At 42.9% G+C, this 72,089-nt stretch overlaps 2 long non-coding RNA genes across 4 annotated transcripts; both read left to right on the top strand.

Moving 5' to 3' along the window:
• The first annotated feature begins 17,304 nt into the window (after positions 1-17,304).
• On the top strand, positions 17,305-30,612 carry LOC121817826 (uncharacterized). 2 transcript variants are annotated; one of them, XR_009598295.1, is made up of 3 exons: positions 17,305-17,724; positions 27,957-28,056; positions 29,188-30,612. It is a non-coding gene; the product is annotated as an uncharacterized LOC121817826 (long non-coding RNA). The 2 variants fall into 2 exon arrangements; XR_006057877.2 differs by lacking the exon at positions 17,305-17,724 and adding an exon at positions 26,915-27,677.
• A 12,011-nt stretch (positions 30,613-42,623) lies between these two features.
• On the top strand, positions 42,624-64,521 carry LOC121817798 (uncharacterized). Of its 2 annotated transcripts, XR_009598298.1 has the most exons (4): positions 42,648-42,950; positions 46,927-47,136; positions 47,670-47,993; positions 62,088-64,521. It is a non-coding gene; the product is annotated as an uncharacterized LOC121817798 (long non-coding RNA). The 2 variants fall into 2 exon arrangements; XR_006057841.2 differs by lacking the exon at positions 62,088-64,521 and having other exon boundaries at positions 42,624-42,950; positions 47,670-51,080.
• Positions 64,522-72,089: the final 7,568 nt, after the last annotated feature.

The raw sequence follows: 72,089 nt of genomic DNA, 5'->3' as shown, positions 1-72,089 counted from the left end.
ATACAGTCAGCAAAAACGAGACTGAGGGCTGACTGTTGCTCAGAACATGAGCTCCTTATTGCCAAATTCAGACTTAAGTTGAAGAAAGTAGGGAAAGCCACTAGACCATTCAGGTATGACCTAAATCAAATTCCTTACGACTATACAGTGGAAGTGAGAAATAGATTTGAGGGGTTAGATTGGATAGACAGAGTGCCTAAAAAACTATGGAGGAAAGTTCATGACATTGTACAGGAGACAGAGATCAAGACCATCCCCAAGAAAAAGAAATGCAAAAAGGCAAAATAGTTGTCTGAGGAGGTCTTAAAAACAGCAATGAAAAGAAGTGAAAGGCAAAGGAGAAAAGGAAAGATACACCCATTTGAATCTAGAGTTCCAAAGAATAGCAAGGAAAGATAAGAAAGCCTTCCTCAGTGATCAATGCAAAGAAATAGAAGAAAACAACAGAAGGGGAAAGACTAGAGATCTCTTCAAGAAAATTAGAGATATCAAGGGAATTTTTTCATGCAAAGATGGGCTCGATAAAGGACAGAAATTGTATGGACCTAACAGAAGCAGAAGATATTAAGAAGAGGTGGCAAGAATACACAGAGGAACTGTACAAAAAAGATCTTCACTACCCAGATAATCACGATGGTGTGATCACTCATCTAGAGCCAGACATGCTGGAATGGGAAGTCAAGTGGGCCTTAGAAAACATCACTATGAACAAAGCTAGTGGAGGTAATGGAATTTCAGTGCAGCTATTTCAAATCCTGAAAGCTGATGCTGTGAAAGTGCTGCACTCAATATGCCAGCAAATTTGGAAAACTCAGCAGTGGCCACAGGACTGGAAAAGGCCCGTTTTCATTCCAATTCCAAAGAAAGGCAATGCCAAAGAATGCTCAGACTACCGCACAATTGCACTCATCTCACATGCTAGTAAAGTAATGCTCAAAATTCTCCAAGCCAGGCTTCAGCAGTATGTGAACCGTGAACTTCCAGATGTTCAGGCTGGTTTTAGGAAAGACAGAGGAACCAGAGATCAAATTGCCAACATCTGCTGGATCATTGAAAAATGCAAGAGATTTCCAGAAAAACATCTATTTCTGTTTTATTGACTATGCCAAAGCCTTTGAGTATGTGGATCACAATAAGCTGTGTGAAATTCTGAAAGAGATGGGAAATACCAGACCATCTGATCTGCCTCTTGAGAAACCTATATGCAGTTCAGGAGGCAACAGTTAGAACTGGACATGGAACAACAGACTGGTTCCAAATAGGAAAAGAAGTATGTCAAGGCTGTATATTGTCACCCTGCTTATTTAAACTCTATGCAGAGTACATCATGAGAAATGCTGGGCTGGAAGAAGCACAAACTGGAATTAAGATTGCCAGGAGAAATATCAATAACCTCAGATATGCGGATGACACCACCCTTATGGCAGAAAGTGAAGAGGAACTAAAAAGCCTCTTGATGAAAGTGAAAGAGGAGAGTGGAAAAGTTGGCTTAAAGGTCAACATTCAGCAAACGAAGATCATGGCATCTGGTCCCATCACTTCATGGGAAATAGATGGGGAAACAGTGGAAACAGTGGCAGGCTTTATATTTGGGAGGCTCCAGAATCACTGCAGATGGTGATTGCAGCCATGAAATGAAAAGATGCTTACTCCTTGGAAGAAAATTTATGACCAACCTAGACAGCATATTCAAAAACAGAGACATTACTTTGCCAACAAAGGTCTGTCTAGTCAAGGCTATGGTTTTTCCAGTGGTCATGTATGGATGTGAGAGTTGGACTGTGAAGAAAGCTGAGCGCTGAAGAATTGATGCTTTTGAACTGTGGTGTTGGAGAAGCCTCTTGAGAGTCCCTTGGATTGCAAGGAGATCCAACCAGTCCATTCTAAAGGAGATCAGTCCTGGGTGTTCTTTGGAAGGACTGATGCTGAAGCTGAAACTCCAGTACTTTGGCCACCTGATGGGAAGAGTTGACTCATTGGAAAAGACTCTGATGCTGGGAGGGATTGGGGGCAATAGGAGAAGGGGACGACAGAGGATGAGATGGCTGGATGGCCTCACTGACTCGATGGACGTGAGTTTGAGTGAACTCCGGAAGTTGGTGATGGACAGGGAGGGCTGGGGTGCTGTGATTCACAGGGTCGCAAACAGTCGGACACGACTGAGCGAGTGAACCAAACTGGTGAAATCCAATTAAATTTTTGAGCTTTTTCTTTTTTTTCCCTCAGTCACATTTTTTGTTGTTGTTATAAATCTCTGCCTCTATTGGGCTTCTGCAGTTCTGTGGAGTTTTCCTTTTTTTTCTTCTCTCTTGTCTCTCTCTTTTTAAAAATTTTACTTTTTTAAACCTATTATTAATTTTTCTACGTTTATTCCCTTGTTTGCTTTTCCTACTGTTCTTTCCCCCTTGCAGTTAATCTTTAATGTCAATCTTCATCTACCTCTATTTAATTTTACTTATCTATTCTTTCTTTCTTTCCTTTCCTGTTAACATATTTGTTAGTTTTGTTTTCATTGCTTTATTTCCCACTTGGCACCTGGCTTTAGTTTTGTTTTCCCATCTGTGCTTTAGTTAGTTTTGTTCTAGTAGGTATAATTTTTGATTTCCTTTGTTCATGGGTCAATCTATTCTACTTTATTTTTGTTGAACTGTATTGATTTTGATTATGGGTGTATATGTGTAAGTGTATGTTCAGTCACACTTTTTATTATTGTTATAAACCTCTGCCTCTTTGTTGGGCTTTTGCAGTTCTGTGGAGTTTTCTTTCTTGTTTTCCTTTTTTCTTTGTTCTTCATTTTTCTTTTTCTTCTTATTTTTTCTCTTGTAATTTTAATTTTTAGTTTTTAAAAATGTATTATATTATTTCTACATTTATTCCTTTGTTTCCCTTTCCTACTGTTTTATTCCCCACTTGGCACCTTGCTTTAGTTTTGTTTTCCGGTTTGTGCTTTAGTTAGTTTTGTTTTTAACAGGTAAATATAATTTTTGGTTTCGTTTGTTCTCTGGGTCAATCTATTGTACTTTTTTTAAAATTGTTTTGACTTTGCTCGTAAGTGTATATGTATATGTGTGTATTCCATTATTTTAATTATTATTTGCCTGATTTTGTAACTGCCATTTGTCTGGGGTTCATCTTTGGTTTCTTGTTTTGGGATATTTGTTTTAATCTCATTTAATGCCATAACAAACCCCTTGTGGAATGTTCATTCCTGACCAGAGATCAAGCCCTGAGCCTTTGGAGTGGGAGCATTGACTCCACAATCCTAGACTACCAGAGAACTAACCCTAGGGAGTATAAAATAGTGAGAACTCACGCAAAGGAAACCACTTGAATATAAGACATCATATCACCTAACCACCAGTAGTAACCTGTACAGGATGCCTCATCTAAACAATAAACAAAACAAAAATACAAACCAAATTATCAGCAGACAGGATCACCACCTCACTCAGCCTTGACCATCAGAGGAAAAACAAACAAGCAAACAAAAACTCAGCACAAATCTCACCCTATACAAAGCTTACACAAACCACTGGACCAACCTTAGGAGGGCAGAAACCAAAAGGAAGAAAGAACTCAAGCTTGAAGACTGGGAAAAGGAGACCTCAAACACAATAAGTTAAAAAAATTAATGAAAAGGCAGAGAAATACTACACAAATGAAGGGACAAACTAGAAACACAGAAGTCCAAATAACTGAGGAGGAAATAGGCAAACTACCTGAAAAAGAATTCAGAATAATGATAGTAAAGATGATCAAAAACCTTGAAAGTAAAATGGAGAAAATGCAAGAATCAATTAAGAAAGACCTAGAATAATTAAAGAATAAACATACAGATACAAACAACACAATTACTGAAATAAAAAACACTCTAGAAGGAATCAGTAGCAGAACATCTGCAGCAGAAGAACAAATCAGTGAGCTGGAAGATAGAATTGTGGCAATAACTCCTGATGGGCAGAATAAAATAAAAAGAATGATAAGAACTGAAGATAGTCTCAGAGACCTCTCAGACAATATCAAACACACCAACATTCGAATTATAGGGGTCCCAGAAGAAGAATAGAAAAAGAAAGGGTATGAGAAAATTGTTTAAGAGATTATAGTTGAAAATTTCCCCAACATGGAAAGGGAAATAGTCAATCAAGTCCAAGAAGCACAAAGGGTCCCATACAGGACAAACCCAAGGAGAAACATGCCAAGACACATACTAATCAAACTAACAAAACTAGACACAAAGAAAGAATATTAAAAGCAGCAACGGAGAAGGAACAAGCAACATACAAGGGAAACCTCATATGCTTAACCACTGATCTTTCAGCAGAAATTCTGCAGGCCAGAAGGGAATGGCAGGATATATTTAAAGTACTGAAAGGGAAAAATCTACAACCAAGACTACTATACGTGGCAAAGATCTCATTCAAAATTGATGGAGAAATAAAAAGCTTTTCAGACAAGCAAAAGTTAAGAGAATTCAGCACCACCAAACCAGTTTTACAACAAATGTTAAAGGGACTTATATAGTCAAGAAATACAAGAGAAGAAAAAAGATCTATAAAATCAACCCCAAACAATTAAGAAAATGGCAATAGGAACATATATATCAATAATTAAATGTAAATGAATTAAATGCTCTAACCAAAAGACACAGATTGGCTGAATGGATACAAAAACAAGACCCATATATACATGCTGTCTACAAGAAACCCACTTCAGACCTCAAGACATATAGACTGGAAGTGAGAGGATGGGAAAATATATTCCTAGCAAATGGGAAGCAAAAGAAAGCTGGAGTAGCAATTCTCATAGCATACAAAATAGACCTTAAAATAAAGAAAATTACAAGAGATAAGGAAGAACACTACATAATGATCAAGGGATCAATCCAAGAGGAAGACATAACAATTGTAAATATCTATGCACCTAACATAGGAGCATCTCAATATGTAAGACAAACTCTAACAGACATAAAAGGAGAAATTGACAGTAACACAATGATAGTAGGAGACTTTAACACCCCATTCACACCAACAGACAGATCATCAAAGCAGAAAATTAATAAGGAAACACAAGTCTTAAATGATACATTAAATGAGATGGATCTCATTGATATCTTCAGGACATTCCATCCAAATGCAGAAGAATACACCTTCTTCTCAAGTGCACGTGAAACATTCTCCAGGATAGACCACATCTTGGGCCACAAATCAAACCTCAGTAAATTTAAGAAAATTGAAATCATAACAAGTATCTTCTCTGACCACAACACTATGAGACTAGATAGCAATTATAAGAAAAAAACTGTAAGAAACACAAACACATGGAAATTAAACAACACGTTTCTAAATAACCAACAGGTTACTGAAGAAATCAAAAGGGAAATCAAAAACTTTCTAGGGACAGATGGCAATGAAAACACAACACACTGAAATCCTATGGTATATAGCAAAAGCAGTCCTAAGAGGGAAGTTGATAGCAATACAATCCTACCTCAAGAAACAAGAAAAATATTGAATAGATAACCTAATTTTACACCTAAAACAACTGGAAAAAGAAGAACAAAACCGCCCCCTAAAACTAGTAGAAGGAAAGAAATCATAAAGATCTGAGCAGAAATAAATGAAAAAGAAATGGAAGAAACAATAGTAAAGATTAATAAAACTAAAATCTAGTCCTTTGAGAAGATGAACAAAACTGACAAACCTTTAGCCAGACTCATCAAGAAAGAAAAAGAATCAAATCAATAAAATTAGAAATGAAAAAGGAGAGGTTACAACAGACAATACAGAAGTACAATGGTTTATGAGACTATTATGAACAACTATACGGCAATAAAATGGATAACCTGGAAGAAATGGACAGATTCTTAGAAAAGTTCAATCTTCCAAGACTGAACAAGGAAGATAGAAATTATGAACAACCCAATTACAAACACTGAAATTGAAGCTGTGATCAAAAATCTCCCCCAAAACAAAATGGCTTCACAGGAGAATTCTATCAAACATTTAGAGAAGAGCTAATGCCTATCCTTCTAAAATTCTTCCCAAAAAAATTGCAGAGGAAGGAACACTTTCAAATTCATTCTACGAGGCCACCATCACCCTGATACCAAAACCAGACAATGACAACACAAAAAAAGAAAACTACAGGCTGGTATCACTGATGGACATAGATGCAAAAATCCTTAACAAAATTTTAGCAAACAGAATTCAGCAACACATCAAAAAGCTCATACAGCATGATCAATTTGGGTTTCTTCCAAGAATGCAAGGATTCTTCAATATATGCAAATCAATCAATGTGATGCACCATATTAACAAATTGAAAGATAAAAATCATATGAACGTCTCAATAGATGCTGAAAAACCCTTTGACAAAATTCAGCACCTGTTTATGATTAAACTCTTCCAAAAATGGGCATAGAAGGAACCTGCCTCAACATAGTAAAGGCCATATATGATTAGCTTACAGCGAACATTATTCTCAATGGTGAAAAACTGAAAGCATTCCCCCTAAGGTCAGGAACAAGACAAAGGTGACCACTTTCACCACTATATTTCAACATAGTTCTAGAAGTCCTAGCTACAGCATCCAAACAAGAAAAAGAAATAAAAGGAATCTAGATCAGAAAAGAAGAAGTAAAGCTCTCACTGTTTGCAGATGACATGATACTGTACATAGGACACCTTAAAGATCAGTCAGTTCAGTCGCTCAGTCGTGTCTGACTCTTTGCGACCCCATGAATCACAGCACGCCAGGCCTCCCTGTCCATCACCAACTCCTGGAGTTCACTCAGACTCATGTCCATCGAGTCCCTGATGCCATCCAGCCATCTCATCCTCTGTCGTCCCCTTCTCATGCCCTCAATCCCTCCCAGAATCAGAGTCTTTTCCAATGAGTCAACACTTCGCATGAGGTGGCCAAACTACTGGAGTTTCAGCTTTAGCATCATTCCTTCCAAAGAACACCCAGGGTTGATCTCCTTTAGAATGGACCGGTTGGATCTCCTTGCAGTCCAAGGGACTCTCAAGAGGCTTCTCCAACACCACAGTTCAAAAGCATCAATTCTTTGGCGCTCAGCTTTCTTCATAGTCCAACTCTCACATCCATACCTGACCACTGGGAAAACCATAGCCTTGACTAAACGGACCTTTGTTGGCAAAGTAATGTCTCTGCTTTTGAATATGCTCTCTAGGTTGGTCATAAATTTTCTTCCAAGGAGTAAGCGTCTTTTAATTTCAGGGCTGCAATCACCATCTGCAGTGATTTTGAAGCCCCCCAAAATGAAGTCTGATACTGTTTCCACTGTTTCCCCATCTATTTCCCATGAAGTGATAGGACTGGATGCCATGATCTTCGTTTGCTGAATTTGACCTTTAAGCCAACTTTTCCACTCTCCTCTTTCACTTTCATCAAGAGGCTTTTTAGTTCCTCTTCACTTTCTGCCATTAGGATGGTTTTATCTGCATATCTGAGGCTATTGATATTTCTCCTGGCAATCTTGATTCCAGTTTGTGCTTCTTCCAGTCCAGCGTTTCTCATGATGTGCTCTGTATATAAGTTAAATAAGCAGGGTGACAATATACAGCCTTGATGTACTCCTTTTCCTATTTGGAACCAGTCTGTTGTCCCATGTCCAGTTCTAGCTGTTACTTCCTGACCTGCATATAGGTTTCTCACGAAGCAGGTCAGGTAGTCTGGTATTTCCCATTTCTTTCAGACTTTTCCACAGTTTATTGTGATCCACACAGTCAAAGACATTGGCATAGTCAATAAAACAGAAATAGATGTTTTTCTGGAACTCTCTTGCTTTTTCCATGATCCAGCGGATGTTGGCAATTTGATCTCTGGTTCCTCTGCCTTTTCTAAAACCAGCTTGAACATCTGGAAGTTCATGGTTCACATATTGCTGAAGCCTGGCTTGGAGAATTTTGAGCATTACTTTACTAGCATGTGAGATGAGTGCAATTGTGAGGTAGTTTGAACATTCTTTGGCATTGCCTTTCTTTGGAATTGGAATGAAAACAGACCTTTTCCAGTCCTGTGGCCACTGCTGAGTTTTCCAAATTTGCTGGCTTACTGAGTGCAGCACTTTCACAGCATCATCTTTCAGGATTTGAAATAGCTCCAGTGGAATTCCATCACCTCCACTAGCTTTGTTTGTAGTGATGCTTTCTAAGGCCCACTTGACTTCCCATTCCAGGATGTCTGGCTCTAGGTGAGTGATTATACCATCGTGATCATCTGGGTCGTGAAGATCTTTTTTGTACAGTTGTCCTGTGTATTCTTGCCACCTCTTCTTAATATCTTCTGCTTCTGTTAGGTTCATACCATTTCTGTCCTTTATCGAGCCCATCTTTGCATGAGATGTTCCCTTGGTATCTCTAATTTTCTTGAAGAGATCTCTAGTCTTTCCCATTCTGTTCTTTTCCTCTACTTCTTTGCATTGATCCCTAAAGAAGGCTTTCTTATCTCTCCTTGCTCTTCTTTGGAACTCTGCATTCAGATGCTTATATCTTTCCTTTTCTCCTTTGCTTTTCACTTCTCTTCTTTTCACAGCTATTTGTAAGGCCTCCCCAGACAGCCATTTTGCTTGTCTGCATTTCTTTTCCATGGGGATGGTCTTGATCCCTGTCTCCTGTACAATGTCACGAACTTCAGTCCATAGTTCATCAGACACTCTATCTATCAGATCTAGTCCCTTAAATCTATTTCTCACTTCCACTGTATAATCATAAGGGATTTGATTTAGGTCATACCTGAATGGTCTAGTGGTTTTCCCTACTTTCTTCAATTTAAGTCTGAATTTGGCAATAAGGAGCTCATGATCTGAGCAACAGTGAGCTCCTGGTCTTGTTTTTGCTGACTGTATAGTGCATCTCCATCTTTGGCTGCAAAGATTATAATCAATCTAAACAATCTAAACAAAGGATTACTTCCCAAAATATATAAGCAGCTCATACAACTCAATACCAGAAAAATAAACAACTCAATCAGAAAGTGGGGAAAAGACTTAAACAGATATTTCTCCAAAGAAAACATACAGATGGCTAATAAACCCATGAAAAGATGGTCAACATCAATTAATTATTAGAGAAATGCAAATCAAAACTACAATGAAATACCACCTCACACCAGTCAGAATGGCCATCATCAAAAAGTCTACAAACAATAAATGCTGGAGAGGGTATGGAGAAAAGGGAATCTCTTGCACTGTTGGTGGGAATAGAATTGATACAGCCACTAAGACAGTATGGAGATTCCTTAAAAAACTATGACCCAGCAATCCCACTCCTAGATATATACCTTGAGGAAAGCACAATTGAAAAAGACACATGTATCCCATTGTTCACTGCAGCACTATTTACAATAGCTAGAACATGTAAGCTGGAGAAGGAAATGGCAACCCACTCCAGTGTTCTTGCCTGGAGAATCCTAGGGACGGGGGCGCCTGGTGGGCTGCCGTCTACGGGGTCGCACAGAGTTGGACACGACTGAAGTGACTTAGCAGCAGAACATGTAAGCAACCTAGACGTCCATTGACATAAGAATGGATAAAGATGTTGTGGTACATATACACAATGGAATATTACTCAGCCATTCAAAAGGAGCACATTTGAGTCAGTTCTGATGAGGTGGATGAACCTAGAACTGATTATATAGAGTGAAGTGAGTCAGAAAGAGAAAGGTAAATATCAACTTCTAACACATATATATGGAATATAGAAGAATGGTACTGAAGAACTCATTTACAGGGAAGCAATGGAGAAACAGGCATATGAACATGGGGAGATGGGAGGAGAGGGTGAGATGTACGGAAAGAGTAACATGGAAACTTACATTACCGTATGTAAAGGAGATGGACAATGGGAATTTGCTGTATGGCTCAGGAAACTCAAACAGGGGCTCTGAATCAACCTAGAGGGGTGCGAGATGGGAGGGACATTCAAAAGGGAAGGATATATGTATACTTATGGCTAATTCATGTTGAGGTTTGACAGAAAACAGCAAAATTCTGTAAAGCAATTATCCTTCAATAAAAAATAAATTTAAAAAAAGCGAATAAATGAAATCTACTATTCAATCAAAGTGTTACAACATCATTTTATTGCCATTGAATAAGAAATGTGCCTAGTTAAGATGGCTTTCATTGGAGGAGAAAATCTATGTAATAGGAGGCAGACATGGGCAGCTAGTACAGGAGTGGGGTGTGATGTTCACTACACAAGTACAGAGCATCTGGGTAGGGCACCAATTATCATAGGATGCCTATTTTACTAAATTTTGATGCCTTCTTCTCTGGTCTCTCTAATTAGTGCTAGAAGCGTTTACTAGTTATTCTTTGATAACGGTAACTTAAAAAATCTATATTAATGCTTTTCAGACATTTTCATGGATATACCTCTAATGTCATAGAGTAGGAGTGGATACTGTGAAGCAATGAAATTGTGTGCTATGTCTCTAAAATTCAAATAAATGTCATCTTCTACTACAAAGATAGAAGGTAAAGAAAGAAAGAAAAGAAGACAGAAATAAATGAAAGAAAAGTACCAGTCTTTTAAAATATATTTTTTTAAAGATTTATTTACTTTATTTAATTTTTGGCTGTGCTGGGTCTTAGCTCCTGTGGGCAGGCTTTCTTTAGTTGTGGCAAGCTGGGGCTACTCTGCATTTGTATTGCATGGGCTTCTGATTGTGGTGGCTTCTCATGTTACCAAGCATGGGCTCTAGGTGCACAGGCATCAGTAGTTGTGACATTGTGACACCCAGGCTCTAGAGCTCAGGCTCAGTAGTTATGGTGCACGCCTTAGTTCCCCCACGGCATATGAAATCAAAGTGAAAATCACTCAGTCATGTCTGACGCTCTGTGACCCCATGGACTATACAGTCCATGGAATTCTCCAGGCCAGCATACTGGAGTGGGTAGCCTTTCCCTTCTCCAGCGGATCTTCCCAGTCCAGGGATCATACCCAGGTCTCCTGCATTGCAGGCTGATTCTTTACCAGCTGAGCCACAGGGGAAGCCCTGGATTCTCAATCACTGGACCATCAATGAGGCCTAAGTACCAGTCTTAAAAATCCAAATGCTAGCATGATCTAGAAAATACTTAACTAGTATACTTATTAGTATTATAGAATTGATCATTGAATATTTTGATTTGCATGAATGCTTTATGTCCCTGTTTTTTTTAATTAAAAATTCATAGACAAATGAAAACAGAAAGGAAAAGAAAAACTTGTCAGTACTTGTTTTTGTCTTCTATTTTTCCATTCTGTTTTTTGTTTTTCGGCTGCACCATGAGGCTTGTGGGATCTTAGTTCCCAGATCAGGGATTGAACCTGAACCCCTGCAATGAAAGCTTGGAGTCTTAATCACTGGACCACCAGGGAAGTCCCACTAAGATCACTTTTTCCCATTCAGAAAAAGTATTCAGGTTTTCAGTAATAGCAAAAAAGGAAAATATATTTTTTATTAACTTGAGGAAATGTTTCTTGTACTGGAACTTAAAAGCAAATGCAGATTGCTCTCTGGGTGTTGAGGACGTGATGATTACCACTATAGATGGAATATTTATGCCCTCCACCCATCTCAAATTCATGTGTTAAAAGTCTAACCCCCAATGTGATGATAGCAGGTGACGCCTTTGGGAGGCAATTAGGTTGTGAGGGTGGAGCCCTCATGAATGGGATTGTTGTTCAGTTGCTAAATCTTGTCTGACTCTTTGCTGCCCCATGAACTGCAGCACACCAGGCTTCCCTGTCCTTCACTATCTCCTGAAATTTGCTCAAACTCATGTACATTGAGTCGGTGAGGCCATCCAACTATTTCTTCCTCTGTTGCCCCCTTCTCCTCCTGCTCTCAATCTTCCCCAGCATCAGAGTCTTTTGCAGTGAGTCAGCTCTTTGCATCAGGTGGCCAAAGTATTGGAGCTTCAGCTTCAGCATCAGTCCTTCCAGTGAATTTTCAGGGTTGATTGACTGGTTTGATTTCCTTGCAGTCCAAGGGATTCTCAAGAGTCTTCTCCAACACCACAGTTCAAAAGCGTCAGTTCTTCGGCACTGAGCCTTCTTTACGGTCCAACTCTGACATCCATACTTGACTATTTGAAAAACCATAGCTTTGGTTTTTGTTGTTAAAGTGATGTCTCTGCTTAGTGTCCTTTAAAATAAATCGCAGAGAGCTCCCTTGTCCCTTCAGCCGTGTGAGGATACAGGGAAAACACAGCTGTCTATAAGCTAGGATGGGAGTTGTCACTAGACCCAGAATCTGTAGGCGCCCTGACCTTGGACTCCCCAACCTCCAGAACTGTGAGAAATAAACTTCTGTTGTTTATAAGTCCATGGTATTTTGTTACAGCAGCTCAGATGGGCTAGGTCATTTACTCATTCAGCACAGGCGGCAGGAGGTTGGTATATTTGAGCAGGTAAGCCTGTAGCCCTCCTGATGCTGTAGGACTGATGCTGAAGCTGAAGCTCCAGTACTTTGACCACCTGATGCGAAGAGCTGACCCACTGGAAAAGACCCTGATGCTGGGAAAGATTTGCCTCCCACAAAGCACCATTGTCAACTTTCTGGAAGCCCAGACCTGGCATGAGGTCCAGGTGGCTCCTGGCACCAGACACAGAAAGGAATGTCTCTGGATGTTTGATAACATCTGACTTCAGGAAATACCACTGCACTAAGCTTGTGGAAAATTCTGAAAGAGATGGGAATACCAGACCACCTAACCTGCCTCTTGAGAAATCTGTATGCAGGTCAGGAAGAAATAGTTAGAACTGGACATGGAACAACAGACTGATTCCAAATAGGAAAAAGAGTACGTCAAGGCTGTATATTGTCACCCTGCTTATTTAACTTATATGCAGAGTACATCATGAGAAACGCTAGACTGGAGGAAACACAAGCTGGAATCAAGATTGCTGGGAGAAATATCAATAGCCTCAGATATGCAGATGACACCACCCTTATGGCAGAAAGTGAAGAGGAGCTAAAAAGCCTCTTGATGAAAGTGAGAGAGGAGGGTGAAAAAGTTGGCTTAAAGCTCAACATTCAGAAAACGAAGATCATGGCATCCAGTCCCATCACTTCATGGGAAATAGATGGGGAAACAGTAGAAACAGTGTCAGACTATTTTTTGGGGCTCCAAAATCACCTCAGATGGTGATTGCAGCCATGAAATTAAAAGATGCTTACTCCTTGGAAGGAAAGTTATGACCAACCTAGATAGTATATTCAAAAGCAGAGACATTACTTTGCTGACTAAGGTCTGTCTAGTCAAGGCTATGGTTATTCCAGTGGTCATGTATGGATGTGAGAGTTGGACTGTGAAGAAGGCTGAGCACTGAAGAATTGATGCTTTTGAACTGTGGTGTTGGAGAAGACTCTTGAGAGTCCCTTGGACTGCAAGGAGATCCAACCAGTCCATTCTGAAGGAGATCAGCCATGGGATTTGTCTGGAGGGAATGATGCTAAAGCTGAAGCTCCAGTACTTTGGCCACCTCATGCGAAAAGTTGACTCATTGGAAAAGACCCTGATGCTGGGAGGGATTGGGGGCAGGAGGAGAAGGGGACTATTGAGGATGAGATGGCTGGATGGCATCACGGACTCGATGGACATGAGTCTGGGTGAACTCCGGGAGTTGGTGATGGACAGGGAGGCCTGGCGTGCTGCGATTCATGGGGTTGCAAAGAGTCAGACATGACTGAGTGACTGAACTGAATTGAACTGAGAGACAATTTTGTTTGTTGCAACTTGGTTGGGTCGGGGAGGGGCATCTAGTAGGTAGAGGTCAGGGCTGCTGCTAACATCTTATAGTGCCAGGACAGCCTCTACATCTGTCTGGCCCCAAATGTCAGTTGTGCCAAGGCTGAAAAACCCTGCACTAGGGGGAAGGACAAGCATCTTTAAAGGACTTGAAGTATCAGGCAGGGAGCGTAAGTAGGGAGAAAATAGATGCAGGCTTATCTAGAAGTGAGAGAAGTAAGAAGGAACTTCTGGTGTGTTTTCCCAGTACCACCTTGCAGTTCTCCAGTCTTCAGCAGACACTGGCTGGGTGTCCTACAAATTCAACTCCGTTCCTGCACTGTGTTCCTGGAGACAGCGCCAAGTCCCACAAGTTAAGGGCTCTGTCTCATGAGAGACTTCACACTTCACACACTCCACTTTACACAGCAATGACAAGTCCATGTTGTCACTTGAGCTTCTCATGACCTGGCTATAAATTGGAGGTTCCCTGGCCCCTCCCTCAAGTTTGATTAATTTGCTAGAGTGGCTCACAGGGCTCAGAAAACATTCACTGTTTTTACTAGTATATTTGTTTTTTATTGAGGTGTAGTTGATTTAGAATATTATTTAAGTTTCAGCTGTGGGCTTCCCTAATAACTCAGCAGTGAAGAATCTGCTTGCAGTGCAGGAGCTGCATGAGACGGGGGGTTTGATCCCTGGGTCGGGAAGATCCCCTGGAGAAGGAAATGGCACTCCACTCCAGTACTATTGCCTGGAAAATCCCATGGACAGAGGAACCTGGTAGGCTACAGTCCATGGGGTCTCAAAGAGTCGGACATGACTGAGCGACTTCACTTTCACTTTCACTTTCAAGCCCATGTGCACCAGTCCAAAGTCAATTAATTAATTAATTGAAAAAGAAGAATATTGAACTTTAAGCTGGGGCATTAGGCACCAAATGAATTATTAAAAAATTAATAAATGCTCTTTAATAGACAATGCTAAAGGAGTGTTTGAATAATCTCATGATTGGGATTATATGCCATTTGTATCTTTCCTAAGTATCATGTAGTAGACACATATATAGACATTGTATTTTGTCACAAATATTATTTTTATAATAAAATATTATTCACTTTAATTTAGTCAAGAAAAGTTAATCATAAAATGAAAATCACAAAAGTACTATTAAAAAAATGTGTGTGATTATTTTATCAGATCCTTGGGAAGAGAAAAGCCTTTTTGAGCTTAACAGCAAGAAGAAAACCTGTAAAGGAGAATGCCCTTGGGTTTTAGTACATAAAAATTCAAAACAGTGTTTAGAAAAATTACAGAGAAACAAGGAGAACACTGGTAAACATAAAAATAATGAAAGAAATTGTGAAGAAAATGGTTGATTTTACTACCCTATTCTTCAAGTATCTGTGAATCAAATATGTGTTCAAAAAATGAAGAGGCAGAAGACACTGTGGGAAAAACACTTTAATATCAAAAATAGTCTTGCAATTCAATAGGAAAACCTCAATAATACCCGTATTTGAAAAATCAGCCAAAGGACATAGATTCGTGGTGTGTACCTAAATAGATAACAAACATAATAAAACAGTTTAACCCTTCTATTAAAGTTCCTGCATTAACCAGACATCCTTAGGAGATAACATTCCCTCTTAATCTCATCATGAGTCATAACTTCTTAGGAGATAACCTTCTTTCTTAATCTTGTAAGGGGTCATGGGACCCATGACCCATTCCTTCCTTTGTGTATGTTTAGATCTGGATTGTGTAAACTGTCAATAATATGTAATTTCCTGTATGACCCTCTGTCTCAAAAACCTGCCTGTCTGAGCTTTGACCTCTAATGGGTGGAATAGTCCTTAGAGCTTTTTGAAAGTCTGTCTCTCAGACAGACTTATAAACCTCTGGTTAGCTCAAATAAGCTTTCTCTCCTGGTGGCTCAGCCAGTAAAGCATCTGTCTGCAATATGGGAGACCCGGGTTCGATCTCTGGGTCAGGAAGATCCTCTGGAGAAGGAAATGGCAACCCACTCCAGTACCCTTGCCTGGAAATCCCATGGATGGAGGAGCCTGATATGCTACAGTCCATGGGGTTGCAAAGAGTCAGACACGACTGAGCGACTTCACTTTCTTTTCCTTTAGCTCAAATAAAATCTTCGATTTGTTTCTTAGATGATACTGGTTAATATTTGTTGACAAGCTTAAGCAATCATGGTGGCTTCCCTGGTGGCTTAGCGGTTAAAGCGTCTGCTTAGAATGCAGGAGAACCGGGTTCGATCCCTGGGTCGGGAAGATCCCCTGGAGAAGGAAATGGCAACCCACTCCAGTACTCTTGCTTGGAGAATCCCATGGAGGGAGGAGCCTGGTAGGCTACAGTATATGGAGTATAAAGAGTCGGACACGACTGAATGACTTCACTTTCACTTTCCCTACTTAAGCAGTCAAAGGCAGCATCAGTTCAGTTCAGTTCAGTCACTCAGTCGTGTCTGACTCTTTGCACCCCATGAATTGCAGCACGCCAGGCCTCTCTGTCCATCACCAACTCCCGGAGTCCACTCAAACTCATATCCATCGAGTCCGTGATGCCATCCAGCCATCTCATCCTCTGTTGTCCCCTTCTCCTCATGCCCCCAATCCCCCCCAGCATCAGGGTCTTTTCCAATGAGTCAACTCTTCCCATCAGGTGGCCAAAGTATTGGAGTTTCAGCTTCAGCATCAGTCCTTCCAATGAACACCAAGGACTGGTCTCCTTTAGGATGGACTGGTTGGATCTCCTTGCAGTCCAAGGGACTCTCAAGAGTCTTCTCCAACACCACAGTTCAAAAGCATCAATTCTTCAGCGCTCAGCTTTCTTCACAGTCCAGCTCTCACATCCATAAATGACTACTGGAAAACCATAGCCTTGACTAGACGAACCTTTGTTGGCAAAGTAATGTCTCTGTTTTTGAATATGCTATCTAGGTTGGTCATAACTTTCCTTCCAAGGAGTAAGCATCTTTTAATTTCATGGCTGCAATCACCATCTGCAGTGATTTTGGAGCCCCCCAAAATAAAGTCTGATACTGTTTCTACTGTTTCCCCATCTATTTCCCATGAAGTGATGGGACCAGATGCCATGATCTTCGTTTTCTGAATGTTGAGCTTTAAGCCAACTTTTTCACTCTCCTCTCTCACTTTCATCAAGAGGCTTTTTAGTTCCTCTTCACTTTCTGCCATAAGGGTGGTGTCATCTCCATATGTGAGGTTATTGATATTTCTCCTGGCAATCTTAATTTCAGCTTGTGCTTCTTCCAGCCCAGCATTTCTCATGATGTACTTTGCATAGAAGTTAAATAAGCAGGGTGACAATATACAGCCTTGACGTACTCCTTTTCCTATTTGGAACCAGTCTGTTGTTCCATGTCCAGTTCTAACTGTTGCTTTCTGACCTGCATACAGGTTTCTCAAGAGGCATGTCATGTGGTTTGGTATCCCCATCTCTTGCAGAATTTTCCACAGTTTATTGTGATCCACACAGTCAAAGGCTTTGGCATAGTCAATAAAGCAGAAATAGATGTTTTTCTGGAACTCTCTTGCTTTTTCCATGATCCAGCGGATGTTGGCAATTTGATCTCTGGTTCCTCTGCCTTTTCTAAAACCAGCTTGAACATCTGGAAGTTCACAGTTCACATATTGCTGAAGCCTGGCTTGGAGACTTTTGAGCATTACTTTACTAGCATGTGAGATGAGTGCAATTGTGCGGTAGTTTGAGCATTCTTTGGCATTGCCTTTCTTTGGAATTGGAATGAAAACTGACCTTTTCCAGTCCTGTGGCCACTGCTGAGTTTTCCAAATTTGCTGGCATATTGAGTGCAGCACTTTCACAGCATCAGCTTTCAGGATTTGAAACAGCTCCACTGGAATTCCATCACCTCCACTAGCTTTGTTTGTAGTGATGCTTCCTTAGGCCCACTTGACTTCCCATTCCAGGATGACTGGCTCTAGGTGAGTGATCACACCATTGTGATTATCTGGGTCATGAAGATCTTTTTTGCATGGTTCTCCTGTGTATTCTTGCCACCTCTTCTTAATATCTCTGCTTCTGTTAGGTCCGTACAATTTTTGTCCTTTATCGAGCCCATCTTTGCATGAAATGTCCCCTTGGTATTTCTAATTTTCTTGAAGAGATCTCTAGTCTTTCCCATTCTATTGTTTCCCTCTATTTCTTTGCATTGATCGATGAGGAAGGCTCTCTTATCTCTTGCTATTCTTTGGAACTCTGCATTGAGATGCTTATATCTTTCCTTTTCTCCTTTGCTTTTTGCTTCTATTCTTTTCACAGCTATTTGTAAGGCCTCCTCAGACAGCCATTTTGCTTTTTTGCATTTCTTTTCCATGGGGATGGTCTTAATCCCTGTCTCCTGTACAATGTCACAAACCTCTGTCCATAGTTCTTCAGGCAGTCTATCAGATCTAGTCCCTTAAATCTATTTCTCACTTCCACTGTATAATCACAAGGGATTTGATTTAGGTCATACCTGAATGGTCTAGTGGTTTTCCCTACTTTTTTCAATTTAAGTCTGAATTTGGCAATAAGGAGTTCATGATCTGAGCCACAGTCAGCTTCTGGTCTTGTTTTTGCTGACTGTATAGAGCATCTCCATATTTGGCTGCAAAGATTATAACCAATCTAGGGTAGCCTAGCATTGGTGAAACCAAGCAGGGGCCAGTGGGGGCTCCCAGGCATGAAGGCCTTTTTCTTTTGTTCCCTGCATCTTGAAGGCAATACTCCCCGCTCTGTGACCTTCCCTTAGTTCCAAAGGGCAGATTCTAACAATTGCTAATTAAAGGAGGAGCAGCCAAGAAGCCACCTGAGGCAAGATTAAGGGTACCAGAGAATCTCATTAAGATGAGGAGACTGAGGCTTGCCTGGTGGCACAGTGGAGAAGAATCCCCCATGCAATGCAGGGGCAATGGGTTGGATCCCTGGTCTGGGAGGATTCCACATGCAGTGGAGAAACTAAGCCTGAGCACCAAAACTACTGAAGCCTGGGAGTTCTAGAGCCAGCCAGCCACAAGTCCAGAGCCTGCTACTACTGAAACCCATGTGCCTCGGGCCTGTGTTCAGCAGCAAGAGAAGCCCACGGAGTGCAAAGAGGAGTAGCATCCACTCGCCACAAGAGAAAGCCCAGGGCAGAAAAAAAGAAAGCCACGAAGACCCCGTGCAGCCAAAAATAAATAAATATATAATTAAAAAAAAAAAAGATTAGTAGACTGATCACCTGCAACCCTGCACACCCTCTAATCTCATCAGCAACCCCACTCTTGAACCATTGCCATAAAACTCCTCACCAAAGTCCCCTGAGTTGGGACGCATAGTTTTTAAGGACAGGAGCCCACTGTGCCCCTCTTTACCTAGTAAAGCAATAAAGCTATCTGTTGAAGAGTCCGAACGCCAGTTGGAAAAGAATTTCTAGACATGGAGTATTGTGGAAAGGAGTGAGTTTATTAAGAACAAAGAGCAGAGATAACATGGGTGCTTTGAGGACAGTGGGCCGACAACTCCTGACAGGCCAGGGAGAGTCGACAGTTTTTGTGGGTTAGTAGCCAGTTTTCAGAGCCTCAAGACAAAGAATATTCCTGCTGGAAGACTGGCATTAGAAGATTGGTTGGGCTTCCCCAGTGGCTCAGAGGTTAAAGCATCTGCTTGCAATGAGGGAGACCTGGGTTCGATCCCTGGGTTGGGAAGATCCCCTGGAGAAGGAAATGACAACCCACTCCAGTACTCTTGCTTGGAAAATCCCATGGACGGAGGAGCCTGGTAGGCTGCAGTCCATGGGGTAACTGGGAGTTGGACACGACTCAGTGACTTCACTTTCACTTTTCACTTTCATGCATTGGAGAAGGAAATGGCAACCCACTCCAGTGTTCTTGCCTGGAGAATCCCAGGGACGGGGGAGGCTAGTGGGCTGCCGTCTATGGGGTGGCATAGAGTCGGACATGACTGAAGTGACTTAGCAGCAGCATAGAGTGAGTACCAAGGTGGCATTTTTACCTAATTTGGAGTCAGGAAGCCTGTTAGTGATGATCAGGGGGGCTTTTGGCAACAGCTACAATGGGGCTCAGTTGGCTTCAGAGGTGACATTTGTTCTGGGCTCTGCTTCTGTGGCCTTGGTGCCAGGCCTAACACTATCCTTTCCTACTTCATCCAAAACTCTGTCTCCAAGATTCGATTTGGCAGCAGTGTTCAGAGAAGCTGAGTTTCCAGCATCACTGGTGGTGGATAGTGGGCCGGCCACTGGCTCTGTCAACAGCATGATGCACCAGGGCGGGGAGTGGCCAAGCCGCAGAGACACAGAGACGAAACAGTACTAGAACTGGCGCAGTTGACTTCCATGCCGCGTGTGGAAGCCGGCTTGCGTGTGACACATCCACCCACCTCCTCTGAGAACTCCTAGAAGCACACAAGAGGGAAACGTCATGTCTTTTGATGGATGGAACTAGTGATGCCAAAATCTTGGCTCTCTGTGCACTGAAGCTGAACAGAAATACAGAGACAGGGATATGGAGGAAAAAATAGAGAGTTGCATTCTTTCTTTGCCAGGCAAAGAGGGAACAAAGTAGGCTAGCGCCTCAAGCACTTTGTTCCACTCCCTGGGAAAAAGAGAGAGGTCTTACAGTCAGTTGCTCATGGTCAGGGATGTACTCTAAGTATCAAGACAGAAACAATCTTACATTCTTCTTTCTTCTGTAAAATTTCAAAAGGGTGTCTTGCTGGCAAGATTAGGGGGTGTGCAGGGTCTTAGATTGGCGCTAGTGGTAAAGAACCTGCCTGGTAATGCAGGAGACCCGGGTTGGAACCTGGGTCAGAAAGATCCCCTGGAGAAGGAAATGGCAACCCACTCCAGTATTCTTGCCTGGAGAGTCCCATGGGCAGTGGAGCCTGGTGGGCTACAGTCCATAGGGTCGCAAAGAGTTGGACATGACAGAGTGCAGATGCATGCAAGGGTCTCAGGTGGGGTCCTAATCTTGAGGATCTTCTCTGTCCTTGCCTCAGGTGGTTTTGTGGCAGCTCTTCCCATGATTAGCAACTCTTCAAATCTGCCCTTTGGAGCTCAGAGAAGGTCATGGATGCTTGCATATAAGAAATGGGGGACAAAAAGGCCTCCATGCCCTGGAGCCTCACAGGGCCCTGCTTGGTTTCATTAGCCACCCATTGGATGGAGGGCAGGCTGAAGGTGGACCCTGCCTACCAATCCTATTTTAGCCCAATGTTACTTGAATCCTCATGTGATGATTAGCCCCTACCTCTGGAATAGAGGGCCCGGAGTTCTCTCCTCATTATGGTTAATAAATTGCTAGCCAAATGGTACCAGAGTGATCTGATGACCCTCTTGGATCTTGGGTTACACCAAAGAAAAAGAAAATATTTGACACTACTGAGATTTTAACCCCATTTGTCCCTGAGGTGAGACAGTGGCTGTGGGGAAACTACTGTTGAGGCAGGGAAGTTTAGCTTGAAAGATTTTTTTTTTTTTAGGAAAAGGTAGAGGAGGCCAGATGTATTTACAAGGATCTTTTCCATTTAGACAGATGGAAAGCAAGCAAACTGGCTTTGAAACAGAACAAGATACCGGCTCATGTAATGAAAGAGTTCAGGGGTGTCTGGATTAGGCGACTCAGATGGGACATCAGGTTTCCATCTCACAGTCTCCAGCTCTAGGTGCTTCTTTCTTCATGTTAATTCCACTCTTGGCTTTGAGGCCAGACATAAGAGGATGTAAAGCAGCCTTGGGTAGCAGGTTGGAAGATGGCATTTCCCTTGACTGTTTAGCTACTATTTGGTCCATTTTTAGTATTCCATATCATTTTAATTCATTTTACAAAATAGGGCTCCATTACACTGCCCTTTTAACCTTTTAGTCTGTAATGACAGAAAAATGAAAGGCGAGGGTGCCTGTCCACCCCTACTTCGGGGAAGGACATGTGTGTCTTCCTCTTATCATGCGAGAAGCCCTTTCGGGTGAACGCTGAACTTCTATCCCAGCTTCAGGGGATGCAGCTGATCCTAAAATAGTTTTGGAGGGCAGGGAAAATCTCTACTCCTTGGAAACTTTAAAGGCACACAACCAGAAATGGCCCTCAAAGGCAATGAGCAAACATAGAATATAATCCCCAAAGCAAGCCTGGCATAATGAAAAGTGGCCCTGGGAGAGAGAGGCCATTGAGTTCAAAGTAAATTCCTCTGCATATTTACTCTGTGATATTGAAGAAATCTTCAAATTGTATTCTACTCCTTCACAAAGGAGAAAATTGGACTTATTTGAGTGTTTTCTACTGCTCTTTCTGTGTATTCAGTCCTCATAAAAATTCCATGAGGTGGGTTTTTAATTCCCCTTGTCAATAAAAAAAAAAAATTAACCAGTAGATCTAAGGAAGAAATGAAAAATTTTTTTGTAAGAAATAGAAAATTTCAGGACTTCCATAGCAGTCTGATTGTTAAGGCTCCATGCTTCCACTGCAGCATGGCCCAGGTTCAATCCCTGGTCAGGGTACTAAGATCCCAAATGCTGTGCAATGGGCCAAAAAAAAAGAGAGAAATGGAAAATTTAAATTAAAGGCAGACTGAGGATTATAACACAGGAAGAGCCTCTCAGAAAGTCCCAAGGGCTGTTCTGCCCATTGAGATCAAAGCACAGTTATGCAAGTCTTTGATAAATGATGTAGATAGTTTGTGCAATCCAGCTCTGCAAGTACAAAGTAGTGGGTCATTGTGACCCTTTACAAAATCAAGAACGTGTGTCATCTTTTAAAGAGCTGTCTTATTGGTGCTTGGAGAATGCTGTTCTTTGTGGCTGAGGTTTCTGCCAATGGGGAAGTTTGGTCCATGCATAATGCAGGTGTGCAATGCACAGTGCAGGGAGAGAGGAGAACAAAGGGCAGAGCACATGTTTTACATTTTCTTGTCTTGCAATAAAATATGAATTTTATTCTATATCCTACTTTATAAAAGAGGAAACGGAGGTGTAGAGAGGTATCTTGCCTGGGATTTGTACTCAGTTCTGTTCTGCTCCTGGGAGGGCGAGGGTGGATTCCTTCTGAGATCTGAGATTTCAGAAAAGTTCTACAAAGCTGATGCCACTGAAAAGAACAAAATTGTACCTCTTTGGTTCAGAATCCATCAGCTCAATCATTTTTTGTTGACTTCTGGTTTTTCTTTTTCGAGAAGACACTCTCCATGTTCACCACTTTCCTGGTGGCTCAGATGGTAAAGTGTCTGCCTACAATACAGGAGACCCGGGTTCAATCCCTGGGTTGGAAAGATCTCCTTGCGAAGGAAATGGCAACCACTCCAGTATTCCTGCCTGGAGAATCCCATGGACGGAGGAGCCTGATAGGCTACAGTCCATGGGGTGGCAAAGAGTCGGACACGATTAAGCGACTTCACTTTCTTTCTTTCCCCATGTTCACAAGTAGATGCTCAAGAAAGTCAACTGCAGAAAGAAATTGGAGCCACGGTGGGGAGTGTGTTGACCGTGAAAGGGGCTGAGGGTGTTTGCAGACATAGTCTTTCCAATGAGACACTTTTCACTAGGGAAGCCAGACAAAAATCCTGTGACCAAAGCTTTAACCCTTAGCTGCTTCTAGCAGCTGTTTTATCTGCCTTCTTTTATGTCTCTAAACTTTTGTCTTTGCTTTCTTATTTTCTCCTACAGCTTTTTTAAAAAATGTAGATTATACACCCTTATTGTTACATCTTTAACTTTTTTTTTTTTAAACAGCTTTACCTCTTCATCTTTATTTTTCATAGGGTGTTTTTTTCTTTTTCAGCTTTGAATGTCTGATTATTGTAACTTTGCATTAATTTCCCTTCTTTTATTTCAAGTCATGATTATTTTTGTCTTTTTATAAATCTCAGCCTTGTTTTATTGGAATCTTCATGAAAAAATCATTGTATCTTAAGAATCTAGTCTTTTCATTTTCTCCCCCATCATATTTTAGCATTTTATTATTCACCTGGAAATTTGAACAGATATATTTAAATGCAGATGTGTATGAACAAAAAGTAAAAGTTCTCCTTTCCTAATGCATTCCCTAGAGGTAACTCCTAAGCTTCCTGAGTAGCGCTAGTGGTAAAGAACCTGCCTGCCACTGCAGGAGATGTAAAAGAAGTGGGTTCGATCCCTGGGTCTGGAAGATACCCTGGAGGAGGGCATGGCAACCCACTCCAGTGTTCTTGATAGAGGAACCTGGTGGGCTACAGTCCATAGGGTCACAAAGAGTTTTGGACACAACTGAAGCAACTCAGCATGCATTAGTTACTCAAGGGTAACTCCTAGAGGACACTGCTGTTAATGGTTAGGTGTCTGCCCCATTCAGGTGTTTGGCTTGTTTTCTGTAAACTGATATATTATATAAACATGTTACCACTCACATTCATTTATTAGGAATGAAATCACACTATCCTGAACATTATTGATCTTGCCTGTTTACTTTTTTTGTTGTTGCTTTTTACATGTCATGAATGTTCTCACTTTCAACCTTATTTATTTTATTTTTTTCTTTCTGCACTTAAATGGAATAAAAATCAGTACCTTCATGATTTATTCCATGTATTATATTTTGATTATTTACATAGAGCGAAAATAATCTGCTGTATCAACTGATGAGTTTTTCCCCTTGTAGTTTCTCTTTACCCAATGACCCTCTTCCATTTGAACAACTGGAAATCAATCATCTGTTGCCTGAAGGGAGAGTGTCGCAACAGAAGTATTTTTGAGCTTCTAAAGTTGAGGTCATGGTCTATGCCCTAGATTTAGAAGATGATAGAGGAGATAAAAATTCCCTGGACTAGGGGAGAGGTGAATGGTGGAAGAGAGTATAAGAATGAGATAGAGGTGGGAAGGGAAAATTAATGGTACTCTATTATACATCAAATGTTTGCATCTCCCCAAACTCCTGTGTTGAATGCCTAACCTCCAGTGTGGCTTTGTTTGGAATAAGGAAGCAATTAAGGTTGCATGGAGTCAGACGTGATTTAGGGACTAAACAACAACAAAGGTTAAATGAGGTCATAAGGGTGGAGCCCTGACCCAATAGAATTAGTGTCTTCATAAGAAGACACAAGAGAGCTTCTGCTCCCTCACCACTCCGCATGCATGTGAGGACACAGAGAGAAGGGGCTTCTCTGCAAACCAGGAAGAGAGATATTGGGCCCATTGGACCTTGATCTTAGACTTTTCAGCCTCCAGAACTTTGAGAAGACAAATTTCTATTGTTTAAGTCATGTCTTATTATGGCAGCCCACGTAAACTCTAGGACAGGTTTGGGGATATCTCTGTCACATCCAGGAGGCCTTGGGGAGGAGGTAGGCCTTCATTTATTCATTCAACAAATCTCTTAAAAAAAAAAATTATGGGCTTTGCTGGTGACTCAGTGGTAAAGAGTCTGCCTGCCAATGCAGGAGACACAAGTTCAATCCCGGGTCCCAGAAGATCCCACATGCCATAGAGCAACAAAGCCTTTGCCCCACAGCTATTGAGCCTGTGCTCTAGAGCCTGGAAACCACAACTATTGATCCTGTGCTCTAGAGCCTGGAAACCACAACTAGTGAAGCTTGGGAGCCTTGGAGCCTTTGCTCTGCAACAAGAGAAGCCACGGCAATGAGAAGCCCAAGCACTGCAATGAGAGAGTAGCCCCTGCTCACCGCAGTGAGGGAAAGCCAGTGTGCAGCTGCGAAGACCAAGCGCAGCCAAAATAAATAATTTTAAAACTTATTTTCTTAGCTGCACTGGGTCTTAGTTGCAGCATTAAAGCTCTTAGTTGTGGCATGTGGGATCTAATGCTCTAACTAGGGATCAAACCTGCATTGTGAGCATGGAGTCTTCCTTGCTCACTGGGCTTCCAGGGAAGTCCCATGCAACACATCTTAATGAGGGGCAATCTGGGAGCCAAGGATATAACTGTGAACCAAGAGACACAGCTCCTGCCTGCATTATATAACACTGTACCTCCACAGGGTAACAGCCAGAACCTAGGAATTGCTTGATGGTGGCAAAGCAGAAAGGGCATAAGACTCTCCACACATTTCCTGTTGCCCTTGGGTGGCCTGGAGAGGAAGTAGGAGGAAGTAGTTACATGAAAATGGAAAGGAAAAGAAAAAGGAGAAAGAATAGTCAGTGCCAGATGCTCCCCTGTTTGTTTTTACTAATTTTCTTGACACAGTGATTGATAGACTCATAGACTTAGAGACCCAGTTCATCCAGGGCTTCTCAAACTTCTTTGTGCATCAGACTTTTCCAGATGGTTTGTTGCGGCATGAAATTTCTGGTCCCTTCTTCCAGAATTTCTGATATACTAGTAGGTCTGCGTAGGGCCCCAAAATTTGTATCTCTGTAGGTGATGCCAAAGCCCTTGTCCATGGTGTGTGTTCAGTTCAGTTCAGTTGCTCAGTCATGTCCGACTCTTTGCGACCCCATGAATCACAGCATGCCAGGCCTCCCTGTTCATCACCATCTCCCGGAGTTCACTCAGACTCACATCCATCGAGTCCATGATGCCATCCAGCCATCTCATCCTCGGTCGTCCCCTTCTCCTTCTGCCCCCAGTCCCTCCCAGCATCAGAGTCTTTTCCAATGAGTCAACTCTTCGCATCAGGTGACCAAAGTACTGGAGTTTCAGCTTCAGCATCATTCCTTCCAAAGAAATCCCAGGGTTGATCTCCTTCAGAATGGACTGGTTGGATCTCCTTGCAGTCCAAGGGACTCTCAAGAGTCTTCTCCAATACCACAGTTCAAAAGCATCAATTCTTCGGCGCTCAGCCTTCCTCACAGTCCAACTCTCACATCCATACATGACCACTGGAAAAACCATAGCCTCGACTAGATGGACCTTAGTCGGCAAAGTAATGTCTCTGCTTTTGAATATACTATCTAGGTTGGTCATAACTTTTCTTCCAAGGAGTAAGCGTCTTTTAATTTCATGGCTGCAGTCACCATCTGCAGTGATTTTGGAGCTCAAAAAAGTAAAGTCTGACACTGTTTCTACTGTTTCCCCATCTATTTCCCATGAAGTGATGGGACCAGATGCCATGATCTTTGTTTTCTGAATGTTGAGCTTTAAGCCAACTTTTTCTCTCTCCTCTTTCACTTTCATCAAGAGGCTTTTGAGTTCCTCTTCACTTTCTGCCATAAGGATGGTGTCATCTGCATATCTGAGGTTACTGATATTTCTCCCAGCAATCTTGATTCCAGCTTGTGTTTCTTCCAGCCCAGCGTTTCTCATGATGTACTCTGCATAGAAGTTAAATAAGCAGGGTGACAATATACAGCCTTGACGTACTCCTTTTCCTATTTGGAACCAGTCTGTTGTTCCATGTCCAGTTCTAACTGTTGCTTCCTGACCTGCATACAGATTTCTCAAGAGGCAGGTTAGATGGTCTGGTTTTCCCATCTCTTTCAGAATTTTCCACAGTTTATTGTGAGCCACACAGTCAAAGGCTCTGGCATAGTCAATAAAACATAAATAGATGTTTTTCTGGAACTCTCTTGCTTTTTCCATGATCCAGGAGATGCTGGCAATTTGATCTCTGGTTCCTCTGTCTTTCCTAAAACCAGCTTGAACGTCAGGGAGTTCACGGTTCATATATTGCTGAAGCCTGGCTTGGAGACTTTTGAGCATTACTTTACTAGCATGTGAGATGAGTGCAATTGTGCGGTAGTTTGAGCATTCTTTGCCATTGCCTTTCTTTGGGATTGGAATGAAAACGGGCCTTTTCCAGTCCTGTGGCCACTGCTGAGTTTTCCAAATTTTCTGGCATATTGAGTGTAGCACTTTCATGGCATCATCTTTCAGGATTTGAAATAGTTCCCTGGAATTCTATCACCTCCACTAGCTTTGCTTGTAGTGATGCTTCCTTAGGCCCACTTGACTTCACATTCCAGGATGTCTGGCTCTAGGTGAGTGATCACACCATCGTGAGTATCTGGGTCATGAAGGTCTTTTTTGTACAGTTCTTCTGTGTAATCTTGCCATCTCTTGTTAATATCTTCTGCTTCTGTTAGGTCCATACCATTTCTGTCCTTTATCAAGCCCATCTTTGCATGAAATGTTCCCTTGGTATCTCTAATTTTCTTGAAGAGATCTCTAGTCTTTCCCATTCTGTTGTTTGTGTAGCTCTAATCTAATCAATATTTTATTTAAAAAATTGTTTTTTATTGGAATTTTTTTTTGTCCAGGCCTTGTAACGTGTTGGATCTTAGTGGAAGCAGAGTTCTAAACACTGTACCACCAGGAAAATCCCCTAATGTAACATTTTGAAAAATGGCACCCCCAGATGTAAGTGATTTCCTAAGGTTATACAGTAAGTCAGTAGAGAAGATGGCTCAAAGATCTGTATTGGCTCTGTGAAATCAAATGCATATTTTGTGACATGACAAGAAAAATTAAATGTAAATTTTCCCCGCCTTTTGGCCTCTTCCCTTCCCTGGTGCTTGAGATCATTAAAAATCTGCCTGCAATGTGGGAGACCTGGGTTTAATTCCTGGGTCAAGAAGATCTCCTGGAGAAGGAAATGGTAAACCACTCCAGTACACTTGCCTGGAGAATTCCAGGGACACATAAGTTTGGTGTGCTGCAGTCCATGGGATCACAAAGAATCGGACATGACTGATTAGCTTTCACTTACTTACTTACCCCTACTATACATTGTGTATCTGCATTTTGTGTTAATCAAACCTCCCTGGGCAGCAGAAATACCTGCTCAACCATAAAGACCAGCATTCTCCTAGCACCAACAAGTGAAAGTGAAAGTGAAGTCGCTCAGTCGTTTCTGACTCTTTGTGACCCCATGGACTGTAGCCCAACCAGGCTTCTCTGTCCATGGGATTCTCCAGGCAAGAATACTGGAGTGGGTTGCCATTTTCTTCTCCAGGGGATCTTCTCAACCCAGGGATCAAACCTAGGTCTCCCGCATTGCAGGTAGATGCTTTACCCTCTGAACCACCAGGGAAATCCATCAAGAGAACTCCTTAAATGGCTAACATTCCTTCATGATCTTGTAAGAGATCATGATGATGCTTAGATATGGATTGTATAAGCTGTCCATAATATGCCATTTGACATACAGCCTTTTATCTCAAAAACCCTTTTATAACTGTGCTTTGACTTCAAACAGGTGGAAGAGTTCTTGGAGCTTTTTGTTGTTCCCAGGTTTATAATCCTCAATTTGACTGGAATAAAAATTTCCATTTCTTCTTAGATCAACTGATTCACTTTTTGTCAACAACGCTTATGTTAAATTGGTGCAAAAGTAATTTTGGTCTTGCCTTGTTGAGTTTTGCCTTTTGATATCAGAATACATTCTTAAATAAATGTGGTTATGTTACACATCATTTTAACATGCATTTCTTGCTTTATGTTTTTTTGTTAATGAATTATTACTTGCTGTTTATTCAATATGTATTTTAGACTATGGAAATGATGTTAAGCGAAAAGCAAATTGGAGGGATTTTCTTCCTTGAGTTCAAAATGTGTCGTAAAGCAGTGGAGACAACTTGCAGCATCAACAATGCATTTGGCTCAAGAACTGCTAACGAGCATACAGTGCAGTGGTGGTTCAAGGAGTTTTGCAAAGGAGATGAGAGCCTTAAAGATAAGGAGCACAGTGGGCGGCCATCAGAAGTTGACAACAACCAACTGAGAGGATCATTGAACTGACAACTGATCAACTGACGGGATTATTGAAGCTGATCCTCTTACAACTAAATGAGAAATTGCCCAAGAACTCGAAGTCGACCATTCTATGGTCATTTGGCTTGTGAAGTAAATTGGAAAGGTGAGAAAGCTCAATAAGCGGATGCCTCATGAGCTGACCACAAATCAAAAAAATATCGTCATTCTAAAGTGTCATCTTCTCTTATTCTCTGCAACAACAACACACCATTTCTTGATTGGATTGTGATGTGTGATGAAAAGTGGATTTTATATGGCAATCGGTGACAAGCAGCTCAGCGTCTGGGCTGAGAAGAAGCTCTAAAGGACTTCCCAAAGCCAAATTTGCACCAAATCAAGGTTGTGGTCACTGTTTGGTGGTCTGCTGCTGGTCTGATCCATGACAGCTTTCTGAATCCAGGCAAAACCATTACAGCTGAGAAGTATGCTTAGCAGATCAATGAGATGTATGGAAAACTACAGTGCCTGCAGCCAGCGCTGGTCAACTGAAAGGGCCCAATTCTCCACAACACCCAACTGCACATCTAACAACCAATGCATCAGAAGTTGAATGATTTGGGTTACAAAGTTTTACCTCATCTGCCGTATTCACCTGACCTCTCGCCAACTGACCACTTCTTCAAGCATCTCAACAACTTTTTGCAGGGAAAATGCTTCCATAACCAGCAGGACACAGAAAATGCTATTCAAGAGTTTGTCTAATTCCAAAACATGGATTTTATGCTCCAGGAGTAAATAAACTTATTTCTCATTGGCAACGTGAAATCAACAAATGTATTGATTGTAAAGGTTTCTATTTTGATTAACAAAGATGTGTTTGAGCCTAGTTATACTGATTTAAAATTCAGTGTCCTAAACTGTAATTATGTTTGCACCAACCTAATACCATACACTCATACCTGGATCAACCCCACTGACCCCTCAGGGCAGATGGGAGGTTGTGAATGGCTGGGCCTGGGTCCCTGGTCACCTCTTCAGTGAGGGGTAGTGTGAACTCCATCAGAACAACACATTCTTGGCAATTCTCTGGGGGTCCACTGGTTAGGACTTCACGTTTTCACTGCTGAGGGTATAGGTTCAATCCCTTGGGTAACTAAGATCCCACAAGCCAAGCAGAGGCGCGAAAAAAAAAATCACAATTTTTTTTTTTGCTTGTATATTTATTTATGGCTGCTGATGGGCTTTGTCTCTCTGCATCGAGCCATGGTTTCTCTTGTTGCAGTGCTCAGGCCCTAGAGCATGTATAATTGTCCCTTGGCATATGGGATCTTCCTGGACCAGGGATTGAACCTGTGTCCCCTGCATTAGCAGGCAGATTCTTAACCATGGACCACCAGGTTAAGTCTGAAGTGCATGTTCTTAAAGTGAAGGAACTTTGTTCCCCAGATGGAAGTAAGGTAAATGCTTTTGGTAGGGCCTGGAAAAATATGTTCTGTAGACCATAAACTACTGGGCAGGGTGCAATGAGCTACTGAGATAAAGCCTCATCGTATGTAAGAGCCAGGCTCTGGAGGGATGCTGTGCAAGATGGGTGGGAGAGGCAGTCTAATCCTTGATCCCAGTACCTAACAGCATAAGGCTCTGCATATTGCCTGGCGTGGAGAAGGCAATGGCAGCCCACTCCAGTACTCTTGCCTGGAAAATCCCATGGATGGAGGAGCCTGGTGGGCTGCAGTCCATGGGGTCGAGAAGAGTTGGACATGACTGAGCGACTTCACTTTCACTTTCATGCATTGGAGGAGGGAATGGCACCCCACTCCAGTGTTCTTGCCTGGAGAATCCCAGGGATGGGGGAGCCTGGTGGACTGCCGTCTATGGGGTCGCACAGAGTCAGACAAGACTGAGCAACTGAGTACACAGTACACAACGCAATACGTAGTGCCTGCCATGGATCACTCCTTGACACTGGAGTGTGAACTTCGGGTTTAAACCCTTCGAGCACTGAAAGGCAAAGATGAATTGGTAGTCTGGGAAACTCTTGGTTGGGCTCAGGGCTCTAGGGCTCATTCAGGGATTCTTTGTCTTTTTTTTTTTTTTTAAGCTGATGATCTTGGGGAGAGGGTCACAGAAAGAGGGTTTTCAGGGATGGGTCTTTTCATTCCTACTAGTTACCTTTAATTTTCAGCCTCAAGCTGGGGAAGGGGTGCATGAGTGGGCCACAGGAACTGGGAGGCATTGGTTGGGTGGTTAACCCTGGGACCAGGACTTGGTGCCCATCCAACAAGGATTGCAATGGGTCCAGGCGGCACCACTGCCCTCCTCACTCTCCTTGGCTTAGTGGCTGCCAGCATGGCCCCCATAACTCTGGTTTCTGGGCAGCAAGGGCTGGGGTGGGGCCCAGGGAGTCATAAGAACCTTCTTCAGGGATGTTCCCTTTGGGGCTGGAAGGGTGGGTGAGACTAAAAATACCACCTATCTGACATATTTACTCTGTTCTTGTTAATACCCCAGGGAGATTGCCAAGAGTCACTACACCAAGCCTGTGATTAAACCATAATAACCACTTTCATGTTTATAAATTTTGTCCTTGATATCAGAGAGGAGTATTTTTAGGCTAGAACTTGGAACTAACACATCCCAAATGCAGGAGTGTAGATTCAAGCATGCATGCATGCTCGGTTGCTTCAGGCGTGTTCAATTCTTTGCAATCCCATGGGCCACAGCCTGCCAGGCTCCTCTGTCCACGAGATTTTCCTGGCAAGAATACTCGAGAGGGTTGCCATGCCCTCCTCCAGGGGCTCTTTCCAACCCAGGAATCAAACCCACATTTCCTGCATTGCAGGCAGATTCTTTATCACTGAGCCCTTGGGAAAGCCCAGATTTAAGCATCTCTCCTTAAGAATTACCCTCCAGGGCACAGCAAGTCCAGAGGGATCTGTCCGCAGGTGTCAAATTGGGATTCTCCAGGTACATGAGGTAACACATCCTTTTATCCCAGGGCATCTCATCAAATGTGGAAGTTTCATGGACATCTATGCTCTTCCACTGAACTCCCTTTCCAATTTCATAGGGCTACTTATTCATTCGTTTATTCATCTGTTTGCTAAGTCATTCCACATACATTTATGGAGTGCTCGCTATGTGCCAGGCACTGACGATAATAAGTCTGTGAATGAACAGACCAGTTTCAGTTCATTTTCTGTTCATGTTTTCTGAATGTAAACATGGAGTTTACATTCTAGTGGTTATGGTGGCTGCTGATTGGGGAACAAGGAGGTAAACTAATTACTTTATTTATGTATTCAATATTAGGTAACTTGTAAGAAATATACAGGGAGAAATGATATATAGTTTCCTAGGGTGACAGGGAACTTTGGATGATGAAGTCAAGGAATTTGTGAGCTGAGAAGGACCCAGGCATAGGAAAAGCCAAGTCTCTGACCCAAATCCCCCACTGGCTCCCTCCCTCCTGACTCTTCTTCCTGTGCCCATTTCCACTGCTTTTGGAAATTGTTTTAACTGACACTTGATTCTCCTTCCAGGATATTGATTCCCCCTGCTGCTCTTGCAAATATTTCAGTTCAGTTCAGTCCCTCTGTCATGTCTGACTCTTTGCGACCCCATGAACCACAGCATGCCAGGCCTCCCTGTTCATCACCAACTCCCGGAGTTTACCCAAACTCATGTCCATGAGTCAGTGATGCCATCCAACCATCTCCTCCTCTGTCATCCCCTTCTCCTCCTGCCTTCAATCTTTCCCAGCATCAGGGTCTTTTCAAATGAGTCATCTCTTCTCATCAGGTGCTCAATGTATCGGAGTTTCAGCTTCAACGTAGTAGTTGCTCATTCTCCACACCCCATTGATTCTGGGTCAGAAGCAGGGTATTGGAGCCCTTATTCCTAGTGTTCTTTCCACTGGCGCATCAAGGTCCCCAGTCCTTTGAGACCCCTGCCATCTGATTACCCCACTTCCTCCCTCTCACTGCTGTCATTCACTCATACCCCCTGTTTCACTCATTGAAGACTTTAGGACTTGGTCCACTGTCTTCTTTTTCAAGCCAAATACTGACCATCAGCTGCACTGTTTGCCTGATGCTTAGACCCTTGGATATTCTTTGACTTTCATCCTTTTGACTTTTACCTTCAACCTACTTTAGCCACTTGGACTCGTTTGGGCTCCACCTTAACAATCTTCAAAATTCCAGGACTTCCCTGGTAGTACAGGGGTTAAGACTCCATGCTTCCACTGCAGAGGACTCAGGTTTGATTCCTGGTCAGGGAAGTTCTGCATTCTGCCCAGTGTGGCCAAAAAGAAAAGTCTTAAAGCTCTATGTATCACTCTAAACAGGGCAAAACCAGGTTTCCTCAAGACTGTTTCTCAGCTTGATTTCACAGGTTAAAAAAAGAAATGACTGTTCTTCTGGAGAGAGCCATGGAAAATGCTACTAGTTCTTCCTGAAAGGATCTTGAGATTGTGGCAGAGAGGTAAGGCACCTCACATATACAAGAAGACTTTCTAAAAATCACCCCTGTTCACCTCTCCCCACAAAGTGCCGCATCTTATGGCAGTTCCTTATCTCCTTCCTTCTGCTCAACCCCTAGACCACTTAGTTCTCCTGTCTCACTCATTCTTTCCCCTCCTTGCCCTCTCTTTGCAACTCCTCTTTAACTCAGATCTATCTCTTATTTTAAATTGAGGTATACTTGATTTACAACATGGTGTTAGTCTCAGGTGCACACCAAAGTGAATCAGTTATACGTATATCCGCTCTTTTATAGATTCTTTCCCCATATAGACCATTCCAGAGTATTGAGTAGAGTTCCTTGTGCTATACTGCTGCTGCTGCTGCTGCTGTCTCTTCAGTCGTGTCTGACTCTGTGCAACCCCATAGACGGCAGCCCACCAGGCTCCCCCGTCCCTGGGATTCTCCAGGCAAGAGTACTGGAGTGGGCTGCCATCGCCTTCTCTGCTGTGCTATACAGTAGGTCCTTATTGTGTGCTCAGTTCGTCAGTTATGTCCGACTCTTTGCAACCCCATGAGCTGTAGCCCCAGCCTCTTCTGTCCATGGAATTTTCCAGGCAAGAATATTGGAATGGGTTGCCAGATTCTGCTCAGGGGATCTTCTCAATCCAGGGATCAAACCTGCATCTCTCGCATCTCCTGCCTTGGCAGGCAGATTCTTTACCGCTGTGCCAGCTGGGAACCCGCAGGTCCTTAATAGTTATCTATTTTATATAGAGTAGTGTATATATGTCAGTCCCAGCCTTCCAGGGAGGATTATCCCTCCCTGCCTCTTCCCCCCTTGGTAACCATAAGTTCGTTTTCTTCATCTGTACTCTTACTTCTGTTTTGTAAATAAGTTCGTTTGTACCATGTTTTAGATTCCACATATAAGCAACATCATATGATATTTGTCTATATCTTTTTAAAATGCCCTTGTGTAGGATTCATCTTCATCCACTGCCTCATCAGCAGATCAAGCAATCAAGGAACCCTCCTCTCCTTGGGAAATGGATGTACGTGTGGGTGGGAAATGATAAACATTCATCATATGATTTGTCCTCATCACACCCCTCCGGCTCCATCATCTCCCATCTGTGCAGGGTTTTTGTTTCCATCCCTCCCACAACACCTATTCTTTCAACTTGGAGTGACTTCCAGAGCTCCATTCTCTCCAATCCCCTGGCCCCCGTCTGACGTCTCTTCATCCCTTCACAACTGTGACCCATCTCAGGAGTGGTCCTCTGAAGGATTATTTCCCTTGTACTTATCCATGTCTGTCTTTTTATCATACCTGTCAAGCCAAATTTTCAATCCGAATTCCTCAGTGGGACATCTCTGCATCCACCCCTGGAGAAAATCACACGACTTGAACACTGGTGCCTTGCAAATCCATGGCAACAGATGCTGGTCCCCCAGAGCTGCTCATAAATCCTTTCACTTGTCTGCAACTAATTTCTTCTCTGGTTTCCCTCAACCTGCATCCAGTGGGCCTGAAGCCAAGTCATGTTTGGACCTCGCAGTTAGAAGAACAAATAATTTCTCTCCTGTCTAATTGGAGTGTTTATTGAATTTGAATTTGAATTCTTCCACTTGAAATCAAAAGACTCCAGACAAATAGAATGAATGACCCAAGCTAAGAGAAGATGCTGGGAGAAAGGATATCCCTTGTAAACGGATATTATGTTGGGAGTAGCTATTGGTTCACCTTGGTGTCTAGTCCCTGAAATTCTAAGGACAAGTCTGGTTGTTGGGGAAGCACAAGCAGATCTCATAGAGAATATTCTGGAAGACAATTGACGAGAGCATCTCTGCCCTCTTCCTGTCTTTGCTCCAAATCCTCCTTAGAAAAGCAGAACTGCCTGCGGTTTGAAATGGACAATCAGACACTGCTAACAGCTGCAGCCCAAGAACTTCGGTTCCTGGCAAAAGGATCCCAACACAAAAGTATTTCTTTGTGGAAAATTACGCATTCATCGGGCTCATTTGAAACAAAATATGATTTGCATCTTAACTTCCTGTAACAAGCTCCAGTTCTTCTGTAGATTTCATAATGTCTGATTTCGTTGGACCAGATTGGTGGGGCACATGCTTTACCAAACAGTTTAAATTCAAGCCCAGGTTTTTCTTATTTTAAATAGCAACAGCTGCTAAGCATGATAATTATTGTATTTCATCAAAATAAACTCACTAAGTTGCTTCTGACTGTTCCTTGGAGCTGCTCTGCTGAGGGCTGGGGGGCCCTCAGGGCTGTCAAAGAAGGAGCATAGACTGAAAAACACAGGAGATGAGGTCTCAGGCTGGGAGAGGGGGACGTGGAGGAAATGGATGGACAATCCTAGAGTCAGAGAAAGGAAAAGACAGTCTCTAGCTGGAGGTAGAGCCAGTGAGAGTCTTCCCTCTTAGTATCTGGTTGGGCTTTCTCTCTGCAATGTTCAGCTATTCCATGTTTCTAAAAGATTGAAAGCATATGGGAAGGAAGGAAGGAAGGAAGCATCCAGGCACTGTCATGGGAGCTTCATGTATTTATAAGGCAGTCAGCATGATCTCTCTTAAAGAGAATTCAGACCACATCATTCTCTTGCTTGATACTTACCCCCAGCGGCATCTTTGTCCAGCAGTCTCCACCTGCGTTGACTTTCTTGGTGGCTCAGTGGTAAAGAATTCGCCTGGAGATGCAGGTACGATCTCTGGGTCAGAAAGATCCCCTGGAGAAGGAAATGGCAACCCACTCCAGTATTCTTGCCTGGAAAATTCCATGGACAGAGGAGCCTGGCAGGCTATAGTCCTTGGGGTATCAAAAGAATCTGACACCACTTAGCTACTAAACAGGAACAACTCCACCTTGGCTGCCCATAAGAATCACTGGAGAGCTTAAAAAAACCCCACTGACTAGGCTGCACCCCAGACAAACCATATCAGCATTAGTGGGGTGGGACTCAGACATCAGCATTGGTTTCAAGCTTCCTAGGTTGTTCTGTTGCTGGGTCCAAGCTTGGTCTGCTCACCGCATGACAGGCCAATAAATCAGAGAGACGAGGTGTTGAAGCAAGGAATATGACTTTGTTTGGCAAGCCAGCTGACTGAGAAGATGGCAGACTGATGTTTCAAAATATCTAATTGTCAGGGTTTGGCTGCCAGGTTCTTTCACAGGACAAAGAGGGAGAGGAGCTGAGAAAGTAAAAACCAGTATCTTGCAAGTATCTCCTGGAATGGCCAACCTCAGGGAGGGAACATGTTAATCTCTTTAGGCAGAGGGGCAGGTTTCCCTGAGGCAGGACATTATGAATTATTATAATAACAAACCAGTCAACCTCAAAGGAAATCAACTCTGAATACTCATTGGAGGGACTGATGCTGAAGTGGAAGTTGCAATAATTTGGCCACCTGATGGGACAGTGAAGTGAAAGTCACTCAGTTGTGTCCAATTCTCCAGGCCAAAATACAAAAGTGAGTAGCTGTTCCCTTCTCCAGGGGATCTTCCCAACCCAGGGATCGAACCCAGGTCTCCCGCATTGCTGGGAAAGATTGAGGGCAGGAGAAGAAGAGGGCAACAGGATGAGATGGTTGGAAGGCACCACTGATTCAATGGACACGAGTTCAAGCAAACTCTGGGAGACAGTGGAGGACTGAGGCGTGCTGCCGTCCATGGGGTCACAAAGAGTTGGACACAAATTAGTGACTAAACAATAATGCCATAATAACAAAAGCAATGAAAAACAAAGGTTAAAGTCAGTGAAATAGATCCACCATGGAGTCACAATTGACTCTTTCCTACAATATTTCCCACGTGTGGTCAACATTAAGAACCACTACATTAGATTCTGTTGCTGCTGCTGCTGCTAAGTCCCTTCAGTCGTGTCTGAAGCCCACCAGGCTCCCCTGTCCCTGGGACTCTCCAGGCAAGAACACTGAAGTGGGTTGCCATTTCCTTCTCCAATGCATGAAAGTGAAAAAGTGAAAGTGAAGTTGCTCAGTCATGTCCGACTCTTCGCGACCCAATGGACTGCAGCCTACCAGGCTCCTCTGTCCATGGGAGTTTCCAGGCAAGAGTACTGGAGTGGGTTGCCATTGCCTTCTCCAACATCAGATTCTGAATTAAATCCAAATGTCTGACCACTGACTGATATGGTCCCTCCTGTTTTAACTCAGCTTAAGTTACTGGTCTTGCAGAAATGGGTCTGTGTGGATCAAAGAATTTTCCATACTTGTCATCATGGGAAGATCATAATTTCCATGTCCTGGGAGACCCTAGGTGACCTGGCCACCTGTCCCATCTCTCCTGGACATTCTCTCCCTCCTCCTACTGCCCTTCTGTCTGTTCTTTTCTGTTCATAAAATGCTTCTCTCTTTTCAGAGCTGCCTCATCTGTGGTTTCCTTTGCATTATTCTGGTAGCATATTCTTTCTCTAGGCCCTCTCATGGCCAGCTTATCAATCAGACCTCTTAGAAGCCTTCTGTGACATCCCACCTCTAACCTCTCTTGTTTAGTTTCCATCTCATTACTGCATTTGTCTCCTGTGTAGCGCGTCACTGTCTGAAGCCATTTTGTCTCCTTGTTCTTGATCTCTCTTTGAGAAGGTAAACTGCAAATTTCTAGATATTATGCAATTGACATATGGCATATGTTCAGTAAATATTTGCTGAATGAAAGAATGAATGTACAGTAGGTCGGTCAATAAATATCAACTGAATTAATGACTTTTTAAAAAAACTAATGACTTCTTGCTGCTGCTGCTGCTAAGTCGCTTCAGTCGTGTCCGACTCTGTGCGACCCCATAGACGGCAGTCCACCAGGCTCCTCTGTCCCTGGGATTCTCCAGGCAAGAACACTGGAATGACTTCTTAGCACCCTTCTAACGACAGGTGTTGTTAGCACAATGTTGTAGATAATTCATCAAGACCAGAGGTTTGGTCACTTTTCCAGGATTACAAATAAAGGCTAGAGTGGTTTGTTGGGGGAGCAGGCGAAAGCAATTGTGGATTTTTGGGGACTCTGCCATCATTGGATATGGCAACTCCTTCACTAATTGGCAAAGATGTGTAATTAGGCTTTAATTGTGGGCTTCTGAAGGGACTATTTTAAAACCGCATCTGTGGCAGCCTTTGGTGGAATCTTACTTTCTGACCTTCTAGAGGGTGATGGGAGGGCAATCGAGATGACTGAGAAACTGAGGGAGAACCTCACTATTTGGGGGTGACACGTTCTCAGCATCTGCCAAGGAACCGGGGGCTGGGTAATGGAGCACGTCTCAGAATCTCAGGGACTCCCCTGAGTCCCCTGACTCATAGCAGTCATTAGCTGGTCTCTAGAGATCTGCACCCTGCAAGGAAACCAGAGATGGCCTGAGTCACCCAGTGGTGGTCTCTGCAGCCAGTCAGCCCATGTGACAGGGCTGGAAGGAATGTGGATTCTGCCTTCCTCGGCATCACTGGCCTGGGAGCCTTTATCAGTCCTGAAAACCAAGGGCACCTTGCTTCTCAACTTTGCATCTTGATTTCAAAATAATAATAGGGGGTATGTTAGTCTGCTCAGGCTGCCATAACAAAATACCACGGGCTGCGTGGTGCAAACAATAAAAACTTTATTTCTCACAGTTCTAGAAGTGGACGGTCCAAGATCAAGGTGTCAGCAGGTTTGGTTTGTCCTGAGGCCTCTCTCCTGATGTGTAGACCACTGCCTAACGTCTCTGTGTACTCACATGGTCTTTCATCAAAGACCCTTTCTCCAAATACAGTCACATTTTGAGGCACAGGCTTATGGCTTCAACAGAGAAGTTTTGGGGGGACATAATGCAATCCATAATGTCTGACATTTGCTGACTATTTATTGCATGTTAGCCTCATGCTTAATATTTTTCAAATGTCAGTCATCTCACATAATTTTCCTACCTATCCAGAAGTCTGTATTATTGTAACTCAATTTATTAAAAAAAAATACTGAATAGAGAGTTTAAGAAAATTGTCGAAGTTTGAAGATAAAAGTGCCAGAGCTCAGATTCAAGTCTGGGCATCTCTGATTTTAGAGTCTGCTCTCATCAAATCTGTGCTAAATTGCTGAATGCCGCAACTCTGGTTTTTCTGTTCTCTCCATCTGAAATAGCTACTACATACATTTTGTGAATATCAAACATCTCTCCTTCCTATCTCTTATCTGTCCTCAAATACTTTTATCTCTTTATTTAAAAAAAATACAGAGATTCTGGAGATTTTCTTGCATTTGGCCTTTAACCCATTTATTTGTTTTCCTGCCATGACCAATCTGCTCTTCCCTGCTTCTACTTGAATAAAAAAATTTACAAAATGAGTCAGTTCTAATGAGGTGGATGAACCTAGAATCTATTATACAGAGTGAAGTGAGTCAGAAAGAGAAAGATAAACATTGTATTCTAACACATATATACAGAATCGAGAAAAATGGTACTGAAGGATTTATTTTCAGGGCAGAAATGGAGAAACAGACAAAGAACAGACTTATGGACATGGGGAGAGGGGAGGAGAGGGTGAGATGTATGGAAAGAGTAACATGGAAATTAATATTACCATATGTAAAATAGATAGCCAATGGGAATTTGCTGTATAGCTCAGGAAACTCAAACAGGGCCTCTGTATCAACCTAGAGGAGTGGGATGGGGAGGGAGAGGGGAGGGAGGTGCAGAAGGGAGGGGATATATGTATACCTATGGCTGATTCATGTTGAGGTTTGACAGAAAACAGCAAAATTCAGTAAAGCAATTATCCTTCAGTAAAGAAATAAATTTTAAAAAATTCACAAAATGAGGTTTTTTTCCAGGTCATTTCCTGTTCAAGGTGTCCCTTCACCGTGGTTGCCCTTTTGTGCTTTTGCAAGAACTCTAAGGAAGTGAATATCAGTTGGGCACTATATATGAAATAAATATCATGATCGTGCAGGCATGCCTTCTGAGAGGAAGGGGAAGCCATCTGCTTTAATAACTCAAGTTAATAAACACACAGATAAATCAGAAGCTGCCTGAGGGAGCTGCCCACCTGCCCACAGAAAACTTACTCCAACGTTCAGGGTAAGGCTTGTTGTTGTTCAGTCACTAAGTCATGTCTAACTCTTTTTGATCCCATGGACTGGAGCTTGCCAGGCTCCCCTGTCCTCCACTACCTCCCAGAGTTTGCTCAGATTCATGTCCATTGAGTTGGTGATATTATCTAACCATCTCATCCTTTGCCACTCTCTTCTCCTTTTGCCTTCAATCTTTCCCAGCATTTGGGTCTTTTCCAATGAGTTGGCTCTTTGCGACAGGTGGACAAAGTATTGGAACTTCAGCTTCAGCATCAATACTTTAATGAATATTCGGGGTTGCTTTCCTTTAGGATTGACTGATTTGGTATCCTTGCTGTCCAAGGGACTTTCAAGAGTCTTCTCCAGAACCACAATTTGAAAGTGCCAATTCTTCAGTGCTCAGCCTTCTTTATGGTCCAACTCTAACATTTGTTCATGACTACTGGAAAAACCATAGCTTTGACTATGCTTCATTGCATTCTCTGTACCAGCCCTCTCACTAAACAGTTCAGTTCAGTCACTCTGTGCCGACTCTTTACGACCCCATGAGTCACAGCACACCAGACCGCATTGTCCATCACCAACTCCAGAGTCCACTCAAGCTCATGTCCATTGAGTTGGTGATGCCATCCAGCCATCTCATCCTCTGTTGTCCCCTTCTCCTCATGCCCCCAATCCCTCCCAGTATCAGGGTCTTTTCCAGTGAGTCAACTCTTCCCATGAGGTGGCCAAAGTATTGGAGTTTCAGCCTCAGCATCAGCCCTTCCAATGAACAACCAGGACTGATCTTTAGGATGGACTGGTTGGATTTCCTTGCAGTCCAAGGGACTCTCAAGAGTCTTCTACAACACCACAGTTCAAAAGCATCTATTCTTCGGTGCTCAGCTTTCTTCACAGTCCAACTCTCACATCCATACATGACCACTGGAAAAACCATAGCCTTGACTACATGGACCTTTGTTGGCAAAGTAATATCTCTGCTTTTTAATATTCTGTCTAGGTTGGTCATAACTTTCCTTCCAAGGAGTAAGTGTCTTTTAATTTCATGGCTGCAGTCACCATCTGAGGTGATTTTGGAGCTCCCCCGCAAAAAAAAAGGTCCAACACTGTTTCCACTGTTTCCCCATCTACTTCCCATGAAGTAATGGGACCAGATGCCATGATCTTCGTTTTCTGAATGTTGAGCCTTAGGCCAACTTTTTCACTCTCCTCTCTCACTTTCATCAAGAGGCTTTTGAGTTCCTCTTCACTTTCTGCCATAAGGGTGGTGTCATCTGCATATCTGAGGTTATTGATACTTCTCCCGGCAATCTTGATTCCAGCTGTGCTTATTCCAACCCAACGTTTCTCATGATGTACTCTTCATAGAAGTTAAATAAGCAGGGTAACAATACACAGCCTTGACGGACTCCTTTTCCTATCTGGAACCAGTCTGTTGTTCCATGTCCAGTTCTAACTGTTGCTTCCTGACCTGCATACAGGTTTCTCAAGAGGCAGGTTAGGTGGTCTGTTATTCCCATCTTTCACAATCTTCCACAGTTTATTGTGATCCACACAGTCAAAGGCTTTGGCATAGTCAATAAAGCAGAAATAAATGTTTTTCTGCAACTCTCTTGCTTTTCCATGATCCAGAGGATGTTGGCAATTTGATCTCTGGTTCCTCTGCCTTTTCTATAAACCAGCTTGAACATCTCGAAGTTCACAGTTCACATATTGCTGAAGCCTGGCTTGGAGAATTTGAGCGTTACTTTACTACTGTGTGAGATGAGTGCAATTGTGCAGTAGTTTGAGCATTCTTTGGCATTGCCTTTCTTTAGGATTGGAATGAAAAAGGACCTTTGCCAGTCCTGTGGCCACTGCTGAGTTTTCCAAATTTGCTGGCATATTGAGTGCAGCACTTTCACAGCATCATCTTTCAGGATTTGAAAGAGCTCCACTGGAATTCTATCACCTCCACTAGCTTTGTTCATAGTGATGCTTCCTTAGGCCCACTTGACTTCCCATTCCAGGATGACTGGCTCTAGGTGAGTGATCACACCATCGTGAGTATCTGAGTCATGAAGATCTCTTTTGTACAGTTCTCCTGTGTATTCTTGCCACCTCTTCTCAATATCTTCTGCTTCTGTTAGGTCCATACAATTTCCGTCCTTTATCGAGCCCATCTTTGCATGAAATGTTCCCTTGGTATCTCTATTTTTCTTGAAGAGATCTCTAGTCTTTCTCATTCTACTGTTTTCCTCTTTTTTTTTTACACTGATTGCTGAGGAAGGCTTTCTTATCTTTCCTTGCTACTCTTTGGAAGTCTGCAATCAGATGCTTATATCTTTTTTTTTCTCCTTTGCTTTTCAATTCTCTTCTTTTCACAGTAAGGCCTCCTCAGACAGCCATTTTGCTTTTTTGCATTTCTTTTCCATGGGGATGGTCTTGATCCCTGTCTCCTGTACAATGTCACATACCTCCGTCCATAGTTCTTCATGCAGTCTATCAGATCTAGTCCCTTAAATCTATTTCTCATTTCCACTGTATAATCATAAGGGATTTGATTTAGGCCATACCTGAATGGTCTAGTGGTGTTCCCTACTTTCTTCAATTTAAGTCTGAATTTGGCAATAAGGAGCTCATGATCTGAGCCACAGTCAGCTCCCAGTCTTGTTTTTGCTGACGATATAGAGCTTCTCCATCTTTGGCTGCAAAGAATATAATCAATCTGACTTGGGTGTTGACCATCTGGTGATGTCCGTGTGTAGAGTCTTCTCTTGTGTTGTTGGAAGAGGGTGCTTGCTATGACTAGTGCATTCTCTTGGCAAAACTCTATCAGCCTATGCCCTGCTTTATTCCATATTCCAAGGCCATATTTGCCTGTTACTCCAGGTGTTTCTTGACTTCCTACTTTTGCATTGCAGTCCCCTATAATGAAAAGGACATCTTTTTTGGGTGTTAGTTCTAGAAGGTCTTGTAGGTCTTCATAGAGCCATTCAACTTCAGCTTCCTCAGCATTACTGTTTGGGGCATAGGCTTGGATTACTTTGATATTGAATGGTTTGCCTTGGAAACGAACAGAGATCATTCTGTCATTTTGAGACTGCATCCAAGTACTGCAGTTCGGACTCTTTTGTTGACCATGATGGCTATTCCATTTCTTCTGAGGGATTCCTGCCCACAGTAATAGGTATAATGGTCATCTGAGTTAAATTCACCCATTCCAGTCCATTTTAGCTTGCTGATTCCTAGAATGTCGACTTTCACTCTTGCCGTCTCTTGTTTGACCACTTCCAATTTGCCTTGATTCATGGACCTGACATTCCAGGTTCCTATGCAGTATTGCTCTTTACAGCATCAGACCTTGCTTCTATCACCAGTCACATCCACAACTGAGTATTGTTTTTGCTTTGGCTCCATCCCTTCATTCTTTCTGGAGTTATTTCTCCACTGATCTCCAGTAGCATATTGGGCACCTACCGACCTGGGAGTTCCTCTTTCAGTATCCTATCATTTTGCCTTTTTGTACTGTTTATGGGGTTCTCAAGGCAAGAATACTGAAGTGGTTCGCTATTCCCTTCTCCAGTGGGCCACATTCTGTCAGACCTCTCCACCATGACCCTCCTGTCTTGGGTGGCCCCAAAGGGCATGGTTTGGTTTCATTGAGTTAGACAAGGTTGTGGTCGGTGTAATCAGATTGGCTAGTTTTCTGTGATTATTATTTCAGTGTGTCTGCCCTCTGATGCCCTCTCGTTACACCTACTGTCTTACCTGGGTTTCTCTTACCTTGGTCTTGGGGTATCTCTTCATGGCTGTTTCAGCAAAGCACAGCCACTGCTCCTTACTTTGAACGAAGGGTATCTCCTCACGGCCGCCCCTCCTGACCTCTTATAACCATCCTGACCTCTCACTTATAGCCATTTCCAATTTATAATCTGTTATGAGACCAGAAATATCCTCTAACCTACAGGAAACCTGAAGTTCAATGGGTTAGGAACACTGTAGAGTTTGGCAGTATGGAGGTGGAAGAGAAGTTGAGCATCACTCTAAGATTTCAGCCCCAAGTTTGAGAACTGAAAGCTCTGAAATACCTCGAACCTGAAGCACCAATATAATAGCAAAGACGGCTAAAGTTTCTCTTCCTGTAAATGACTTCATGTCCCTTCTGGCTGACTGCATATGGAGGGGTTGTAGGCTTTCCCAGTAAAGAGTGCTGCTCTGTGTGGAGCTTTCGTAGGCCATCTCTGGAATCCCAGGCAGAAAAAGAGGAGCAGTTTGGCTTATTTCCTGCTGGAGAAGCAGAGAGGGTGGCTCAGTGAAGGTCTTTGAGCTGAGCACTCCAACTCTTGCCAGGATTCCTTTCCTCCTCTGGTCCAGATGTCTTCCCTGTCAACTCAGATCTCCCCCTAAGAGGCATTTCCATTGCCTCTGGCTGTCCTCTCCCTTCCCTTTGTGTTTGTTTAGATTCTAAAAAGGGATTTATTACAGCAGCCTCTGGGCACATGTTCAAAAACACCCAAGCCAGGAGGTGAAATTTGCCCAGGTTCACATTGTACCCATCCACACAGCACTGCCCCCAGCTATACTGGGTCGGGGAACTTTCACAACAGCCTGAAGGAAAGTAGAGTTGTCCTTTGCCAAATCCAAGCAGTTTGGGCCTCAAGTCACTTTCTGACTACTCAGTGAGATGGGTTCAGAGAATCAACAACCAGCCACCTCCATCCAAGGGTCTGCACGTGGCTGATGATGACACGGGGTGATCCGGAGGGGGTTGCCTCCATCACCCCCAAGGGAGTTAGCCCACCCTCCAATTCTCCTTGATATTATTCAGGCCAGTCCTTTGCTTTTCCTTTTCCCCTTCTCTGCTGCCACATATTGACAGCTCTATCTTAGTATAAATTTTAGACATCAGCTGTTTTTATGAAAATTTCCCCTGTTGTTGGCATTGTTTGCCCTGTTTTCAGAATTAACTTTTTTGTCTATGCTCTGTGAGCATCGTGCATACAACTTTCACTCCTATACTTGATGTATACTTATTCACTAGTTACTGGTGCTGGTCTTTTGTTAGGCAATGGAAAAATAGTGGTGTGTGACAATATATAAGAGTTTAGCCTTCCTGGAGCTTCTTTTCTTTTTTTAAAAAAAACTTCTTTGGCTGTACCAGGTCTTAGCTGTGGCATAAGGGATCTTCCATTGTGGCATGCAGGATCTGGTTCCCTGACCAGGGGTAGAACCTGGGCTTCCTGCATTGACAGTGCAGAGTTTGAACCACTGGATCACCAGGGAAGTCCCTCTGGAGCTTACTTTCCAGGTTGCAGAGACAGACCAAAAAACTCTCACTCAATATTTATCTCCCTAAGTTATGAACTGCTTTACTATAATAGTGGTCATTTTTCTCATCTTACCAAACTCTATATACCACTGGCTATGTGCCTGGCTCATATGTGTGTACCACATATTAACTCCCCGTAAGGCAGGCACCATGCCTTACTCACTCTGTGTATCATCCCCCACACCTGCCGTGGGCCATCGTGCCTAGCATCATGCCTGCCACGCGATAGACACTTAATTCATCTCTGTTGAATTTGTGATTCATCTATATTGTCATGTTGATTAATTATAAAAAAGCCTGGGCAGGCAACTTTTAAAACAGAAGCATTCGAATTCAAGGGGAACCTATTAGGAACAGGTTTTTTCCTGTTTTCCTTAACTCTTATCTTTCAAGTACATTCAAGCACACACACAAAGTCTAATTAGGGGAACAATAATGACTTCCAGTACTTATCACAGAGGAAATTTATGAAGGGACTTGGTTATACAGACAATGGAGGAGATAATGGTAAGGTGTGGCTGATTCTAAAAATTGCCTTAAGATTTTTTCTCCCCCATTTAGAAATGGAGCCTATATCTTTGCCTAGGGAATTGAGACAGGTCTTGTGACTTGCTTTGGAAAGAAGTGATGTTGTGTAAGTTTAAGCGTGGGCCTCAAGAGGTCTTTCCTATTTCCCTTCTTGCTCTTAGAAACAGCTGCCAACTTAATGTATCTGGGCTAGGCTGTTGGATAATGAGAGACATATGGACCCACCATCGCCCCAGATGACAGCCAGCCAGCTCCCTAAGTGGAGGCCCCTGTGGATCTGGCTGCTGACTATGGATGCCTGAGTGTGCCCAGCCAAGACTGGCAGAAGAATTTCCCAGCTGATTCCAGTCTAAGTTGCTACCTCATGCTTGGTGAGCTACAAAGAATGGTTGTTGTTTTAGCCATTAAGTTGTAAAGTAGTTTGTTTCAGAACAAAAGCAAACCAGTACATGAAGTAATCCAAAAATTAGCAACAGCAGGGGTTTTTACTATTGGTGGTTGTAGAGACATGGGGAGGAGGCCATATACAAGGGGACCTGGGTATCCTGAACACCCAACAGAAGAGGATTAACAGCAGAGATGACCCATGGAGGCTTAGAGGTTCAGAGCAGCCAGAGCTGATTGAAGCAGAGAGAGTGAAATACCCAGATTTCCCTCTTCTGTTTGCCCTCCAGTCTCGCACCGGGGCTAGACATTATGAGCTGAGCTCAGCTGGCAGCCAGGTGGGACAAGAGCCTGGAGATGCAGGTTTCAGGGACCAGTCTCTTCTGCAACGCAGAGCAGAGGAGGGGAATGTCTGGGAATGGATGCAAGTCCTAATAGGCTCAAGACTGATTCTACACATCCTTCGGGAGAAAGAAAAAGAAGTTGAATTACTTCTTTTTTATTTGTATTCCCCGTTCAGGATCGCAGGAAATCAAACCAGTCAATCCTGAAGGAAATCAGTCCTGAATATTCATTGGAAGGACTGATGCTGAAGCTCCAACACTTTGACCACCTGATGCGAAGAAGTGACTCATTAGAAAAGACCCTGATGCTGGGAAAGATTGAAGGCAGGAGGAGAAGGGGATGATAGAGGATGAGATGGTTGGATGGCATCACTGACTCGATGGACTTGAGACTGAGCAAGCTCCGGGAGTTGGTGATGGACAGGGAAGCCTGGGGTGCTGTAGTCCCTGGGGTTACAAAGAGTCAGACACCACTAAGCGACTGAACTGAACTGATTCAGGTATTTAACCCAACCTAAAAATGAATTTTAACTGTTGAAAAGTTGTCATTGCAACTGTCTCAAACTTTTAACAAAATATTCCATCAGACTGTATTAGCATATTTATAAAATGTTGCACCCACAATAGCCCATTGAAAACACAAATCATCAAAACATAGTTTGAGTGGTACTCTTGTTAGGTCAAAGAGCACAGACATTATAAAACACTAAATTTTAAAAAAATGTTTTTTATTTAGAAAATATTTTTGGCTAGGCTACACAGCATAAAGGATCCTAGTTCCCCGATGAAGGATCAAACCCATGCCCCCTGCATTGGAAGCATGAGAGTCTTAACCAGCGGACTGCCAGGAAAGTCCCTAAAAAACTAATTTGATTAATTTAAGTTCATCCAGCAAGCATTAAAAACCTTTTGTATGGCAGTCAAGCACAGATGAAGAGTGACACAACACATATGCACACACATATAGACACAGACAATTTCAGTAGAATACAAGGGTTGATTCAAGGGATTAGATCTGGTGGACAGAGTGCCTGAAGGTCTATGGACAGAGGTTCATAATGCTGTACAGCAGGTGGTGACCAAAACCATCCTCAAGAAAAAGAAATGCAAGAAGGCAAAGTGGCTGTCTGAGGAAGCCTTACAATGGTGGAGGTAAAAACAGAAGTGAAAGGCAAAGGAGAAAAGGATATACCCAACTGCATGCAGAGTTCCAGACAATAGCAAGGAGAGATAAGAACGCCTTCTTAAGTGAACAATGCAGAGAAACAGAGGAAAACAATAGAATGGGAAAGACTGGAGATCTCTTTAAGAAAATTGGAGCTATCAAGGGAAAGTTTCATGCAAAGATGGGGACAATAAAGAACAGAAACGGCAAGGATCTAACAGAAGCAGAAGATATTAAGAAGAGGTGGCACGAATGCACAGAAGAACTGTACGAAAAAGGTCTTATGACCCAGATAATCACGATGGTGTGATCACCCACCTAGAGCCAGACATCCTGGAATGTGAAGTCACGTGGGCCTTAGGAAACATCACTACGAACAAAGCTAGTGGAGATGATGGAATTCCAGTTGAGCCATTTCAAATCCTAAAATATGATGCTGTGAAAATGCTACACTCAATATGCCAGCAAATTCTGGAAACTCAGCAGTTGTCCCAGAACTGGAAAAGGTCAGTTTTCATTCCAGTTCCAAAGTAAGGCAATGCCAAAGAAATGTTCAAACTACAGTATAATTGCGTTCATCTCACATGCTAACAAGGTAATGCTCAAAATCCTTCAGGCAAGGCCTCAACAGTGTGTGAACCTTGAACTTCTAAATGAACAAGCTGGATTTAGAAAAGTCAGAGGAAACAGAGATCAAATTTCCAACATATGTTGGATCATAGAAAAAGCAAGGGAACTCCAAAAGACACCTACTTCTGCTTCATTGACTACGCTAAAGCCTTTGACTGTGTGGATCACAGCAAACTCTGGAAAATTCTTAAAGAGATGGAAACACCAGACCACCTTACATGTCTCCTGAGAAACCTGCATGCAGGCCAAGAAGTTATCGAACTGGACATTAAACAATACTGGTTCAAAATTGGGAAAAGAGTACATCAAGGCTGTATATTGTCAACCTACCTATTTAACTTATGTGCAGAGTACATCATGAGAAACGCTGGGCTGAATGACTCACAAGGTGAAATCAAGATTGCCCGTTTGCTCAGTCGTGTTCACCTCTTCGAGAACCCATGAACTGTAGCCTGCCAGGCTCCTCTGTCCACAGAATTTTCCAGGCAAGAATATTGGAGTGGGTTGCCATTTCCTTCTCCAAGATTACCAGGAGAAATATTGACAACCTCAGATATGCAAATGTTAACATTCTAATGGCAGAAAGTGAAAAGGAACTAAAGAACCTCTTGATGATGGTGAAAGAGGAGAGTGAAAAAGCTGGCTTAAAATTCAACATTCAAAAAATTAAGGTCATGTCAGCCAGTCCCATCACTTCATGGCAAATAGATGGGGGAAAAGTGGGAACAGTGACAGACTTTATTTTCTTGGGCTCCAAAATCACGGCAGATGGTGACTGCAGCCATGAAATTAAAAGATACTTGCTCCTTGGAAGAAAAGCTAGAGTCCATGGGGTTGCAAAGTGTTGGACATGACTTAGCAACTGAACAAAAAAGGAGAAAAAAGGTCACAATTTCTGTCCTCTCTCATTTTGGTAGTAGCCAGGGCAAGTGAACGGGAGGGTATCCTGACATATCTTTCTCTTATTGAGGGTTGATTCGTTAGCTTGTTTGAGCTCACCTGAATTGCAAAAAGAGATCCAGAGTTGTCCCTTGGTATGGTAGATTGGTTTCAGGATTCCTGTGGATGGCAAAAGCCAAAGATGCTCATCCCTTATACAAAATAGTGTAGTATTTCCATATAACCTATGCACATTCTCCTTTATACTTTATATCACCTCTAGATTACTAATATTACCAATACACTGTAAATGCTATGTAAATAGTTGCTTGTGGGAGGAAAATTCAAGTTTTGCTTTTTTGGTACTTTCTGAAAATTTCTTTCCCCAAATGTCTTTAATTCAAGTTTGGTTGAATCTGCCAATGCAGAGGGAAAGGCTTCAGAAGGCCGACTGTACTTATTATTCTGTACCTTGTTTTTTTTCCCTTAACAACATATGGACATCCCTCCAGATGAGTGAGGCTTCACTCATGTATTCATTCAAATATTCTCTTGCCGGTTGACAAGTTGTTTTTCATTTTCAGCAACTACAAAAATATTGCAGTATCCTTGAGATGAGCCTGGGTATATTGGGACTTTCATTTCAGTAAAATAGATTCTCAAAGGCAGGATATCTAGGTCAGTGGAAGTTTGCATTTTTAATTGATCTGTCCAGATTACTTTTTTAATTGGTTGTAGAATTCCTATTCCTCAATGCTTTCAGCTGGAACTGGACACCACCATTCTTCCACTTGCAAATTTTGGTAAATATAAGGAGTGAAAAACATGCCGCAATGGTTTAATTTGCATTTCCCTGACTTCTATAGACATCGAATGTCTTGCTGTGTTTATTGACAATTTGTACATTCCCTTATGTGAATTGCCTGCTCATTTCTCTATTCAGTTATCTTTTTTCTTATCATTTGGTGAAAGCTCTTTGAATATTAGTAATTGTTCATCTTCATCCATATGTTTTGGAGAAGGAAATGGCAACCCACTCCAGTATTCTTGCCTGGAGAATTCCATGGGCAGAGGAGCCTGGTGAGCTGCAGTCCATGGGGTGGTGAAGAGTCAGACAGGACTGAGTGACTAACATACACACACATCCATATGTTTTACAAAGGTTCCCTTTTATCCTCAGAATATCATTTTTTAAAAACTTTTTATTTGGAAACATTCAGAGACTAACACAAACTTATGAAATGGTACAAAGAGTCACATGTATCCTTCACCCCACTGTGCCAAGGGTAGCATCTTTTATAACTATACTGTAATACCAAAACTCTATTGGTCTCCTGATATAGCATATGGTGCTATTTTGCTTTCAATAACTTTCTTTTTATTTATTTTTTATTTATTTATTTTTTAATTTTAAAATCTTTAATTCTTACATGCGTTCCCAAACATGAACCCCCCTCCCACCTCCCTCCCATAACATCTCTGTGGGTCATCCCCATGCACCAGCCCCAAGCATGCTGTATCCTGTGTCAGACATAGACTGGCGATTCAATTCTTACGTGATAGTATACATGTTAGAATGCCATTCTCCCAAATCATCCCAATAACTTTCTTATAAATTTTAGTATCTGATAAGTTAAATTTTAGTATCTGGTAAGCAAAATGGCTGTCTGAGGAGGCCTTACAAATAGCTGTGAAAAGAAGAGATGCAAAAAGCAAAGGAGAAAAGGAAAGATATTCCCATTTGAATGCAGAGTTCCAAAGAATAGCAAGGAGAAATAAGAAAGCCTTCCTCAGCGATCAATGCAATGAAATAGAGGGAAAAACAGAATGGGAAAGACTAGAGATCTCTTCAAGAAAATTAGAGATATCAAGGGAACATTTCATGCAAAGATGGGCTCAATAAAGGACAGAAATGGTATGGACCTAACAGAAGCAGAAGATATTAAGAAGAGGTGGCAAGAATACACAGGAGAACTGTACAAAAAATGTCTTCATGACCCGGATAATCATGATGGTGTGATCACTCACCTAGAGCCAGTTATCCTGGAATGGGAAGTCAAGTGGGCCTTAGGAAGCATCACTATGAACAAAGCTAGTGGAGGTGACAGAATTCCAGTGGAGCTATTTCAAATCCTGAAAGATGATGCTGTGAAAGTGCTGCACTCAATATGCCAGCAATTGGGAAGATCAGCAGTGGCCACAGGACTGGGAAAGGTCAATTTTCATTCCAATCCCAAACAAAGGCAATGCCAAAGAATGCTCAAACTACCGCACAATTGCACTCATCTCACATACTAGTAAAGTAATGCTCAAAATTCTCCAAGCCAGGCTTCAGGAATATGTGAACCGTGAACTCCCTGATGTTCAAGATGGTTTTAGAAAAGGCAGAGGAACCAGAGATCAAATTGCCAACATCCGCTGGATCATCAAAAAAGCAAGAGTGTTCCAGAAAAACGTCTATTTCTGCTTTATTAACTATGCGAAAGCCATTGACTGTGTGGATCACAATAAACTGTGGAAAATTCTGCAAGAGATGGGAATACCAAACCACCTGACCTGCCTCTTGAGAAACCTATATGCAGGTCAGGAAGCAATAGTTAGAACTGGACATGGAACAACAGACTGGTTCCAAATAGGAAAAGGAGTACGTCAAGGCTGTATATTGTCATCCCGCTTATTTAACTTATATGCAGAGTACACCATGAGAAATGCTGGGATGGAAGAAGCACCTTCTGGGCTGGAAGAAGCACAAGCTGGAATCAAGATTTCTGGGAGAAATATCAATAACCTCAGATATGCAGATGACACCACCCTTATGGCAGAAAGTGAAGAGGAACTAAAAAGCCTCTTGATGAAAGTGAAAGAGGAGAGTGAAAAAGGTGGCTTAAAGCTCAGCATTCAGAAAACTAAGATCATGGCATCTGGTCCTATCACTTCATGGGAAATAGATGGGGAAACAGTGGAAACAGTGTCAGAGTTTATTTTTGGGGGCTCCGAAATCACTGCAGATGGTGATTGCAGCCATGAAACTGAAAGACGCTTACTCTTTGGAAGGAAAGTTATGACCAACCTATATAGCATATTCAAAAGCAGAGATATTACTTTGCCAACAAACGTCTGTCTAGTCAAGGCTATGGTTTTCCAGTAGTCACGTATGGATGTGAGAGCTGGACGGTGAAGAATGCTGAGCGCCAAAGAATTGATGCTTTTGAACTGTGGTGTTGGGGAATACTCTTGCGAGTCCCTTGGACTGCAAGGAAATCCAACCAGTCCATCCTAAAGGAGACCAGTCCTGGGTGTTAACTGGAAGGACTGATGCTGAAGCTGAAATTCCAATACTTTGGCCACCTGATGGGAAGAGTTGACTCATTGGAAAAGACTCTGATGCTGGGAGGGATTGGAGGCAGGAGGAGAGGGGGAAGACAGAGGATGAGATGGCTGGATGGCATCACCGACTCGATGGACATGAGTTTGGGTGAACTCCAGGAGTTGGTGATGGACAGGGAGGCCTGGCGTGCTGCGATTCATGGGGTGGCAAAGAGTTGGATACGAATGAGTGACTGAACTGAACTGAAGTTAAATCCCACCACTCCATGCTTTTTCTTTATTTTGGGAGCTATTCTCAGATTCTTATATTTTCCATTCAAAATTTAAAATAATTTAAACCACTCACTCCCCTTATCTTCCCCCTAAAATTCTGATTTCAACTCAAAGTTACATATTAGTTTGTGAAAGATTGACAGTCCTGATTGCAAGTCTCTTAAAGTTACATGTTAGTTTGTGGAGGATGGATATTTCAAAATACCAAGCTTTCATATTCAGGAATGGAATATTTCTCTTCAGCTATTCAGGTCTTTTTTATACTTTTTAATGAGAATTTAGGTCTCTTCATGTCGATGATGCACCTTCTAGGGACAATTTCGGAGAAGGCAAAGGCATCCCACTCCAGTACTCTTGCCTGGAAAATCCCATGGACTTAGGAGCCTGGTAGGCTGCAGTCCATGGGGTCACCAAGAGGTGGACATGACGGAGCGACTTCACTTTCACTTTTAACTTTTATGCATTGCAGAAGGAAGTGGCAGCCCACTCCAGTGTTCTTGCCTGGAGAATCCCAGGGATGGTGGAGCCTGGTGGGCTGCCGTCTATGGGGTCACACAGAGTCGGACACGACTTAAGTGACTTAGCAGCAGCAGCAGGGACAATTTATTCATAGTCACATTAATTTAATTTAATCACATCTGCAATATTCCTTCTGTCATTTAATGCAATACAGTCACAGGTTTTAGGGCTTCCCTCATAGCTCAGTTGGTAAAGAATCTGCCTTTGTGGCTCAGCTGGTAAAGAATCTGCCTGCAATGCGGGCTACCTGGGTTTGATCCCTGGGTTGGGAAGATGCCCTGGAGAAGGCAACAGCTACCCACTCCAGTATTCTGGCCTGGCGAATTCCATGGACTCACAAAGAGTCCATGGAGTCACAAAGAGTTGGCCTCGACTGAGTGACTTTCACTTTTCACTTTCACAGGTTTTGAAGATTACTTTGTGGATACCTTTGGGGGAGGGTGTTATTCTATCCACCACAGTTGAGATGATTTTCATGTCTTACTCTTTATTGCTGGCATGAAGAAAATTTTATATATATATTTATTTATTTGCCCTCACCCATATGGTGTGTGAGATCTTCGCTTCCTGACCGGGAATCAAACTCTTGCCCTGTGCAGTGGAAGCAGAGTCTTAATCACAGGACAGCCAAGGAAGTCCATATTTACTTTTGTATTCTTAACTATTATCACTCACCTTCAGTTCAGTTCAGTTCAGTCACTCAGTCGTGTCCGACTCTTTGTGACCCCATGAATTGCAGCACGCCAGGCCTCCCTGTCCATCACCAACTCCTGGAGTTCACTCAAACTCACATCCATCGAGTCGGTGATGCCATCCAGCCATCTCATCCTCTGTCGTCCCCTTCTCCTCCTGCCCCCAGTCCCTCCCAGCATCAGAGTCTTTTCCAATGAGTCAACTCTTCCCATCAGGTGGCCAAAGTATTGGAGTTTCAGCTTTAGCATCATTCCTTCCCAAGAACACCCAGGACTGATCTCCTTTAGAATGGACTGGTTGGGTCTCCTTGCAGTCCAAGAGACTCTCAAGAGTCTTCTCCAACACCAGAGTTCAAAAGCATCAATTCTTTGGTGCTCAGCTTTCTTCCAGAGAAGGCAATGGCACCCCACTCCAGTGTTCTTGCCTGGAGAATCCCAGGGATGGTGGAGCCTGTTGGGCTGCCGTCTATGGGGTCGCACAGAGTGGGACACGACTGAAGTGACTTAGCAGCAGCAGCAGCAACAGCTTTCTTCACTGTTCAACTCTCACATCCATACATGACCAATGGAAAACCATAGCCTTGACTAGACGGACCTTTGTTGGCAAAGTGATGTCTCTGTTTTTCAATATGCTCTCTAGGTTGGTCATAACTTTCCTTCCAAGGAGTAAGCGTCTTTTAATTTCATGGCTGCAGTCACCATCTGCAGTGATTTTGGAGCCCCCCAAAATAAAGTCTGACAGTGTTTCCACTATTTCCCCATCTATTCCCCATGAAGTGATGGGACCGGATGCCATGATCTTAGTTTTCTGAATGCTGAGCTTTAAGCCAACTTTTTCACTCTCCTCTTTCACTTGCATCAAGAGGCTTTTGAGTTCCTCTTCACTTTCTGCCATAAGGGTGGTGTCATCTGCATATCTGAGGTTATTGATATTTCTCCTGGCAATCACCTTACCAAAGTTTACTTTTTTTGATTAATTTTATTTTTCGCTGTGCTAGGTCTTTGCTGCTCTGAGGGTTTTCCCCTAATTGTGGAACGCTCTAGTCTCCGTGTGAGGACTTCTCATTGTGGTGGCTTCTCTTGTTGTAGGGCACAGGTTCGAGGGCACAGGCACAATAGTTGCGGCACACGGGCTTAGTTGCTCTGAGGCACATGGGATCTTCCCGGATCAGGGATCAAACCTGTGTCTCCTGCACTGGCAGGTGGATTCTTTACCACTGAGCCGCCAGGGAAGTGCCCCAAAGGTTCATCATTTCAAATAGCTTTGGCTGAATCTTTTGGATTTCCTGAATATGCAATTACATCATATGAATATAAAGTAATTTTTGTCTCTTTTCTCCCAGGTTTTGTGTGGATTACTTAATCATACTAAGTAATGTATTGCATTAGTTAAGGTCTTCCAAGCAATGTTGAGAACGATAACTTTGACAGAAATGACCTCAGCTCATATTATACATGCTATCAGTTTTTGGTAAATGATTTGTATCATTTAAAAATAGCTTTGTTTTTTGTGTATTGGGGGGAAATGAACTCATAAATGTTCTTTCCTCCACACTGGGGGTGGAGGAGGTGGTGGCTAGACTCTTATACCTCTGAGTCTGAGAAGGGGACAGATTTTTTTTTTTTTAACCACTCTGAGATCAAGTCAGGTGAACTGGATATTTTAATTTCTGTCTCCTGGGGTCAGCGAGATGGAGCAATCCCCACTAAGTACATCCAAGAGAACCCCAGTGTCTACCATACATCTTTTCTCAAAAAAGCCATAAAATCTTTGTCTCAGCCCAAGAAGGAAGCCCCACGCTGTCCCTCCTCTGGAACTCTCAGAACAAGTGCTAACCTCACATACCTTGCAGTTTCCATCAGAGCTCTTATTTTGATATTTATATTGCTCCAAAAACAGACCACAAAGGGGAGGGATTGGGGATATTCACCCAGTGGGTCATCTTCCTAGAACTTCCTTAATTATGTCACGCTGAAATTTTGAAGCAGATGAGTAACACGATCAGATTTCTGTTAAAAAAGTATTTCTGGAAGAAGCTTAAGTGATCGATTTGAATCGTATCCCTGTTAAAAAAATATGATAAGCTGCACTGTTACATAAAATATGGCATACCCACAGAGGAGGTTATAAGAGGATGTGAATACAAGGAAACAGGTCATCTTAGAGGGAGCCTGTCACACCGTGTAGCAGCCCAAATAAGGTAGTTCTGAATATACTGACATGGCAAATCTCCAAGACATATTAAGTGGAAAAAGGAAATAACAAAACGGTTTATGGTACCATTTATTATTTTTTTAAATCATACAAAAATAGTAAAAAAAAAAATTTTTTTTCTGTGTAGATATGCAAAGAAAAACACCCCCAACTGGTTACCATGGTTAAATCTTGAATTTTTGATTATCTGTATTGTTTATATTTTAAAAATGATAATATATTCATGCTTTGTGCAATTAAAAATGCTTTTCAAATAATACATGAAACAGACTTCGGTGAGTATAGAACAGAACTCATGGGAGCTCAAAGTAGTATGGCATTAAGTGAGATGCCAGAAAAAAGCAGAGAAGTGAGAGGTACTTAGGAAATAATAACCAAGATATCTTAAAGCATCTGATAGAAAGGGAGGAGTCTCGGATGATTTAAGGTTTTGGGTTAGGTAATGGGGGTGGATGAAATCTAGGGGGAGCAGGCGTGGGGGTAAATGTCCTTAACAATTCCTTCCAAGCTTAAGGCATATGAGGCCACTGATATCTGTGGGTTCTGTATCTGGGGAGATAATTAAGAGAAAGCTGAGAAATAAACCTTCACCTAAATTCTTGACTATAGTGCTACATTAACCTCACAACTTCCTAGAGGAAAATGCCAGAGCGAATAGTTATTGTTACAGTGATGTGAAAGTTGCTCGGTCGTGTCTGACTCTTTGCGACCCCAGGGAATTCTCCAGGCTAGACTACTGGAGTGGGCAGCCGTTCCCTTCTCCAGGGGATCTTCCCAAGCCAGGGATCGAACCCAGGTCTCCTGCATTGCAGACAGATTATTTACCAGCTGAGCCACCAGGGAAGCCTGATGACAGCTCTGGTCAAAGACTCCAGGGTCATCCCCATGTTGAGTTATGCTGGTGGGCACGTGTCTTGAACACATGCCTTGTCTGGAATGGTAAAGCCGAAATGACCTACTTCAATCTTCCTTTTCCCCCAAACCACTCTGGAACCCTTTTGATTCTCAGACCCTTTGCAACCCCATAGTGACCTGGGATCAGAGAGAAATAAACCAAGATTGTAATCTGTAAATAAGAATCCAAAGGGAAAAGACAAACAGCTCTCTCTGCATGATGCTAACACACACACACACACACACACACACACACACACACACACACACCCCACCCCCAACACCCTGGGTCTTGCTCTACCCAGGTCTTAATGCATAAAATGAATCCTCTTTAGGGGTGTGTGTGTGTGTGTGTGTGTGTGTGTGTGTGTGTGTGTGTTCGAAGTGGGTCTGGGATGAAGATGAGGGTGGGTGGAACTTTGAGTTCAAATATCCCCTCCACAGTTTGTTCTCTTTTAAATGCAGTTTCCCACCCAGACTGTGGACAACTTAAGACTGGTGTTTCTTTGCCTCCTTAACAGAGGAGATAACGCTCATGACTCCAGCCATGAAAATTTCTCTCAGCTATTCATCTGGGACCAATGGAAAATGACCACTGATTTTAACAAGAGTCCTTTCCAAACATCTCTTTGGCACTGGCTCCAGAAGCTGCTGAAAAAATGTCAGAAAGGAAGTTAGTAAATTAACCTCAAGGCCACATTCTTTACTGGATCTGGGAGCCTCTCGGTTAATTATCATTTCAATGGTGTTCAGTTAGAGTGTCCAGTCAGGCCTCCCAGAGAGTGTTAACATCCTAAACAAAGTCCAAACCATGCACCACTCAGGAAAGAATCCCTAGACATGCCACCACTCTGCATTCTTCACACTCCAAGCCTTCCTTTATCCACTTAATCCCTTGTTTCTACAGTGCAATTAAAGCTCCTTTCCTATTTTTTCTGCTTAAAGAAGCAGCAGGGTATCCACCCAGTCTCCACCCCTCCTCCCCCACCAAGGTTCACTGACTGGAACTTGAATTGTTCTGCACTCACAGCAGAGACTCTCAGGCCAGATTGCACACTGGAATAATCTGGAAGCTTGAGAAGCCCTATTTCTAAAGATTTGGACTTAATTGGCCTCGGGTTAGGTCCAAGGCATCAGGATTTTGAAAAGTTATCAGATGATTCTAATGGGCAGTTGGAGTTGAGACCAATTCACCTACATCCTGGACAGGCTCATGGACTAAGCAAACTACAGCTCTTCCAAACAGATTTTCTCCAATTCAAAGTCTCTCTCTCTTTTTCCTTTTTTTTAAAAATTGCAGGATAGTTGCTTTACAATATTGTGTTGGTTTCTGCCATACATCAAGTCAGCCACAGGTATACAGAAATGTCCCCTCTCTCTTGAACCCCCTTCCTGTCTCTCTCCCCATCCCATCCCTCTAGGTTGTCACAGAGCAGTGGGTTGAGCTCCCTGTGTCACACAGAAAATTCCCACTTTCTATCTATTTTACATGTAGTAATGTATATGTTAGGAGAAGGCAACAGCAACCCACTCCAGGACTCTTGCCTGGAAAATCCCATGGACAGAGGAGCCTGGTAGGCTGCAGTCCATGGGGTCATGAAGAGTTGGACACGACTGAGCGATTTGACTTTCACTTTTCACTTTCATGCATTGGAGAAGGAAATGGCAACCCACTCCAGTGTTCTTACCTGGAGAATCCCAGGGACGGGGGAGCCTGGTGGGCTGCCGTCTATGGGGTCGCATAGATTCGGACACTGCTCAAGCAACTTGGCAGCAGCAGCAGCAGCAGCAGCAGCAATGTATATGTTGGGCTTCCTGGTGGTATTAGTGGTAAAGAACCCATCTGCCAATACAGGAGACATAAGAGACGCAGGTTCGATCCCTGGGTTGGGAAAATCCCCTGGAGGAGGGCATGGCAACCCACTCCAGTATGCCTTTTGTTTTTAAATTAATAAATTAATTTTAATGGGAGGATAATTACTTTGCAATATTGTGGTGGTTTTTGCCATACACCAAAGTGAATCAGCCAGGGGTGCACATGTGTCCCCCATCCTGAAGCCCCTCCTCCCTCCTTCCTCCCCACCCCATCCCTCTGGGTTACCCCAGAGCACTGGCTTTGAATGCCCTGCTTCATGTACCAGACTAGCAGTGGTCATCTATTTTACACATGATAATATACATGTTTCAATGCTATTCTCTCAAAGTATCCCACCCTCGCCTTCTCCGGCATAGTTCAAAAATTTTTTCTTTATATCTGTGACTCTTTTGCTACTCTACATATAGGATCATCATTACCATTTTTCTAAATTTCATATGTATGCATTAAGATACTGCATTGGTATTGCTCTTTCTGACTTACTTCGTGCTATATAATAGTCTCCAGTTTCATCCACCTCATTAGAACTGACTCAAATGCATTCTTTTTTTTTAATAGCTGAGTAGTATTCCATTGTGTTTATGTACCACAACTTCCTTATCCATTTGTCTGCCAGTGGACATCTAGGTTACTTCCATGTCCTAGCTATTGTAAACACTGCTGCAAAGAACATTGGGCTACATGTGTCTCTTTCAATTCTGGTTTTCTTGCTGTGTGTGCCCAGCAGTGGGATTTCTGGGTCATTCAGTTCAGTCCAGTTGTTCAGTTGTGTCCGACTCTTTGCCACCCCATGAACCAGAGAACGCCAGGCCTCCCTGTCCATCACCAACTCCTGGAGTCCACCCAAACCCATGTCCATTGAGTCGGTGATGCCCTCCAATCTTCTCATCCTCTGTCGTCCCCTTCTCCTCCTGTCTGCAATTTTTGCCAGCATTAGGGTCTTTTCAAATGAGTCAGCTCTTTGCATCAGGTGGCCAAAGTATTGAAGTTTCAGCTTCAATATCAGTCCCACAAATGAACACCCAGGACTGGTCTCCTTTAGGATGGACTGGTTGGATCTCCTTGCAGTCCAAGGGACTCTCAAGAGTCTTCTCCAACACCACAGTTCAAAAGCATCAGTTCTTTGGGGCTCAGCTTTCTTTATAGTCCAATTCTAATATCCATACATGACCACAGGAAAAACCATGGCCTTGACTAGATGGACCTTTGTTGACAGAGTAATGTCTCTGCCTTTCAATATGCTCTCTAGGTTGGTCATAACTTTCCTTCCAAGGAGTAAGCGTCTTTTAATTTCATGGCTGCAATCATCATCTGATTTTGAAGCCCATAAAAATAAAAAATAAAGTCTGCCACTGTTTCCACTGTTTCCGCATCTATTTCCCATGAAGTGATGGGACCAGATGCCATGATCTTAGTTTTCTGAATGCTGAGCTTTAAGCCAACTTTTTCACTCTCCTCTTTCACTTTCATCAAGAGGCTCTAGTTCTTCTTCACTTTCTGACATGAGGGTGGTGTCATATGCATATCTGAGGTTATTGATATTTCTCTGGGCAATCTTGATTCCAGCTTGTGCTTCCTCCAGCCCAGCGTTTCTCATGATGTACTCTGCATATATGGCAGTTCTATTTCCAGTTTTTAAGGACTCTCCACACCGTTTTCCATAGTGGCTGTACCAGTTTCCATTCCCATCAACAGTGTAAGAGGGTTCCCTTTTCTCCACACCCTCGCCAGCATTTATTGTTTGTAGACTTTTTGATGGCAGTGATTCTGACCTGTGTGAGATGATACCTCATCGTGGTTTTGATTTGCATTTCTCTGATAATGAGTGATGTTGAGCATATTTTCATGTGTTTGTTAGCCATCTGTATGTCTTCTTTGGAGAAATGTCTATTTAGTTCTTTGGCCCACTGTTTGATTGGCTTGTATGTCTTCCTGGTATTGAGTTGCATGAGCTGCTTGTATATTTTGGAGCGTAATTCTTAGTTGTTTTGTTTGCTATTATTTTTTCCCATTCTGGAGGTTGCCTTTTTACCTTACTTACAGTTTCCTTCATTGTGCAAAAGCTTTTAAGTTTAATTAGGTCCCAACTGTTTATTTTTGGTTTTATTTCCATTACTCTGGCAGGTGGGTCAAAGAGGATCGTGCTGTGATTTATGCCAGAGCCACTCCAGTATTCTTGCCTGGAGAATCTCATGAACAGAGGAGACTGGTGGCTACAGTCCACAGGGTCACAAGGAGTCGGACAAGACTGAAGTGACTTACCATGCACACATGCACACTGTATGTTTCCGTGCTACTCTCTCAATTCATCCCACCCTCTCCTTCCCCCACTGTGCCCGCAAGTCTGTTCTCTATGTCTGTGTGTCCATTGCTGCCCTGCCGATAGGTTCATCAGTACCATCTTTCTAGATTCTATATACATGCATTAATATAAAATATTCTGACTTTCCTTCCTCTATCTCTCTTGGTTCTACTTTTCTAAAATTCTAATCTGATAGAAATTTCTGTGATGATTGTGTTAACCTAAAACAAGAAAACAATCACTTATTTTACCAGCAAAACAAGTTTACTTGGGAATAGCAAAGATTTGCAATTTAGGACTATGGCAAACCACACGCAAGCTTTGTAACGCAAAGGAGGGGAAACTCGGACTTCCCTGGTGGCCCAGTGATTAAGAATCAGCCTGCCAATGCAGGGAACATGGGTTTGATTCTTAGTCCAGGAGGATTCCACATGCTGCCCCGCGTTGCCACTACTGAAGCCAAAGCACACTGGAGCCCCTGCTCTGCAACAAGAGAAGCCACTGCAATGAGAAGCTCGAGCACCGCAGCTGGAGAGGAGCCCCAGCTCACCACAGCTAGAGAAAACCCACACTCAGCAACGAAAATCCAACCCGGCCAAAAATAAATTAATCAAATGAAATTTGAAAAGGAGGGGACACTCTCTTATAGAGGAGGAAGGGAAGTTGGGAGGGGCTGTTATGTCCACTGCAGGAAGCTGGGAACTGGAATATAGTGGCTTGCCATTGGCTGATATGTGACAGTCTCTCATTGGCTGAGCTGTTGCCAGGTAAGGAGAAGATCTCTCTTCCTCCTGCTGGTGGTAGTAAAGTAGCATCGCTTCCGGCTGGAGATGCAAGGTAAGTCTCTTCCTGTTGGGAATCTGTATTGATGCTGAAAGGTACATTCGTGAGAGCTCCCCCTTCTGGCCTCCTGACCCCACTGTAATAAGATTTCTTTCTCCGTTAATTTTCCAATGGGAAATGCTCATATAAGGACCAGAACTAGAATGAGGCAAGTGAGGCATGCAGGGTGCAAAATTTAAGGAAGCTCTTGCTTTCAGATGCTGACACTTCAGTTGTACAATTCTGGGAGTCAGTGCCTCCTTAAATTTTGAACAGATGGTAACTCACCTTAATCTTGGCCCTGGTTTGTATAGCACATGCATTCTTTATTTTTCAGGTCTCAGGGAACCCTACATGCTTCTGATCACACTTGTTTCTGAAAAAAAAATTTTTTTTATTTGTTTATTTTGGCTGTGCTGGGTCTTCGTTGCTGTGCGGGCTTTCCTCTAGTTGAGGCGAGTAGGGTCTACTCTCTAGTTGCGGTGCTCCGGCTTCTCTTGTTGTGGAGCAGGGGCTCTAGGGTGCACAGGCTTCCGCAGTTGTGGCTTGTAGGCTCTAGAGCACGGGCTCAATAGTTGTGGTGCACGGGCTTAGTTGCTCAGCACCGCTGAGCCACCAGGGAAGCCCCAGCCCAGGCATGATGAGGATGTTACCGCCTCCGGCGGGGCAAACATTTGTTCCTAGTTGTGGGGGGTGAGGGGGAGGCAAAACAAATCTTGCTGTTTTTATGTATGAAACACAAGATACTGTGGTGCCCTGAGGACAAGAGAACAAGATGAGCGAGAAGGGTCTTGAATGCAGGAACAGAAAAAGCCGGACCCTTATCTCCGTTTCTGCCATGTTGTAACTGTTGCAGAATATTTAAGCCCTCCTGAGTAGTATGGCCTGTCCCCTCCTACCCTGCTACCTACCTAAGGAAATGTATTTGGCTAACTCTTCTCTCACCCTATGTAGGGAATGTGTATATACCTCACCCAATCAGCAAATGACTGGCAAGCCCATTCCTATCGCCTGGCTATAAAAACAGACCAAAGACCCATATCTGGCCTGGCTCTCCCTGGAGCCCATCCACTGTTCTAACAGTGTGAAAGTGAAAGTGTTAGTTGCTGAGTCGTGTCTGACTGTTTGTGATCCTATGGACTGTAGCCTGCCAGGCTCCTCTGTCCATGAAATTCTCCAGGCAAGAATACTTGAGTGGGTTGCCATACCCTCCTCCAGGGGATATTCCTGACCCAGGGATCAAACCCAGGTCTCCTACATTGCAGGCAGCTTCTTTACTCTCCAAGCTGCTAGAGAAGCCCTCTAACAGTGTCTTCCGCTCTGATAAACTCTGTTCTCCTCTCATTCTGCCTCTTGTCTGGAAATTCTTTTCCAACAAGTGCACAGACCATGACATATACGTATACTATACCTGTGCTACTAAAATTTCATGGTGGGGGGGGTGGAAACTAGGGGGGGAAAATGCCTAAAAAGACTCCTAGAAGAAGCAATAGTGAAAAAAAAAAAAGGTGGAGAAACACTGATATACTGAGCATAAATGCTATTAAGCACTTGGAATGTAGCTAATGAGACTGAGAAGCTGAATTTTAAGTTACATTTAATTTTAATTCATTTCAGTTTAAATACCTACCTATCGTTGCTGATTACTATGCTACACAGCTCAGATTGAGAGAATGGACAAGACAAATAAGATTATTACAATCCCTGCTCTGGTCCAAAGCACAAACATTCTGGAGACAAATGGGAGCTTCCTGGCAATTCACAATATAAGCACTGATCCACTCACTCACAGAACATCTCAGAACCCAATGAATTTCACCAGCTGTGCACCCTAGAGGAGCAGACAAGAAGCAGAGCAGAGGAAAAAGGAAGATCCTACCAGGAAAAAATGCACTATAGGAAGGTAATGAGGACATTGTTTGGGGAGAAATGATCTCCCAGCCACGTGATTGGCTTCACCGGGGGGATGCTTGAAACATACTCCTCGCCCTCTCTTATAACCAGAGCCCCTCACATTTATACGTTTTTATTTTTATTTTTTGGCCATGCCTCCTGGCTTGCAGGATCTTATTTCCCTGATCAAGGATGGAAACTGTGTCCACAGCAGTAAAAGCACAGAGTCCTAACCACTGGTGCTTAGTTGCTCAGTCTTGTCCAACTCTTTGTGACCCCATGGACTATAGCCCGCCAGGCTCCTCTGCCCGTGGGGATTCTCCAAGCAAGAATACTGGAGTGGGTTGCCATTTCCTCCTCCAGGGGATCTTCTCAACCCAGGAATCGAATCCAGGTCTCTCACATTGCAGGCAGATTCTTTACCATCTGAGCCACCAGGGAAGCTCCCTAACCACTGGACCACCTGGGAATTTCCATGCCTTGTATTGACTAAAAGGTAATATTTCCATAAAATATCATGGCTCTGCTCTCACCAAAGTCCCAATCTTAAACCTGTATCCTTCTGAAAGGTTTTGTCCATCCTCAGCAGGATCCCCAGTATGCCTGGTGCAGCTGTTTCTTATTCTAGAATTCCTTGGGCCTATGCATTCTGTTCCAAAGGCACCTTGTATTCCCACAGTGGTCCAAACTGGATATTCTCCCCCCACCCCCCCGCCCCACCTATCTCTCCTCCAACACAATTCTCCAGCCTAAAGCTGCTGTACTCTCAGAAGACCAGGGAGAACAGTGTATCTTTCTACGCTACTTTTCCTTAGCTTTACATTTTTAAAATTTTATTAAAAAAATATTTATTTATCTATTTGACTGCATTGGGTCTTAGTCATGGCCCATGGGCTTTTGGTCGGGGCATGAGGGCTTCTCTCTAGTTGGGGTGCAAAGGCTCTAGAGCTGCAGCTGGCTTATTTGCCCCTCAGCATGTGGGATTTCAGCTGGTAAAGAATCTGACGGTAATGCAGGAGATCCTGGTTCATTTCCTGGGTTGGGAAGTTCCCCTGGAGAAGGGATAGACTACCTACTCCAGTATTTTTGGGTTTCCCTGTTATCTCAGATGGTAAAGAATCCACCTGCATTGTGGGAGACCTGGGTTCAATCCCTGGGATGGGAAGGTCCCCTAGAGGAGGGCATGGCAACCCACTCCAGTATTCTTGCCTGGAGAATTCCCATAGCCAGGTGACCTGGGGCCCATGGGGTCGCAAAGAGTCAGACACGACTGAATGGCTAAGCACAGCACGTGTGGGATCTTAGTTCTCTGACCAAGGATCAAACCTTCACCTCCTGCAGAGAAAGTACAGCATCTTAACAAGGAAGTCCCCACTAGGCTTTTTCAAGTGAGTACGTTGGTTCCTTCCTCTTTAACCGGAATAGGTCTGATACTCTGCAGATTAAGGTGGCGTCTTTCTCCCTCTTTCATGCCCACCATTCCTGTCTTGACTGCAAGATGAAAACCTGTTTTTCAAAGTCATTCCATTCATCCTTGAATTTCTGACATTCTCCTTTCAAATCCCCAGCAATCATTTGTTCTCCAGATACCATAATCTGAAGCCACCTTAGCTATTTGGTTGTTGTTGTTGTCTTTTAAAGATTTCTTTTTTTTTGAATGTGGATCATTTTAAAAGTCTCTTTTGAATTTGCTACAGTATTGCTTCTGTTATGTGTTTTGGTGTTTTGGCCACTGGGGATCTTAGGTCCTTGACTAAGGAGAGGACTGCACCCCCTGCATTGGAAGGCGAAGTCTTAACCTGAGAAAACCTGAATTTTAGAACAAAATGGTTTTCTATTTTTTATTTTATATTAATTTATTTATTTTTGGCTGCACTGGATCTTTGTTGCTGCACGTGGACTTTAGTTGTGGCGAGCAGCAGCTACTCTCTTGTTGCAGAGTACAGGCTCCAGAGCATGCAGGTCTCAGCAGCTGCAGCTGGACCACCAGGGACGTCCAAAATGGTGCTTTAAATCCCTAAAAGAAACTCGTGGGTGTGCAACCGTTTTATTGCCTTTTCCTTTCACTCCCCCTGAAGGAAACAGCACATCTCTGGTAGTGTAAGATCTCCCTGCTTCCTTGTGTCATTGATATTTGAACCCAGTCCAAGGGTCCCTAACTCCATGCCCATTATCTTGGCTTAGGAATGGCCAGCTCTGGGTGAGAAATAGAATGGAAAGAGTATGGATATTGCACACCGCACCATTTCCCAATCCCCAAATCTGCAGTCTGGCTCTTAGCCTGCTTTGAGGAGAGCCTCAGTTGGTCCTATAAGTGAGTAAGATCTGGAGTCTCTCATGATGCAGCTAGGGTTTCATCCCTGTGCTTGATCTGTCTAGTGTGCGCTGGAGCTCACAAGACATGAGGGTGACATTTCCAGGACTTTTGCAAGCTGACTGTTATGTGCAAAACCAATACAGTATTGTAAAGTAAAAAAATAAATAAATAAAAAATAAAGAGCAAAAAAAATGAAGTTAGGGACTTCCCTGGCAGTCCAGTGGTTAAGACTTCCACATGCAGGAGATATGGGTTCAATCCCTGGTTGTGGAACTAAGATTCTGCATGCCTTGCAACCAAAATAAATAAATAAATAAATAAATAAATAAACAAACAAAACCAAAAAACAGAAGCAACATTGTAACACATTCAATAAAGACTTTAAAATGTTATATAGTTATATAAAAATGTTATATGTTATAATTATAAAATGTTACGTATAATTATAAAATGTTACATATAATTAAAAAATGTTAAAATGTTGTAATTATATATAATATCAAAAATATTTAAAAAAAAAAGAAGTTGTACTTAATAGTGGTTACCAGAGGAGAAAGGGCAGGGGGCAGGGGAGAAGGAGGGCAAAATAGGTAAATAGGGGATCCGCTATATGGTTACAGATGGAAACTAAACTTTTGATGAGCACGTGATACAATATACAGAAGTATAAATATCATGTTGTACCCATGAAAATGACATAGTGAAATAAACCAATGCTACCTCAATAAAACAAGTGATATGTGTGAAAGTCACTTAGTTGTGTCGGTCGTGTCCTGCTCTTTGCTAATTCTCCAGGCCAGAATGCTGGAGTGGGTAGCTGTTCCCTTCTCCAGGGGATCTTCCCAACCCAGGGATCAAACCCAGGTCTATCCACATTGCCAGGTGGATTCTTTACCATTTGAGCCACCAGGGCTTCCCAGGTGGAACTAGTCGTGAAGAATCTGCCTGCCAATGCAGGAGACACAAGAATGTGGGTTTGATCCCTGGGTTGGGAAGATCCTGTGGAGTAGGAAACAGCTATCCAGTCCAGTATTCTTGCCTGGAAAATTCCATGGGCAGAGGAGCCTGGTGGGCTACAGTCCATGGGGCCGCAAAGAGTTGGGCATGACTGAGCCCCTCAATAAAAAATGTAAAAAAATTAAGTTACATAAACTTATGATTAACTAAATTATATTTTTAAAGGTAATAAATATTCACAGCTCATTGCTTCTGGATAGTTTTACATTTCCTATACTCTTGGAGTATAAAAATGCGTACATACATATATGTATATCTGTCTATAACCTATATGCTATGTAGTGCTTAGCCTATGGTCACAGAAATATTGTGAAAATACTACAAAACAGGCAGCCAACTCCCAGCTCTGCATTCAGTGACATCATAGTGATAGCTTGAAATCAGCTGCTGTTGAGTATTCACACCGTGGAAATCAGCCAGTGCTTCAAATCAAGGATTGATTTCTTTCCTTGATTAAATGTCTAGACTTTAGAAAGCGATACAAATTTTAATAATGCAGACTAAGCATAAAAGTGTGTCTACAGTGGTCACATTGTGAATACTACAAAATATTGTGAAATCATGATTGAATTGTAGCTGTAGGTTGACTCTAGGTAACAAGAGTTTAGCAAAATTCAATGAAAGCATTTCATAAGAATTAACTTCACAGCACTTCAGGGAACAAGGGTTAAATCTCTGATCTGGGAAGATTCCACATGCCAAGGAGCAACTAAGCCTGTGTGCCGCAACTATTAAGCCTGTGCTCTAGAGCCTGGGAACCACAGCTACTGAAGCCCGAGTACCCTAAAGTCTGTGGTCGACAACAAGAGAAGCCACTGCAATGAGAAACCCATGCACAGCCAAAATAAAATAAAATAGAATAAAATGAATAAAGAAAGAATTAACTGCATGGTAAAGGAAACAATCAATAGAGTGAAAAGGTAGCCTATGGAATGGGAGAAAATATTCACAAACCATGTATCTTAGGGATAATATCCAAAATATATAAGGAACCCTTACAACTTAGTAGAAAATTACTAATAGCTCAATTAAAAAATGGATTAAGTTCCCAAAGAACTGAAATCAGGATCTCAAGGAGATTATCTGCACTCCCATTTCCCTGCAGTGCTAGTCACCATAGCCAAGATGCGTAAACAACCAAAAAGTACATCGGTGGATGAATGAATAAAAAAATGCAATATATACGTATAATGGAATATCATTCAGCCTTAAAGAAGAAGCAAATGCCACTGTGTGCAATAACACACATAAACCTGGAGGACATCATGCTAAGTGAAATAAACCAGTCACAGAAGGACAATCACCGCATGATCTCATGTGTGTGTGTGCTAAGTCACTTCAGTCATGTCCAACTCTTTGCCACCCTATGGACTGTAGCCTTCCAGGCTTCTCTGTGCATGGGATTCTCCAGGCAAGAGTACTTACCTCTCCTGCACTGGCAGACTGGTTCTTTACCACGAGGGCCATCTGGGAAGCCCATGATCTCACTTGCATGCATGCTCATTGGGTCTGACTCTTTGCCACCCCATGAACTGTAGCCCACCAGGCTCCTCTGTCCATGAAATTGTCCAGGCAAGAATACTGGAGTAGGTTGCCATTTTCTACTCCAGGGGATCTTCTAGACCCAGAAATCGATCCCTCATCTCCTTCATCTCCTCCATTGGCATGCAGGTTCTTTACCACTAGCAACACCTGGGAAATGATCTCATTTATACCAGGTATCTAAAATAAAGTCATGCAGGCACAGAACTGTAGCTGCCAGCAGCTGGTGGGAGGGGTAGGTGGGGGGTTTTAATCAAGTATAAGATTTCGGTTATGCAAGAGGAATAAGTTCTAGAGATCAGCTGTACAATATTGTGTTCATAGATAACAATGTGTTAACTGGAAAATCTAAGAGGATACATCTCATGTTAACTGTTTTTAAGCACAATAAAATATTCAGGAAGAATTAATCAGCTTTGTGTAATTTACAACAAAGAGTCTTTTATATTTTATTATTTGCAAATTATGTGATACACTTTCTTTAGAGTTGCAAAATTTATAATAAACTTATGTTTGTATAGACACACATGCATTCTCCCCCCTACTCCCCCAGAGCTCATTGTTAAACATTTACCAGCGCTCCGAAAGCTGGCTGTCCAAGCAGGACTTTGGTAAAGGAAGTGCCGCTGAGCGGTTCCAGCTCAGTCCCTGCCAAGCTCAGATTCCCGCATCCTGACAGCTCTGTCCCACGGCATGAGCCATGCTTCCTCCACCTGGGACTCAGCCCAGAAGTGCAGTTTGGCACTGATGGTGAGGCGTCCTCCGAGGCGCTGGCCACCCACATCCCTGCCTTCTGCGCACACACTCGCTTCCCTCTGCCAAATCACCAGATGTGAGATGTGGCTCAGCCCAGGGAAGAAACAAGGAAAGATGGCAGGGATCCTGATCCCCTTGGTCCTCAGCCTCCTGCTCTCTATCCAGATGTCAAGGGACTTGTATACAGACAAAACCCAAGGCGTTCTTTCTCTCACAGATACTCCATGTGTGGCCTCCAGTCGTCTCCTTTAGAACTGCCTGGTACACATGTACTGTCTTGGACCCTACCAGGCCCGCTGGGTCATCGTCTCCGGTGGCCGTGTCTGTGCTTTCAGCTGCTCTACTCATTCATTCATCTGCTGAGTGCCTGCTGGCTGCCAGGCATTGTTGTAGGCTCTGGATATGTCAGAGAACAAAGCAGACAAAAATCCCTGTTTGCACAGAGGTAGGGCATGCCTGGTGGCTCAGAAGGTAAAGAATCTGCCCGAAATGAAGCAGACTTGGGTTCAATCCCTGGGTTGAGAAGGCCCCCTAGAGAAGGGAATGGCTACCCACTATAGTATTCTCACCTGGAGAATTCCATGGACAGAAGAACCTGGCGGGCTACAGTCCGTGGAGTCACAAAGAATTGGACACAACTGAGTCATGAACACTTTGAAAAGAGAGTGTAGTCACTCAGTTGTGTCTAACTCTTTGTGACCCATGGACTGTGGTTGGCCAGACTCCTCTGTCCATGGGATTTCCCAGGCAAGAATACTGGAGTGGGTTACTATTTCCTTCTCCAGGGGATCTTCCTGACCCAGGGATCGAACCCGGGTCTCCCGTATTACAGGCAGACTCTTTACCGTCTGAACCACCAGGGAATCCCTTTTTTTTTTTTTTTTTTTACCATGAACCCTTTCACACTATTCCAATGAAGAAACACCAAATAGACATGTATGGAAAATATAGGGTATATTAGTTAGTCATAAGTGCTAGGGAGAAGAATAAAGCCAGGATAGGGGGTAGGAAGTATGAAGGGGAAGAGTGAGTAAAGATCTGAAAGAAGATACCGAGCCATGTAACTGTCTGGTTGGAACAGTGCTCCAGGCAGAGGGAACAGCAAATACAGCAGCCCTGAGGAAGGGATTTGCTTGAAGTCACCAGAGAATAGGAGGAGGCCAGTGTGGTTGGAGAATTTCCAGAAGATTCTTCTGCACACAAAAATGGGGAACTCCCAAGCAGAGCAAATACCACTAACTTTTTCTTTCTTTTTAAAAAATATTTGCCTATTCAACCTTAAAAAAATAAATAAAAACAGCATTTGGCTTGTGAAAAAATATTTATTTATTTGGCTGTGCCAGGCCTTTAGTTGCAGCACCCAAGATCTTTGGTCTTTGTTGCAGCATGCAAGATATTTAGTTGCAACATGTCAGCTCTTGGTTGTGGCATGTGAGATCTAGTTCCCTGGACAGGGATTGAACCTGGGGCCCCTGCA

The sequence above is a fragment of the Ovis aries genome, chromosome 24 (assembly GCF_016772045.2).
Source record: "Ovis aries strain OAR_USU_Benz2616 breed Rambouillet chromosome 24, ARS-UI_Ramb_v3.0, whole genome shotgun sequence".
In the NCBI taxonomy this organism is placed as follows: Eukaryota; Metazoa; Chordata; class Mammalia; order Artiodactyla; family Bovidae; genus Ovis; species Ovis aries.
Note: the sequence above shows the minus strand (reverse complement) of the source record. Positions and strands in the feature narration are given on the sequence as shown.